Source organism: Corvus hawaiiensis, chromosome 14, assembly GCF_020740725.1.
Source record: "Corvus hawaiiensis isolate bCorHaw1 chromosome 14, bCorHaw1.pri.cur, whole genome shotgun sequence".
NCBI classification, from domain to species: domain Eukaryota; kingdom Metazoa; phylum Chordata; class Aves; order Passeriformes; family Corvidae; genus Corvus; species Corvus hawaiiensis.
Window position 1 is genome coordinate 4,737,947 of NC_063226.1, and position 67,705 is coordinate 4,805,651.

At 44.4% G+C, this 67,705-nt stretch overlaps 1 protein-coding gene and 1 long non-coding RNA gene across 4 annotated transcripts; one reads left to right on the forward strand and one right to left on the reverse strand.

Annotated features, from left to right (window-relative positions):
• The first annotated feature begins 13,863 nt into the window (after positions 1-13,863).
• On the forward strand, positions 13,864-55,105 carry HDX (highly divergent homeobox). Of its 3 annotated transcripts, XM_048318874.1 has the most exons (11): positions 13,865-13,995; positions 17,659-17,804; positions 21,447-21,593; positions 23,493-24,611; positions 28,504-28,557; positions 37,596-37,742; positions 41,206-41,413; positions 44,495-44,574; positions 46,139-46,222; positions 48,247-48,369; positions 48,576-55,105. In XM_048318874.1, exons 3-11 carry the CDS (start codon positions 21,447-21,449, stop codon positions 48,699-48,701), a joined length of 2,088 nt encoding a protein of 695 aa, XP_048174831.1. In that variant the 5' UTR covers positions 13,865-13,995; positions 17,659-17,804; the 3' UTR covers positions 48,702-55,105. The 3 variants fall into 3 exon arrangements, with proteins under 3 accessions (XP_048174833.1, XP_048174831.1, XP_048174832.1); XM_048318876.1 differs by lacking the exon at positions 28,504-28,557 and having other exon boundaries at positions 13,864-13,995; XM_048318875.1 differs by lacking the exon at positions 17,659-17,804.
• Positions 55,106-65,292: 10,187 nt separating this feature from the next.
• On the reverse strand, positions 65,293-66,628 carry LOC125333271. The gene is made up of 2 exons (XR_007206822.1): positions 66,478-66,628; positions 65,293-65,468 (listed from the first exon to the last, which is right to left on the reverse strand). It is a non-coding gene; the product is annotated as an uncharacterized LOC125333271 (long non-coding RNA).
• Positions 66,629-67,705: the final 1,077 nt, after the last annotated feature.

A 67,705-nucleotide genomic window follows, 5' to 3' on the forward strand; every position in this document is an offset into this window, starting at 1 on the left:
TGTCGCATCAACTTACAGTATTTTTTGCACAGGAACCCACCGTAGTCTTCGCTCTTCTGTCACAAGTATTAATATCCCAGCTTTTACATGGAGACTCATTAGAAATTTATGTTTTTTTCATGCTCCATTAGATGATAAAACTGTTTTATTAATGTGTGTTAGTCATAATTTATGATACTTTACATTAATTGGGTATTAAAACACCCTTAACAAATGGTGTGGAAATCAGGGCTAACGTTACAAAAATGCAAGAAATACTCGGTTTTTCAGGAATATAGAGAAATTATTTCATTATCACTTGATAAAAATATATATCTTGACATGGCTGAGATGGTTTCGTGCACTGCTTTTTTCTTGACATATTTTAGTGTTCACAAAAGCTCCTACACTGACCTCTCTTGGGACCGAAATCCTCTATTTAGCCACAAAACATATACATCATGGACAGAGGCACTGCAAACTTCCTCCTCTCTTGCATCACTTTCATCATAATATAAGCTGTTTTTTCAGGAGCTGCCCTTTAGCTGTTGTTACACTTCCTTGACATCAAGAGTAGCTTTTCTATAAAACAAGTTCTCTAGATTACACATGTCTGGGAAAAATGATCACTTTTCGCAGCCCTATTCAGAGCTTTAAATGCAACTTAAGTGTATTAATGTCAAAGATATAATGTAGAAAAATTAACTGAAAAAATAGAGTTCTTTTCTAATAGAAATCCACTGATTTCAGTGAAGACACTGTGAAGTTATAACTGGGATAATTTTTTCTCAAAGAAGATGAATTTTGTGTTTTTTAACTCAGACTGCAAATGAGCAGAGAACACTGAAATATTTTCATATTAAGGGAAAAGGGATTGTCTGTTTTCAGCCTGTTTGCTGATATCACCAATATGTTTAGAGTCTCCCAAAAAGCTCCAGATAAGAGGGAATACTCCAATCTGGGAATCACCAAGACAATCTTCACAGCAGAGACACAAGAAGAAAGTCCCTTGAAGCAGTACCAGTGGAAAATCCTTCCACCTTGCCAAGGAAGTTTCCATATTCCACTCATGCCACCATCAGGAGTCACAGCTTCCTCCCCAAATAAACTTCATGAGGACACAGATATTTGGGTAAATCTTAACTTTCAGCTGCTGGGAAACACAGAGCACAGGGGCCTCATCTGCTTCATTGATCTCTTCAGAGTTTGGTAAGCAGGGGAAAACTGCAGACAGATCCTTTGTTATCATTTTCCTGCACAGAATTCCTCCAGGAACAGCTATAAAGCTCTGCTCAGTTCAGAACTGACTCGAGAGTGTAGCTAAATTAAGGAGAAACGGGAAAATATCTTGCAGCAAGATATTGAGCCTCACATGCAGCTTCAGAGGGATCCTGTAGCACTGTGCAGGCAATTCCATGCTCAGAACGGATTCACTCTCTTAATTCACTTTTCCATGACATGGAGCTTACAGTACTGACAGCCACCAGGTCAGCATGAGAATTTCTGAAGGCAAAGCTGGGCAATCTCTCTCCAAAATATGTTCCAGCTCAACAGAAATCATTGGTGTGATGCCAGATTTATTACACATGGATCAATGGCCTTTATTTTTTAGGTATTATATAGATCAGACTAAATTTTCAGAAGCCTCCTTTTTGGCCCTAAAATCCTAGGAATTATAAAATTTAAGTGCTGCTAACTCCAGCTTCTTTTCTTTGAAGAAAAAACGCATCAGAATATTTATTACTACAATATGTTTCCTGTCAATATATCCATATTCATTTATATAAAATATGATTTGTATTTGCCTTTACCCTTCCTCTAGTAAATAAAGGGAACATATTTATTTGATAAAAACAGAATAAATGTCCAATAAACTTCCTCTGCAAGAATCACATAACAACTTTTAAGCAATAAACCATCTGCTTCTCACTACATTAGGTAAACGATATTACTTCGGAAAAAACCAGTAATAATGGAAAACTTGACAACAGAAACAAAACTTCCAAACTATTGATACCAGATTCCCTTGTAATCCATTACTTGCTGCCTGGAAAGCTGGCTTTGAAGCACAGCTGCCTGTTGATTTTCCTAATGCATTCAGGGAACCAACTCTGAATATTCAGTGATTCTGTGAGGCTCGGGCTGTATATTCTGCGTGACATTTATGGTGTGAAGAAAACATCCAGCAATGGTGCAAATGGACTTGTTTTGCCATCGAGGGACTCTCACTGTGGAGGGAGAGGAGGGACAAGCTCATGTTCAAGTGTCCAGGAGAGCCTGGGTGCACTCTAGGCAATGGTGTGGAGAACTATTCCACTGAGAAAATCCACTTTATCCTTTTGTGATCCATCATTATCTTCTTCTCCATCATCCCACGGCAAAATGTGCCTTACAGAAACGTTTGAACATGGGCTTCAATATTAAAAGAGTCATTTTGCCTTGCAGAGATATCTGATAGGGTTACCCAGGATGTGCTGCAAAGGGGAATGTCAGATTCATAAAATTGTGACAATTATTATTATGCCATCTTCATTTTCCCCTGTGATTTTCAGTCCAAGCTTGTCTTTCATGTTGCCAAGTGACTGGTGACAGGAAAAGCATTTCTTCAAGGCATTCTCAAGATGGCTTTTTCTTTATCTTAGCATCTCTGCAAAGCCCTGCTATTATTAGGTCTTTCTAATGCCTTGGTTAAAACCTCAGAGATTATGTTCCTAATTTATACTCCAGTAGCCTCTTCATTCTCCATGTTTGGTTAGACTCAATATTTGCTTGGAGGACTGACTGTGGCTACAGAGATACTCCCAGTGTGTGACTGGAGCCAAGTTTTGTGTTCCCTTAATATTGTGAGCAGAAAGAGAGATACAAAAATCCAAAAGCTAAAGAAAGAAAATTCACGTGAGCCATGAGTACCTGCCAGACTAACCTGACATGAAAACATCTGCTTGCACCACCATGGCCCCTTCAGAGAATTTAGTATGTGAAACTTCCTATCCTGCCCTTGATACATCTGTGAATGATGAAACTCGGGTCTGAATGTAGAGCTGGGCATTTTTGATCCTCTCTGTAGTCACACACTAGCACAAGTTAAACACTGATCCGAAAGAAGGATGCAGAATAAAAAGGTCTCTTCCCTTCAGCCTGTCTCTCCAAATTAACTTGATTTGCTGTTTAGAGACCGAGGAGATGATGGTGATGTGTCCTGTCGTGTCTTCCTCTGCATCCCAGCAGCATGCCCTTTGCTCTTAACCAGGAGCTTTGCATCAGCAACCAGCTTTCCTCCCGTAATTAATTTCTCAGGGCTCTTCCCCCGCTCTTTCCATTCCAAACAGCTCTGCTCTCTCTTACATGCAACGGTAGCTTTATTTTGAAAGAGCTTGGCAAGCAAACAACACGATGTTTTCCTTTTGGACAACCTCAAACCATGTTAGATGGTGACAAGACGTGCTCTGATCAAGCCGAGGAAGGCATAAACTAATTGCTAAGAGCTGGGAAGCTCTGTAGCTTCAGAGTCAGCTTTCATTTCTCTCTCTTTCTTGTAGTCACAAATTGCACCAGCCCAGCTCTGAAATAAAGCCCTGCCATCCAGAAACCTTGTTTATAGGCAGGGCAGTCAGAACCCTCAGCCATCTGCGGTTCCTGCTCCCCTTCCTGCTCCTGGCGCTCCTTCCTTCCGTCGTGCATCCCGACAGCTCTCGGTCCTCCTGTCCCTGTGAGGGAAGGACAGGATGTTCTGCAGCCACCAAACACCAGCCACAGCCCTGCCATAAAAATCCAGGGATAGATCCCTTGTTTTAGGGGTCTTCAACAGCCATTGCAACTGCAATTGTTTAAATACTCTCCGATTTCTGGTATATCCAACCCACCGAGCATTTCCTCAGGATCTGCGTCCTCTAGGCCTTCCAGCAGCTCCTTTCCTCTTCAGGTCTCCATCAGGAGTCTGTCTTCTCTTTTTCAGCCTCTTCAGAGTGAGAGAAACCTGCATTTTTAGTTCTTCTCCTATTTGGGCTTGTTTTGCCTGTGAGAATGATCAGAAAGGCACATATCAAAATATCCCATCCTAAAACAGGAGCTCCTAAAAAGGAGCCAAGACTTTTAACAGAGATATGGCCATGGCCAAGCCGTGCCCTTGGAATCTCCTACACGTGCACCAGCAATTTCCAAGGTCACTGAGTTCCACCAGTTCTGTTCCTCAAGCTTCTGTTTGTTTCCCAGTTGAATCCAGTCCACCAGCTCCAGGACTAAGCTTTTCTCCAAGGAAAACCTCTTCTGCAGTTTGAGCTGTTGTGGGTTTATTTTTCTGTTCAGTGCAGTAGCAGCAGCAGCAATTTCTGGCTACAAAGCCTCCCTGCAGGTGTTACCCCTGTGAGCCAGTGCTGGGAAAAGGTGAGACCGGTGAGAAACCTGTTAAGAACGTGACCTTTATTTCCTGGTCCCTGCAGACAAGGCCCTGTGTCTTCTGCCTGGAAGAGCTTGAGGATTTTAGGGACTATTTCAAGTTATAATGTTTAACAAAAATCAAAGTCATATATTCCAATATTATCTCCCTCTTCCTCATAATTCCTCCAAGGCTCATCTCAGGATAATAACTTTCCATCCTGTGAGCTACCCATTTAACATTTTCTTAACTCTTTGGGGAAGGGGCGTAACTGTGCAGCCGTCTTAAATTAATTTGAAAGAGTTAGGAAAAAAATTGGTCCCATTCATCTATCTGTAAAACCATCCATATTATCTCCATCTATTATTTATAAATTCATTTTGCATTCTAAACTAAACCCCACACCGTCACTTATGTTTAATGCTGCCTGCCCATTTTCCTGATGAAGTGCCACATTTGCTGCATTTCTGCATCACATCTTTTTAATAAATGGCTAATTTCTGACATCATGTATCTTGCTAAGAAAGTTCTTACTCCTTTTGTATAGCTCACCAGTTTTGCTGTATTGCTGCTCTCTCCCAGTACATCATCATGAAACTTACCAGGACATTTCTCATGTTAATTGAACGTTCTGCCCATATATACAGATATTTATAATCTCCTGGGGAAAAACTGTTTTAGTGGCTTTTCACAGCACAATTCATTTTCTTATTTCTACTTATTCACCAAAAATGTTAGGATTAAAAAAAGCTTAGGCTGAAAACTTTGTTTAAAGCTTTTTCCCCTAAAATTATAAATTATATGTTTTCACACTTAAGCAAAAATATGTACCAGTAGCTGTGCAAAAAGTGACATAAAAAAGAAATTAATTTTCAAATATATTAATTTATTGCAAATAACTTCGTATGCTGTTTGTTAATAAATCTCTGATGAACTTTTCTGGTAGAACATCATCCTGGTTGGAATTCTAATATACAGACCAGAATACAAAAGTTTTTTGCTGTTAAATTGCCACCAGAATCAAAACTCCTCAGCAATTGTGACTCACATTTTCCTATCTTCCCAGTTCTGGGTCGCTGCTTGCAGACTGTGACCCTGTATAATGAAAGAGCATTTTCAAATTCTTCTATTTACCACAAATATATGTCTTGGACACTAAAATCTCCCTCAGGCAAATAAATTTTTTTATGCTGAATATAAGCATTCCCCTTTGTACAATTTTAGCTGTATCCAGTTAATAGCTCTAAAATATGACTTGATTTGAACCTCTGTTTCCAAACACTGCTTTGCCAGTGCAACACCTAGAAAGCGATACAAAATCAAGGTGAGTTTTCACATGCATGTGACAGGGAGAGGATTGACATTAGAAAGCAATACAGAATTAAATTTCCATTTCCTGGAACTCAGTTCATCACCCTTTATGGGCCTGTTGGGTCACTCTTGTGGTTAAAAGCCAATCATGATTATTTCAATATTCCTTTCCAGTCAGTTGTGTCCCTTCTCTGTGTCCCAGAAATTTCAGCTGGATCACATTTCTTAGTTGGCTCAGGAAAATAATATCATTCTGAATTAAAAACGATCGTAGCAAAGTTACATTTATGTCCATGAAGAATTTTGTTGCCTGGAGTAAAAAACCCTTCGGACTCATAACTTTCCCTTCTCTTCCTACAGACACAAACGTGACGGGCTGTGGCAATCAGAATGAATTCAGTATTAAACCACTTAAGCACAGCATAAGGGCCTGCTTTGACTTGGAAAGTGGTTATGTTAATTAGCTTAAATTTGCAAGAATTTGACTCAATAGGAACAACTTGACATTTAGTTTGAAAGGTCTAAATGTTTCTGTAGAGTTCAGACACCAGTACTGCCGGTAAGATATTCCTTTTTTTTTTTTCCCTTCCCCAAATGACGGCACGAATACAAAAAGTTCATTTGCAAATGTTTACCTAAAATAAACGACTTAGAGGGGGCCTATCAAGGCGGCTGACACAGATCCCGATTAAGTCGAATCCCTGGCAATAGACTCTGCCATGAAGTCGGGCTATTTGCTTTTCCTCAATCCTCCCTGGCTTTAGATGCTTTCAAATCTTTGCTAATCCTTGCTGAAGGGCACAGCTAATTAACCTGGGAAGGGGCCGCTGCTGCTCTTGCAGACTCCCTGGCACACCTGCACACACCCAGCGCGCCCGCAGATGCACCGAGCAGCTCAGGGAGACACCCAGGTTTGTGGAACGGCACAAAGACACCTTTCTCTCCCCTTTTGGAAGCCCTACAAAGGATCTCTCTCCTGCTGCAAAGCATCAGAGACGCGCTGCTCGCTGGGCTGGACCTCCCACATCCGATTGAGAATTACTAATTTATTTCTTTCCGTGTGCTTCACACTTCGGAAGCACATCCTTGACATCATCGCCCTGTTTCACTGCCCTCTTTTCCCTCAGCAAACAAAGTGATATCCAGCATCTCCTTTGTCACCCAGTTTTCCTGCTGCTGTTGAAATCCTGCTCTGGGCATCGCTCCTCTGAAACTGTACAAGTGACCACAGCTTCACTCACCGTTTTTTTAATTCCCAGAGCCAGAAATTGATTAGTTAATGGAGCTTAAGCTCCGCGTCTTGCAGCACCCTGCTCCCTTTCATTAGCTGGGAATCCAAGATAAACACAGTGATTTAGGGCTGCTGAGCAAATCCATCAGCTCTGTAGCATGACAGGTCGCTGCTGCTTTTGCTCTGGGAGCTTTATTGAAATACACTGCTAACAGCTACTATTTTTTCCCCCCATATTATATCAAAAAGCTTTTTTTTTTTAACAGGATGTGTTAAGGCACAGTGGAAGCAGCTGCTTCCAGGGAGCCAGGAGTGGCTCCCCCCATGGAGCAGGGTCACAGCCAGGACTGAGGTGGCCCAGGGGGGCCAGAAGGGGAAGAAAGAATTCAGAAGGACAAGAGTACGGAAGAGAATGTAAGAGCATGTCAGTCTGGGGGCAAAATGAAGCAAAATGTCCATGTGAGTGTAAAACATATTATTATTTTACAGTGAAATGCATGAAATATGTATTTTTCATTGGAAAATACAGAGATCAAAGTCTGTTATTGATACTGATGAACGCTGAGGAGTAACATTAATTAAGGTTTCATAGCTGGAAATTCCCTGGTCAGCACACTTTGATACTGTCAGGAAACTCAAATCCTATAGCCCATCCTTGGTGCACCAAAACATGAGAAATGCAGCATTTCTATCATGTCGAACACTGACTGCTGGAATTACAGCTGTGGGGATCTCTCTGGGTGGGAGTTACTCCCGTGCTCTAACACAAAACACCCACCGAAAAGTCAGCCACTGCCAGCCAGGACTAAAAAGGCTTTTGATATGATCCAAGACATCTGTCCTGAGTTCCTGGGCTCTTATCTTGCATTTAAAAGGAGACAACTCTATTTCTGCCCCAAATGCTGCGCTAAGTGCCTCACCCCAGAGCTCTGCCTCATGACGACAGCTGGGGAACGGTGGCTACAGCTGCATCTGAACCAGACATGGCATCTTGTCTCACCTCAAAGGAGATTAAAGGCATTTCCTGGATATGGCTGTTCCAGAAGAAGCATCCATTAGGAACCCAACAATACAAACTACATCACCAGGAGATAGATCCAGTGATTGGGAAATAACCTTCCCCTCCTCTTACAAAATCTTCCCTTTAATGTCACATCATTCCATTTTATCTGGGCTGAGATTAAACAAGATTATATGGAGAGGAAGTAAAACAGGTTGGAAACAATAATGTAGTGCTACTACAAGTCAGACTTCATTTAAAGAAATTATTTAAAGAAATAGTGATTAATGTAAAAGCTGTCTTCTCTCATGAAAGAAATAATTTGCATTTAAACAAATTCCTCTGTAGATGAAAGAAAACAAGGTTACAATAAAGGGGAAAATATTTGGCATCAAACCATCAATACTTCAATTTTGTTGTTATCTCAAAGACAAAGATGGGAGATTACTTTGTAAACATATTTCTCAACAGGATAATTCTGTCATGAATGATAGCAAAGTCTTGTTGCAAAACAAATGTGGTGCTATGGGACTGAACAAAGCAGGATATTTTATCTACAGAGGACCGCAGCTCCTTCCCAAGGAGGACACTTCACCTGATCAGGATTCTGCAGTGACTCTTTGCCCTCTCTTGAAACCCCACCTGCAAGCTGATGGACGGATCAGCCAAGCAGGGATGGGAATTGTCTCATGGATTTCCTTCCTTGCTGCAATCTGGCACAGCCAGAACTGGCATTTTTAGCTGACCTCCTACTTCTGGAAGGTCATGTGAGGACAATGTTTTTAGCAAGACACCTCGAGGGCTCACAGTGGGGTTAATATTGTTTGAGTAGTTCCATGCTTTTTTCAGGAAGTGCTTGTGGTTTACCATTGGTCAAAGGATTTCCTTGGAATCTTTCAGATACTCACCCTTCTTCTTCAATGGGAACGTGGAGCTATTGAGGACCATCAGGTGCTTTGTACTGCTATTTTATTTGTAAAATTGATTCCAAAGCTTTTGTCTTCATCTCTGTTTTTATGGCAGTGTTTCCTTTAGAATTAAACCTACGTTATATTTTATTGTATAATTTCTTTCCCTTACTTTGGCTTGCTGTGACTGGAGAGAAAAGCGAACTTGACTAAACAAGGTAACAGAACCAAGGAGAAACACTTGAAGGAACTGGTGGGTGATGGTTATTTCTTTTATTCCCAAGGACTCGAGACAACCACTATGTTTGTCCTATTTTTAAAGGAAAAAATCACTTTTCAGGCTCTTTCAGCCCAGTCAGGGGTACAAGAGAAAAGTCCCTGGTAACAAGGGGGATAGGCGTGAGCTTTGGTGGGCATGGAATAAGGTGTGGACCCACAGGTAGGAAAGAAGGAGCAGAGGAATGTTTGATTTTGGGAGACCTGAGCAAATGGAAAAGCCATCTCAGCCTCTGGAGAAATACAAGTCAAAGAAAAGCAAACTGCTGCCTAAACTAATAAATGCTTTGAAGATTCCAACTCAACATTTTCTTGGCTGCTTTTCTAAACAAATTATGGGAAATAAGAATTGCTTGGGCATCAGCTTTAGGTGAATCACCTCACCAATTGAATTGGGGCTTGTAGGGGGAAGATAAATGACCAAAGGAGGGGCTGCATAGATTTTTTTTTTAAATGATGGTTCTCTCTGTGGTTCTTTGCTTCCTCATGCCCGATTTTGTTTTCGTTTTTATTTAAAAAATATTTTATCTTTTTCTACTATAAAACTTTCTATGCTAGGAATACTAATGGGTGGAAAATAAATATACAATAATTATCTCCCTCTTTTTAAAAATTTTTGGTTTATTGCATTATTATATGTTCCTCAAGTTCAAAATTTTCCCTGCTTGGTGTATGAAAAATTATCAGAGGCAATAAAAATGAAAGGAAACAGCATCCCTGATTTTCCTAAAAATATCCCAATAAGTAAAAAAGTGGAACAAATCCTTAAAATATCTACCCAGCCAGGCTCTTTTCCATTTTTTTCCCATAAGCACCAGCTGTTTTTTCCATACCAGCACAAAGGACATATTTACAGATTCAGTTTATGGGAGCTTTGTTTATGCACTGGGTAAGGATTAACAACTAATTTTAATTAATATGGCAAAACCAAGTTCAAAGAAGACAGAAAATTTGTAAATCTTGTAAGACCACTAATTCTGGCTGTGCTTTTAGATGCAGAAAATGTGCTGCACGGAATTTTCCATATTAACATTTTTCCTAAGGTTTACACACTCTAATCCTTTCTCCATCACCATTGGAACCTCCTGATTTAGCAGATCTTGAATTACACCCTCGTGCTCCCAATCTTTAGTGTGTCTTTACAATATTTCTGTAAAATGAGCATCACTGTTGTCATTTCGGGGGTTCATTGAGCAGAAGACCTGGGAAAAAGCAGGTACCTCAACCAAGAACTTTCTTTGCAGGGCAACTTTTACCCCTGCAAATCCAATGGCATTGATAGGACAAGAAGGACATACATATTTTGGTGGAAACAACTCTGATTTTTCAAGAATAAACCACATCAAACTTTCCTTTGTGGCAGAATAAGGAGCCTTGTAGAGACATGAAGCAGTAAATGTTACATATCTTGAATTTAGTAAGGTTTTTGGAACAGTCAGACACATTCTTGGAGTGAAACTGAGGGGACAGAGCCTCAGAACTGCCTGAGGAGCTGCTCAGGAAACTGCTAATACACTTTTCCAACAAAATAAAAGGACCAGCAGGGTTTTTCTGTGGTCACTCTTGAGCCTGAAGTTTAATAAATCTCTTATGAGGGTTGAACTTATCAAAGATTCAGGATGAATGATAACAAGAAGTTCCCAGAGGGAGGATGGTCAAGCACGAGATTAACTCCAGGCTTTTCAACACTGGATTCTCGATACATTTTCCCAAACACAAGCTGGACTCTCTGGGGACGAGGGGACGGATTCAATCCAGGTCCCTTTTTAGCTGATGCAATGCAGCCCCATGATTTAATGCCTTGGAGCAGTCAGAGCCAAATTACTCATTTGAGATCAGGAATTGCAAATAAAAAAAATTCCACGTGAAAATGGCCTCTTTTCCACCCTGTTTTCACTCCTTGAAAGGTCCCTGATTCTGTAGGTCTCCCCAAGGCCTGGCTTAGAGGTACATCCTTTAAAACATCACCTAAATAACAGCATAATGAATTGAGTAAAGCTGTCCTGGGAAAGGGTTCTGTGGAGTGGGGTGGGTTTGCCTCTGTGGCTTCCTCGGTGTTTTCTAGACTCCGTAAAATGCCAGAGAAATGCAAAGAGCAGCCGTTGCTCTAAACTGTGTGACCAAAGCTGTTCAGGCTTTGGTCACACACCAGCTCCCAGTCCACGTCTAGGAATTCTAAGCAATCCTTACAGAGACTTCTCTTACCTGCACGAGCCACTGAAAGTGAGAACATACGAACTGATGGAAGAGGGAAAGATCTTGGGATGGGGGATGAGAACATTTGTGTGATCCTACAGTTGAGTTCCTGACTGTGGAATCTATTCCCTGCCACATGTGGGAGCGATGCAGATGTCCCCAGTTGTGGCAGGAAATACCCACACCCAGCCGGGGCCCAGACGCTTTCCCTGCCTGTAGAACCACACCGGGGTAAGTCACTAATGGTGAGCTGGGCTAATCAGTTTAATGAGCTCATACAGAGGAGCTCCATCAGAGTCTCACTTTGATGCTAATTCCCTCCTGGAAGGATTCCTTTCATGTCCTGGGCTACTGTTTAAACCACCAGACCAATCTGCCAGCCCCTGTTACTTTAAATCTGTCATTAATGAAGGAGGAAACGTTTGGATCTGGTGGCAGGAGAATATTTGGTTTATTTCATCCTGCCATATTTTTTTTCCTCAAAGTTTGGCTCCTTGAGAGGCAATACCACGGAGGGAAATACATAACATGAGATTCTTTCTGGAGCTTGTCACTCCTTTGTTGCAAACAGCAGCAGCTTTGTTAGCCTGTACATTCTGTCTCCTCTTCCACATTGTAAAGAACATTACTGTGATCTATAAATCCTTTTTTGGGGCTGCAAGTCTGCAAACTGGTTTCTTTGACAACTTAAATACACATCTCATGTCTCCTTCAAGAACGATTCTCTGAGTTTTTTGATGAAAACTATAGAAAAAGCACCTGTGAGCCCATTGTTAGTCAAATTAGAGCCCTTGAAATATTATTTTCTATTATTCATCATTTTAAAGGAGTTTAATAAGCTGCATTTTATCAAACACCACTGCATTTTTCAAAGAATTTTAGAGAGACTGTCTCACCGTTTTTATTTCCCAAGCCGCAGATAATGTGAGAAGAAAACGTACCAAGTTTCTCAGGAATCATTCTATAGCTACCTCCAAACCAATTGCTTTCTGTAGAAGTGGTGGTGTAGAAGTTTTGTGGTTGCTGTATTTAATTTTTACAGGGCAAGTGTTGATGGCACACAGAGGAAGGGAACACATCCAGGAGACAAAGCAGCACAACAGAAGATTTAGGGTTTAAATATAGGGACTATCCCTAAAATCTGGTTACTAAATTCAGGATGTTTGCTATACCATAGAATTATAGAATGGTTTCACATGGAAAGGACCTTAAAGATTACCCAGCCCCAACTCCCCAAAGGGATGCCACCACTAGTTCAGAAGTCAGTGTTAAAATTTTTAAACAATGTAAACAACTTAGTGCAATTTTAAAATAAACATAAACGCTGTCTGCTTTTCTCCTCCCTGCCTACAGAGAACCAGCAGCAATCCTTTTATTTCAGTCCTGCAGAAATATTTACTGGTAGTTCTGACTAAAGCAATGCACAAAATTAATTGCCCGTTTAATATTTTAACATCATGACTTTCAGAGGAAACTATTTGGAGCAGGGATATGGCCCATCTACAGGTTTTGTAATTAACACAGCCAGGTCTCAAATCTGATTCAGACTTCTCAGTGTTCCTACAGCCGAGCCAATAAACAGTGATTTTACATGATTTCTACCACACAATCCATCAGGATGGGTGGGCAATGTCAGCCTTCCTGCTCCTTTGTTGAAGAGGTTTGCTTTTGGAAGGGAAATGGAGCCTGAAGGAGGGCTGGCAGTAATGCACCTGGTTGTACCTGGATCCTCGTAAGGACACAGCAAGTTATCTGTGCGTGGTTTGTGTTGTCACCAGCTCCAGCCAAGGCCCCGAGGAGGTGTCTGGCCCCATGGGGTACCTGCCCTGTGCTACCCACCTGGAAACACTGACATTCCCTCCCTTCCCAGACCAAATGTATCATTCTGGGCAATAAAAGGTTTATTTCTTGAGCACCGTAATATTCACACAAATGAAACCCCAGTCCTTCATGGAGCTTTTTGGGTTTCACTGGGCACAATCTCCTTGTGAGCCCAGGCTTCACATCGCAGTGGGGTCACAGGGATGGCCATCCACAGAATCACTGGATGGTGGGGGTTGGAAGGGACCTCTGGAGATCACCCAGTCCAAGGCAGGGTCACGGGGAGCAGGTGACACAGGAACGCGTCCAGGTGGGTTTGGGATGTCTCCAGACACGGAGACTCCACACTCCCCCGGGCAGCTGTTCCAGTGCTCTGCCCCCTCCACGGAAAGAAGTTCTTCCTCGTGCTGAGGTGGAACTACTTCTGTTGTAGTTTATGGGCACTGCTCCTCGTCCCATCCCTGGACAGAGCCTGGCACCACCCTCTAAGAGACATTCATACGGATTGCGGACTCCTTCCTTCTCCCCGAAACCTCAGGGATCGCTTTCCAGGAGCACTCCCGGGGGTGATGCCGGACGGGCCCCGCGGCCCGGGGGCGGTGCGGGTTCCGGGGGCGCCGGGCGGGGCCGGGGCCGGGGCCGGTGCGGGGCCGGCGCTGAGGCTGCCCCGTCCCCGCCCGGTGCCGGCGCTCCCGTGCGCGCCCCCCCGGCGGGCGGCGGGGGCGGGCGCCGTCCGGGCCGCGCTGATCGCAGCGCGCCATTGGCCGCTGTCTGCGCGCACGTCACGATCATGATGAGAATTAATGATCGGGGCCGCTGATTTCATTGTGTGACGCCGGGACCGACCCAGCCGAGCCCGGCCGAGCCCGGAGCCCCCGCGCCGGCCCCGCGCTACACGGTAAGCGCGGGGGAGCCCCCCGGGGGGGGGAGCGCGGCGGGGCGCCGGGCGGGAGGGGCGCGGTGGGAGGGGAGGAGGAGGAAGATGATGATGATGATGATGATGGTGGTGATGATGATGATGATGATGCCGGCGATGCCCCCCCCCCCGCCCGGGCCCGGCGGTGTGGGGGGGGGGGGGGGGGGAGGCCCGCGCGGGCTCGTGCGCGCGGACCCGCCCGGCGCGCGCAGGCGCTGCTGCGCCTCCCACCCCCCTCAGCGCGGCCCCGAGCGGGGCGGGGGGGGCAGCGCCGGGCACGCGCCGGGACCCTCCGGGGGAACTGCGCGTGCGCGCGCAGCCGCTCCGCGCGCGCCAGGGGTGCGCCCGCGCGCTTGCGCCGGCCGGGGCCGCTGTGCGCGTGCGCGCCGGGCCCGGCAGCGGCCCCTCAGCCCCGGGTGCCTCGGTCACAGAGACGGAAACATCGCAGTGAGCGAGCCTGGAAAACACCCCCGGGCTCCCCGAGCACAGCCTGCCACCGAACCAGGGCACTCAGTGCCGCGTCCAGTCTTTCCTTAAACACTTCAGGGACAGGGACTTCACCACCCCCCTGGGCAGACCCTTCCAGTGTCTGGCGACCTTTTCTGTGGAGAAATTGTTTCTAATGTCGATCGTAAACCTACCGTGGCACAGGTCCTCTCATCGCTAATTTACTCAGTTCCTGGTGCCTCAGTCACAGAATCTCAGAATCACTGAGGTTGGGAGAGACCTCCGAGATCGCCGAGTCCAACCAGTGCCCCATCCCCACCTTGTCACCAGCCCAGAGCACTGAGTGCCACCTCCAGTCCTTCCTTGGGCACCGCCAGGGATGGGGGCTCCACCACCTCCCTGGGCAGCCCCTTACAATGTCTAATTACCCTTTCTGTGAAGAATTTCTTCCTAATGTCCAACCTAAACCTACCTTGGCAAAGCTTAAGCCTGTTCTCCTGTCCTGTCATGGGTTGCCTCAGTCCTTAGTGTCTAGGTGTCCCCAGTGCTTCAGTGTGCCTGTGTTGGAAGAAGATGCCCTTTAAGGTCCCTTCCAACCCAAACCCTTCTGTGATTCCATGGTATTGGCCTGTTGTGGTCCAGGCACAGCCAGTCATGATGGTTGGAGTGGGGGCCTTGTGCTGCCACACTTTATCCCGTAGCTGTTTGAGGATGAGGAGGAGGAAGTGTCCTTGGCTGTGCTGTTCTGGAGGTCTCACCCCTGGAAGTGCTTGTGTGGCACTTGCCTGCTCTGAGCAATCCTCAACCCTGCCCCCTGCCCTCTTAGCCTGGGGTTTCTCATACTATGGATAAGATCACACCTCACCAAGTGCTGTGTCCTTCCAACTGGAGTCCTGAAGCAGCTCACATGCTCAAAGTAACACTGTATTTTCATGTTCCTTCCCTTTTTTCTGACATAGGTCTTCCAAACACGTACATGCTTTATTTAAAACACGTGGCTAATCCAGCTGCAGTCAGGAGTCTCATTTGCATCAATAAAGAAGGATGGGATGCATAAAGCTGCGGTGTTGTGGTCATGGGTTATTACGTTATTAAGTTACTGAGGGCTGTCTAATTTGTCCCTAATAAAGGGCTGCATTTTATAGGTAGGACTGTAATACAATCCTACAAACGCTGTACTTAGTGGAGAGGGAAGCAATTACGCTGCGAGTCACGGATATTTAAAAGTAGTTTTACAAGCTGGTCTGTACATTACACTTACCCAAGCATCAGCCTCATCTATTGTGCTTGGAGTGAGTGGTTGTAACTGGTTTGGCCTGTGTAGGAGAGAGGCATCAACCTACAAATTCAGATTATTAAAGGTTGTTGCTTGATGTGCATCCAGTATCTCCACGTAGTGTGTAAGTTGGGGGAGTGGTTGGTTGATTGTTTTCTTTCCATTTGGGATGTGCAAAAAATGGTGAGTTTTTGGCAGCCGTGGAAAGTGAATGAGATGGTTTCAATTCAAGTTTCTAAAGCTGGAGGAATAGTGTCACTGCTGCCGTCTTGTTTTATTTATGTCTACAGTAGCTTTCTTACCATAGTTCCAGTTTTGTCTCAGATTTATATTGGCAGTAAGACTTGTTATTTTTTGCCACTGGAGATCTGTGGAGGCAACAAAAAAAAGATGAATTGGGAGTGTGCTGATTTTCTTGTTGTACCTGTTACAGATGGAGAGACTAAAACAGAAATAGGCTTTCTAAGGTGACTTTTTTCTAGGCAAATGCCTCTTTGGAGCTGAAGTTAAAAAAGAAAACTCTCAGCTTGTTTCCTGTTACTACCCTGTGTTAATCCCTGACAGTTTTAAAATGTGTTATGCCATAAATATTTTTATACTTAGTTACTTCCTGTTGGCTTGTACTCTGAGCTAATTGATTTATTTATTATTTATTTGACATCCAAGACTAGTTTCCATTGCTGTTTGAAGTGAGCATAATTATGGGTTTGTTTCCTCTTTTTCAAATTAATTAGTATTAACATAGTATTCTATAAAGATTTACCTTGTAAATGTTTACTTGATTCAGCAGTCCTAACATTTAAAGACTTTTGGGACTAAGATCATACTGCTGTACGTTGTAGGCAGAAATTATTTTTCCTTCTTATGATGCTTCTTTTTTTTTCCTTTATCTTTTTTTTCCCCCCAGAGCTTTCAAGTAATTTCAGAACAGCTCACTAACTCCTGAATTATTTGATTACGTCATTTTTCCCATTTTCCTATAGCTGTTCTTTCTTTTGTGGTACTCCTTGACGTCGAGTTGTTTCCATTAGTTGCTAAAAATGAATGACCTGGCTTCACCAGGTCTCCCCAGAGAGATTCCTGAATTTTGGGTGTTGGATGAAGTAACTGGGGTGGAAGGGCTGGTCATTTGCAGAAGACCCTGTGGGATCATGCACTGAGCGCCTGTTCCATGAGGCAAACCGCGGCTTCAGGAGCAAACTGCTGTAGGTCTACGTGCTCTCCCCTCTTCACTCATTCTCACTCTTCCCACAGAAGGGATGGAAGGGGAATATGGGGGAAAAGTTGCTCAAACAGCTAACGAAGCCTGAAAAGTTCAGCTGTAAGAACAACCTCAATGTCATCTGACAAGGAGCCGGTGACGGTTGCAGGGTGTCCATGGAATTGTCCTTGGGGCAAACTGAAGGCTATGGAGTTCCCATCTTTGTCCTTATCAGTCACCACCCTGGTGGTGTCCCCAGTGCCTGACAGCACTTAGACTCCTTTTACATCTCCCAAACCGTGACACAACAGAGGGATCTTACGATGAGCAGTTTTTTAATTAGTGTTCAGTTCAGAAAGGCAGCGAAAACATCTTTCTATTGTTGGGTTCACAGGAGGCTGAGGGGTGGGAGACCATGGGAGTGAAGAGTTACCCAGCGTTGGTTGACCTAGGACAAGTAGCAGGGGCAAGGGAAGCCTTGGAAAACCTGCTTTTTCAGCTGTCATAGATCATTCTCTGCACTCTCAAAGACACCAGCACACTTGGCCAAGGCCGCTTTATTTTATTAGAGCAGGCAGATGTTGAATCCTTAAATACTGCTTTGCCGCCTCTGTCTTTTAGTGAAATACAGCTTAGGTTCATGGAATTTGTTTGCATAATGCTTTGCCTGATTTTTATTAAATTTCACAGAGTTCTTTTCTGTAACAAACTCTCTTTTCAGTGCCAATGTGTTGCCAACCAGCTGGACACCCGGCTTCCCAAAAGCTCTCATGCATGTTTGCTAAGCTTGGCCAGTCAAGATCAAAATGAAATTATGATAAAAATCCATGTGGATTTCTAACTTGGAGTCTGAGGTTCAAGACAAAGGTGAGAAATCCTGAAGAGACTGGAGTGCTCTGCAGATGCACAGATTGGGAAAAGGAGTTTATTTGCTTGGAAGTTTCTGAGGTTGTTTTGAATTATAGTCTGTGATGAAGGTGTGTGACCTGCTGATTCCTTTCATACTGATGTGGCTGCCTCAATGTTCAGTAATTTTAGCACTTTGCAAATTACTTCCTGTGTTACAGAAAATGTAAGAGTTCATCTCTTGTTCTAATTATGAAAACTGATGCTGAACAGGTAACACTTCCCCAAAAAATAGTCAGTGTAATCCTTTGATGAACATATTCTGTGTTAATTTGTCTCAGAGACAGTAACATTATGTTCCTACAGCTGCTTGAATGCTCAGTGTAGGTAAATTCCCAGGTGTGACAGGCATGGGAAGTGAGCAGAACTTGGTGCCTCTGCAGGTGGCATATGCAGAGGCAGCTCTTCCTGGATTAATGGGATGGCTTTGGACTCTGTGGTTTTCTAGGGGAGTTCCCAAACATCCAGTAATTGGTTTATTCAACACAGGGTACTGCTTTTGATATTCAGAATCAGCACTTAAGAACTGCTGATAGTAAACTGTTTCCATCTGCACTTTACAGGTGACATAATATCTGCCAGAGACAGAATATTGCCAAGTGTCCTTCACACTGGTGTGAAATCAGTGGGAAATGGTACAGAGCTGTCTGCTGACGGAGGATTTGGTGTATGCAAGACACAAAAGCTGTAATAAATCTCACCTGCTTATTTGAATGTTTACACGTTGGAACGTAAACTGCAGTTATGACTCAGCTTTCATAACTCTGTGGCTGTAGGATCCTGTCATCTGTTTATTTAAATCCGTTTCTGATGGCCTCTGCCCGGATCCTTTGAGCTCTGCTTTACTGGATTCAAGGCAGAGGCTACTAAGGAATCTTACCAGGACTTTGGTTGGCAGGTGTAGCTCAGGAGTGATTAAAATCCACTGCAAAAATGAGTTATTAAAGCAGAGCATGACCTCTCCTGAGCTTAGCTGGGCCAAACCTGTCATGCAATGCTCAAGGGTTTATCTGAAGTTCAAGTGATTTAATCAAAATGCTCCACCCTGTCTTTATCTAAATTACAGATGTCAAATGCAACAATGAAAGTATTTTAACACAGAAGTGACCTTGGATACAGAAATCCACATAATTAAAAAATGTGTCAAGGACCTGGCACAGGTCTTCCCTCACAGGTCATCAGGTCTGGCTTTCAAAATTTATCTTGCCTTTGGAAGAGCCTTCACTGCAGTTGGTGAGCTATTTGGAGAGCATGATGTCATGAGCCTGTGTATGGAAATGCTGGAGCTTTGGGATGATACACTTCAGCTGGATCTGGAAAGATGGAAGGTTCATAACTATTTCTGATTAGGTCATTTGTGGGAGCTGAGCTCCGCTAAATAAAACACGGCACTGGTACTGAAAGAGGAGTAGACAAAAGTGGAGGCCGTGTCCTGCCAATCGTGCAGGAGGAAAAAGAACCACAAAATTAACTCTCCCCTGTTCTTTCAAAGTGACATAAATCAGTTGGTGGCCTCATCATTGTGTATCCACATGGGAGATCTGAAGGCAGTTCTCAACCTGAGAAAGTAGATTATTATGAACTTTATTGATTTGTTAATGGACTAATAATTGTCTCCTCTGTTGCTTGCTATAAATTTCTTTAAGGAGTAGATTATTCAGAGCAAGAGTCTCCTTTGCCCAGCTCTGGCTGTGACTGAATAAATGTTCTGGGGGAGGAAGAACTTGGGCAAACCTGACTTGTAATGCAGCTGGTGATGCTGCATTTAATAATGCATTGGATTGAGAGGGTGAATAAGAGTTGGGAACAGAGGTAAAAAATGTGATTGAAAAATCATCTTCTATTTTAACTATTATTTCAAAGAAACAGTCATTTTTGCAAATTGGTAATTACTGATTTTTCTACTGTTTGTTGACACAGAGAGGAAAGTAAACTCTGAAGTCAAAGCTCTGGCCTACAAGCATTTTACTCCAAATTCTAGATGTCAATCTCTTTCTTTATACAGGGCTGTTGAACTCTTAACATCTATTTCCATCACATAGTATAATCATATTGGAGAATAATGTGAAAACAGTTGGATGTCTGTTCATGCTTTTGAGCCCTTAATAATTTTATTTGCTTTATATTAGAAGCAGCTCTTGTGCAAAGATTAGGTAGATCACAACTCTTCTCCTTTCCATCCAGAATTTTCAAACATGCTTGGCTACAAATGGTTCCCTCATCCCCTTTATTTTCCTGCTGGATGGTGACAGGTTTCCTGTCCTGGGTTCATTCTTTTATATTGTGATGCATGTACTGCATTAAAATAAGTTGTGGCTGGTGACATTTTTGCTTCCCAAGGCACCAAGTTGGATGCAGGTTGTTCCTGGCTGGCGCTTGCAGTGTCTCAGCTGGTGGCCTCCTGTCTGGGACAAAGAAAGGCGCTGTCTTGGAAATCTGTGATGATGGGGCTCTTCTTTCCTGGTACCTACCCAGAACATTGTATTCTTGGCCTGTGTAACAAGAGCATCAAGCTCCAGTTTGCCATTAGGACTCTGTTGTGCGCTTGGTAATATTGATAATATTGACAATATCGTTTGCCTTTCCCAAGCCAGGGTGTGAATTTTCACACATAACAAAGCAATGTCTGGTTTAATGTGTTCATCAAAGTGCTGCCCTGCCCCACGTCACCACCTGAACCTTCACAGTGAAACTCTCAGGGGACCGAGTGGTGGGAACTGACCTAAGGAGTTGCTGCTGGCCCGGGAGGAACCTGGGCCTCTTATCCTGGTTGAGTTCCTGAGCACCACTTTGGACAAAGCCAAGGAACAGGAACACATCCCAAGGTCCTGTAGCCAGCATTGGTTATATCCCAGGAAAACAACCCTTACATATTGTTAAAAATCCTGATTTCCAGCCTTTGGGGGGGGTGTCACAGCAGCAGAACCTTTCTCAGCCTGGGACATGGGTGCCCCTCCTCTGCTAAACTGGAGCATTTGCACTGGGTGGGCAGCACCAGGGCTGCCCAAATCCCTTTGTTGGTGATTTTCACCCAAATTGGTCTCTGGTCCTTGATGTTTGTGATTTTGCAGCTGGAAATGCCGGTACTGACACAGCAGAAGGACCTTGTGGAGTGTAGGATTTGCTGTAGTTGGAGACAGCAGAAACTTTACTCGTGTCAGTCACCTTTATTTTATACCAGATTTTGTCTTTTTTTTGTTGTTAGGGGAGGTGAAACAGACCTGCTGGTATTGGAGCTGCTGATGTTTCTCTGTTTTGCCTAATGCCTTTATTTGATTTATATTTTTAAGGGAGAAACTTTTTTTTTTGAAACTAGAGCCTTACAGACTTAGCAATATCATGTAATATTTACCTATTTATTTATTTATTTATGAAAAGCAGTCATTGTTGTTCCAGACATACAGTTCACCTGTTCAGCTTGAGTCTGTCACAATGCTGACTGCAAAGGGTTTTTTTGGAAAGTCAGGAAGAGTGTTGGTAAAAGATTGTGTAGAGAAAACATGTCAATCCTTAGTGTTATCACAGGCACAAGTGAGAGCCTGTGCATCCTGCAAGTGTAACAGTTTCTATTGCAGCTTTCAGAGTATCTCCTTTTCTTTTCAGATGAATCTGCGTTCTGTATTTACTGTAGAACAACAAAGGATATTACAGCGTTACTATGAAAATGGAATGACAAATCAAAGTAAAAATTGCTTTCAGCTCATATTACAGTGTGCACAAGAAACTAAACTGGATTTCAGTGTGGTCAGGGTAAGTGCTGAGGCATTCCAAATTTGTTAAACATACACATTCATTGCTTTATGTAAAATATATAGAGGTCTGGAGTCCCTAACTTTATCCTTGTCTTAAATCAGACTTCAGTGTGTGTTTGTGATGTTCATTTTTACCCAGTGAGCCTATTTAGAGTTTGTTTTCACTGAAATATCTTCACATGACTCTTGAATTTAGCAGGGGCCTGGGTTGCAGGAGTGATTTTTGTTCTTCGTCTTTTGTTGAGATTTTTAAAATTATTATTTATTAAATTACAAATTGGTTTGCCCTATAGAAACTTCGTGTAATGTATTGTATCAATGCAAGGTCCCATTATTCAGAAACTATTTTTAAGCTAAATAAGTTTCTATAAATTAATATATTTGGGGGGAAACAATTGTGGAACTATTTCTTTGATGCACTCTGTCACACTTGTATTCCACATCACAATCATAAATATTGTGGTCCCTCATGGTTATTTACAGTGAGGACATTCTTTTCCTATAAAACAAGAATGTCCCTAGTACTAACAGGAGCTCTTCCAGAGTCTTTGAGTTCCACGGGAAGGGAAATAATAATCCCTTTGTGAAACACTAGACAACAAAATGGCTGTTGTCCGAGAGCAGAAATAGAAATCCTGAGGCAATAGATGGAAAAATAACAAGGGTAGTGGAGCTCCCAGGAGCTGCTGTGACACTGGACACTGAGGAGGAACAAGTGGGACCAGTCGAGGTTGGTTTTTTAATTGGTTTACCAGTGGTACATTGACAATAACAACCCTGCTCCCAGATTCTTACTTGGATTCCTGTCCCTCAGAACACTCTGGAAACATTAAAAGTTACTTTCTCAGCTTGAGGTGGTGGAAGCTGTGAAAGTCAGCCAGGGATTCAGGCTCTTGGGGCAGGCAGACAGTTGTAACAGGAATCTGGATGCTGATGGTGCAGCCAGGGCTGGTTTGCTATTTTTGTGCTGACTGAATGTCCTAGAGGAGGCAGCCCAGCTCTCCTTGCAGTTCTCTCCATCTTTGTGTTTCCTTTCCCTCTCCATTTCCCTTTCTGCAATCGAGTATCATTCCTTCTGTTTTCTTCCCTTTCTGAGCCCTGATTTGCAGCACTTAAACTTTTTATTGCTTAGGAAGTACAATGAAAACACATTCAGTGTTTGTCCTGCATTTGTCATAGTTTAACATGGTCTTACCTTTCTCTTATTTACACCCCTCATTTCTGCTTCTCCTAATGCCCCCTTTTTTCCTTTTTTTTCTTTTTTTTCCTATAAAACTCTTGGTCAGTGATTAGTTATTTGCAAAATGATACTTAACTTGCAGCTGGCACTTGCAGATAGGATTATAATAGGCACATGAATTCCCTAACTACAATTGGTCAGGAGAATGGGACTCTCAGCAGAGGCAAAGCTGGCCAGTAACTGACATTTTACTGCATGTTACAAATTGTGCCTCAAATTAGACATTTTGTAAAATTTGACAAAAAGGTTAGTAGAGTGGAATTGTGTATGGCAGGGATGTTTGTTTTCCTATCGGAAGTTAGTCACAGTGGTGTCAGTGAAATAAATCTTGAGGGTAACTTTAGGACAGGAGGCATGAGAGTCTTGGGATTTTTGAGAATCTGGGGCATTGGAATTGAGACTGGGGTTCTCCTGTGTATGAGTTGTGGATCCCAAAGAGGAGAAGCCTGGATTTCTACCCTGTATTGTTCAGGCCTGGATTTCCACCCTGTCATGTTCACTGCATAATCAGTACATGATTTACATATTTGTAAACTTAGATCTCAACTTGAACACTTAACATGTCATCAGATCTGCTTAAAAATGGAATTGCTAATTTTTTTCTGCTTCTTTAACGCCTTGTTTTGTGTTTGCTGTCGTTGCTGGTGTTGTTTACAGACGTGGGTTGGCAACAAGCGGCGGAAGATGAGCAGCAAGAGCGCCGTGGAATCTGGGGGCACCCCCCCAGGGACTGCCCCCGCCACTCCCGCCATGCCCCCAGAAGCAGCAGTGAGAAATGTGGTAAATATTGCTCGATCCCAAAGCCAGCAATCTTCTTGGACCTCTTCTAACAACGACGTGATAGTGACTGGTATCTACAGCCCTGCCAGTTCGTCGGGCCGGCCGGGAGCCGCCAAGCACACGAACACCTCCGTGGCAGAGCTGCACAAAACCTCCATTCCACGGCTCCCGGGCAAGAGCGACGCAGACTTCCAGCAGCAGCACATCCCTCTGGGACGGCAAGTACCCCACTGTAAAAATGCCTCCCTGTTAGTGGGGGAAAAGACCATTATTCTGTCCAGGCAAACGAGCGTGCTCAATTCTGCAAACTCCATTTACAGTCACACGAAGAAAAGCTACGGCGGCTCCTCGGTGCAGACGGCAGAGCTGGTGTTACCTCAGAAACCCATGATTTGCCACAGGCCCTGCAAGGCCGAGCCCTTGGCGTGCCAGCGCTTGCACAAACCCGAGCACGCAGCCCTGGCGTCCCACGTGCCCCCCGGGCCAAGGGCTCACCCCAGGGACCCCGGGTGTGGCACCCAGAACCTGGAGATCCGCGAGGTGTTCTCACTGGCGGTCACAGACCAGCCCCAGAGGCTCGTGGCGGGGAGCACAACGCAGAAACATCCCTCTCTGGAAGGCAGCTGCCTGTCCATCGCGATGGAGACGGGCGACGTGGATGACGAGTACGCCCGGGAGGAGGAGCTGGCCTCCATGGGAGCGCAGATCCAGAGCTACTCCAGATACTGTGAGGGCGGCGGCTCTGGCCGCGGGGACAACCAAAGCGCGGCTGGGCTGGGCCGCAGTGGGAGCTGTGGGGCACAGGTGGGCAGTGCCAGGGATGTGCCTGACAATCTCCTCTACCACAGCAGAGAGTTCCACCTGCCTGCACGGACCTCATTGCACACAACATCCAGTACGATTTATAACACTGCAAATGCAGCCAGAAGTACCTTTTCTCCTCATTTTACATCTTCAAGTCAACTGAGGCTGTCACAAAACCAAAATAATTACCAGGTAATCCATCCATTTATCTCTGTCTTCAAACTTCGAAGCCACAGTTGTAGATAAATGCTGTTTTCTTTCAAAGTTGGTAGCTATTAAGCAATAGGTTCACCTTTCTGCAGGCTGTGCTCCTTTTATGCCTTTCAGTGGAGATTCACTCTCAAACCTAGTGCGGTTTGGGAGACTGCAGACCTGTCCAGCCGAGCCCCTGGTAGCCATGTATTGAAGATCAGTGAGGATTTCATGGATTCCATGGCCAAATTTTGGCTGCAGGATGGTCATACCTACGAGCTGGTGGTCGCTCAAGCCTGTGTTGTCCTGCTCTGGCTTTCCAGCACATGCCATGGCCATTCCCTGGGTGTTCCCCTGTGGACACACATCACACATGGCACAGGACGTGGTTTCATGCTGACATTTGTGTGCTGTGAATTTGCTCACCCCATTGATGTCAGCTTGGATTCCTGTACCCCCTGTGCAGGTGGCAATCTCTGGACCTGTGTTCTGTCAGGGATTAAGATCCCCTGTGAGGGAGTTAACATGGTAGGAGACACTCAGCTTCCTTTCCCACAGCATCTAATACAAATAATCAGTTTTACATTCAATCCCTTTATTCCTCATACTTGTACTAAAATCCCTTTAGTGATACTGAGGGGAAATTAAATGCAGAAGAACTAAAAGTTGTTTAAGAGAAACTGCAACACTTGACACATTTTTTTAGTTTTTGGTATTACAAGGGGAGAGATACTTGTGCAGGAAACATCAAAATTGGTATTTTTCATGGATTTTTACACCATCTGGCATGACATAGCCTGGAGACACTGAGATAAAAGTCTTTTAAGGCTGACAGGATGTGATTCTGTGTGTCTCACCTGCATGCATTTGCCTGTTATTGCCTTTCTAATTTATCCTGAAAATAAACCATGTTGACACCCTATCAGCTTTTCCTGTGCTTTGCTCACCAGGATAGAGAACAAGACTTTGTGAGTCATGGGGTTTTTTGTAGCTTTTTTTAGTTTTTCTTTTCTTTTTTTCCTGACTTCTTCCTATCTCATGTGACCATTTGAAGGAAAGCTTTTGAGTTCAAGTAAGTGCCACTTTTCACCTGAATTATTGCTCTTCTGGGTAAACCAGAGGTTCGATGAACAGAGATACTCTGGAGTAAATTCGGGGGGGTATATGGCACATCAGATGAGCTGTTCTCTCCTTTACTCTCACATAGTCTGTCAGTGTTTGCTGTTACTTTTCTTCTTGGTTGTAAAATTCATGAAATGCTGTTTACTTTTGCCATCCCAGTTTCACAGAAGAGAAGCTGTAAATGTGCAGATCAGTCCAGTAAGGGGTTGGTGAAAGTGCTTACGATTGCGTTAAGGACATTTTTCTTAAGTTTCATGATGGGAAATCCATTACTGATGCCTCCATCAGCTGTGTGCTTGTGGTGCTTTATTTCACTCTTGAAACAGCTTCAGAGAGATTGATTCCTTCTAGTTTTATATTTTTTAAAGGAAATTTGGAATAACTTTGTTATGGGGTTCTGTGGGGTAGGAACTGAGTCTTTTTAAAGAGCTAGAACAGTTTCACAGTCGATGATATTTTATCTGTCCATTTGGTGTTTTATGGATCAGAGTAGGATCCCTGCAACTTTGTTTTGGGGTTTTTTTTTTACTTCCCCCTGTTATAAGAACATACCTGGTTTTTTTTTGCTAAGTGAGGAATTCATCTGTACCCCAGCTGACCTCCATGCCTGTCTCAGATACCTTGTTCTTTGGATCGGGAATGTGGGTGGAGGGAGCTTCTGTTTCCTGTCATATCCCTTGTCACTTTCAGGGTTTTAAACCTTGGAAAAGCTGAGCCGGATGCTGTTAATTCTCTTATTGCTGTGAGCATGCACCCTGTGAACCTCTGAGGTGACACTTCTGGGTATTAGAGACTTTCTAAGGTGCTGTCTGAATCCTTTTAGGCATGTACAGGATGACACTTCGTTTTTTTTGTAGTCAGTTTATGTTAGTTTTATTGCCCAAGTTTAGCTAATTTATCCATCAGCACAGAGATGAAAATCCTTCAACCTGGGGAAATCTTCTTGAATTTAAAAATAGATGAAACCTGAGCTAAATGATTATTGGAGTAGTTGAACATTCAAGCAGATGCTTCTTCCAAGTCAGGACTGTGTGATTCATGTTTTGATGAAGTAATTACTGTCATATATTGGTGGGGTATCTAATTAGCAATTAGTTATAGCTTCCTTACTGGTTCAATTAATCAAATTCATGTTAGTGTAACTTAAGACTAAATTTAATTAAGTGATCAATTTTAATGCCTGAACAGGTTCAGTAAACAAATGTTTCAGCCTACTTGCTTGTCTTAGTTTGACTTTGAGTGTGTTGAAGTAGAGAGGTTATCTGTGCTGTCCTCGAGGCTGAATTGGGATTTAGTCTTGGTTTCTTCCCCCTGACCCTAAGGGACAAAAACCCTGTTGAGAATCTATATATTTTTATTGACTTTGCTCCCAGTCCCAGCCCTCGTGCCTGGTTCACGAGAGCAGCTCAGAGCAGTGCTATGCATGTTGTCTTTCAGGGAGTTCTCTTGAGATGAACTTGCCTGGTTTTGGCCTCATACCTGTCTGAACTGTATGCATTTGTCTTCCCAGCAACCCTTAATGCTCTGCCTTGTAGATTTTGCTTTATTCCCATAGAAAAGCACTTTTTTTTTTTTTTTTTTTTGCAGCCCCCCCCTTTAAATTAGTGAAGAGGAGCCACCTGGGTGGGTCCTCAGGGTGCCTTTACAGAGGAGTCTGTGGTGTGAAGCTGTTGTGTGGGATATAGGGTTGTAACAGACATAACTTTTCTAGACAGAATTTCTAAAATCTGTGTTTGCGGTGAAGAAATCAATATTTTAGACTCAAAACCTGATGCAGGCTGACCTTTAGGGTGCTCCTTTCTGTCCCCTGTCAACCCTCCTTGTGCTATAATGAGAAAGGTTCTGATCTTGGGTAGCCTCCAAGTGCTTCCAGCTAAAAGCTTGAGGAATAAAAGTGTTTTATGTGCTTGTACAGCAGACACCTGTACCAGCGCTGCTGTACTTGCTGTGCTCATGCTGCAAGAGCCATCAGTGGAGCACTTTGCAAATACAGAAACCCTCAGTGCAGTTTGGTTCAGTCAGCAGAAGTGCACAAGTTTTTTCCTCACACATGTGGGTAATGACTTGAGGTGATTAATCTCTCCGGAGCTATGTTCAGTCTCTCAAGTATTGCTTGTCTGCAGCAGAAAATGAACGTGGAATCCTAAATAAGCCTAAAATATTCCAGGCTATGACACACCTGAGATGATCAGAGAAAACAGTCTGAGATTTTTATTTAATAAAGTCTGACCTCTGGGAATGATGGAGAAGCAATAGAATGGAGGCAGCTCACCTCTGCCTTCACACCCCTTCCCCTTCCTTCTTCAACCTGATATCCCTAATTTTTCTGCTGATACTCAAATCTTTAACGTCAGAACACCTCAGTGACAAACACGAGAGCATTTTTTCTGGAAGTCAAAGTGATGTCATTAAAAAAGATCTGAGGGCAGCTTGGTCCTCAGCCCTTGTCTGACTCCAGTCTGCTCATCCTGCCCGTGTGGGACAGATTGAGAGGGAAACTGCTGTTGTGAAATACAAGTGTTGAGTTACCAAAAGTACAGAAACACCCAAGTCACCACTGTGTTATCTCGCCCTCACCCAAAGAAACAGTGTTTTAGTCTTAGCAGTAAAGGTGAGTGTGAATTTGGTTTTGAATCTTAACCTGTTTACAGACATGGGTGTCAGAGTTGAATGCACAATGCTGAAATCTTGTGAAATTGCTCAGTATTGGCTCTCACAGCAACCTAAGCTGCTCTTGTTTTCTGTTCTGTTTCCTCCTTCCCCTTTACAGATTTCAGGAAACCTTACTGTGCCTTGGATTACAGGTTGTTCCAGAAAAAGAGCAGTAAGTACAGTTCCATTTAAGTATCTAATGCATCAAGTGAAGCAATGAAAAGTTGCTAAAAATGCATTTTTGAAAATGTCAGTTCTGTTTACCGTGTGTGGGTTTTTTCGCTTTTTCCTTTGATACAAACATTATCTGCAGGTGCAGTGTTTCAGTCGAGGTGAAGTTGATGTCTATCTTTAAAAGCAGGTCAAGGTCATAATCCAGTGTGAGGTGATGCCCAGGTAGGAATGGTGCCCTTAGCTCAAATATAACATCTGAATTGATGAGGACTGAGAGTTTGGAACTCAGAATAATGTTTTTTATGTTGAAAGTGAAGTGGTTGTTAATTGAGGTAACTGAATGCTTAAGAGAGTAACTCCCTCTGCAGCTTCTCTGCACATGCACAGAATTAGTCAGTGCTGGCTGTAGGAACTTGATCAAGTCTAATTTTATACACATAAATGTCATTTCACAGCAACAGAATTAGCCAGGTTGGTGTCCTCAATTCACGAACGACTCCAAACTATAACACAGGGTATGAAACAGCTTTTATCAGGAAAAAACCCCTCTGCCCAACTCCTTTGTTTAGTTACCACTCAGCATTTCCAGCTTGTCTTAAAAGAGATGTCACTTCTGCCTCCTTTCCATGGAAATCCACCCTCAGCTTGGATGGTACAGCCAGGCTCTCCAGGGGCTGCTCTTTCACTCCAGCTCTGGCAGAAGCAGTAATTGGGGAAATGTCTGTCATGGTAACCAAATTTCCCAGTCCGTGGAGCTGGCAGTGTCCTGGCAGGGGCTGCTGTTTTGGCAATGAGGTCTAGGCAATGGAAGAGCCTTTCGTTGCCTTCTCCTGCTGTAACCAGTACTTCTTCCTTTCTTTATTATTTTCAGTTCTTCTCTTTAGTCTTCAAAAGGTGTGAGTGTGGGACTGTTTCCTGTATAAGTAGGAATCTAAGAACCATCACATTAATGGTGTTTTCTCTCAGGCTTTTTCTAGGTCTCAGCTGAAGCACTTCCAATTTCTGCAGAGTTTGGTACAATCACTTACTTCTTTTTATACAGAGAGCACTTTATAAGAGCATCTCCCAGAGGAACTGATACTTTTATACAAATCCTGTTGTGCTCAATCCATCTTTTTTCTTTCCTAAGTGCTAATTCTCTTGAGGAGGCTTTTTAAAATGCAGCTCTTTTCTGGAAGGCTCAACCCCTCTATCAGTTAATGACCTTTTAGAGCATCTCACCAAGGAGCTGGGGAGTGTCCTTGGGTAGAGTTTCACAGCTAAAGGGGGAGGTTTTCCCCCTCCCTCCCACTGCTCTGCCACACCATCCATAGCCAGTATCCAGTTGCAAGGTAATCCAGGTCGGGTGTGTGACCTGGTAGGTACAAATTCTGCTGCTGAGGTTGTTTTTAGAGTTCAGTGCTGTTCTTGGAGTCAGGTAAGTGCCAGAGCCAGCTCAGAGTCAGCAGTGGGAGCACTGGGCTGGGAATGGGGTGATGTTGGCCCCTGCCTGCAGCACTGGGAGGTTTGTTGGGCATCATGGTCATGCTGGATACCTGACCCCAGCTGTAGAAGACATTTCTGGAGTAAATTTTAAACCTTCAAGGATGTGGAGGTGCCTGTTTATTAATCAAAGAATCATTAAGGTTTGAAAAGACCTTTAAGATCAAGTCTGACCGTCAGCCCAGCACCAGCACGGTCAGCACTAACCCATGTCCCCAAGTGCCACATCCACAGGTTTTTTGAACACTTCCAGGCATGGTGATTCTACCCCTGCCCTGGGCCACCTGTTCCAATGCTTTACAATCCTTTCAGTGATAAAATTTTTCACAATATCCAACCTAAACCTCCCCTGGCCCAGCCTGAGGCCGTTCCCTCTCCTCCTGTCCCTGTTCCCTGGGAGCAGAGCCCGACCCCCCCGGCTGCCCCCTCCTGTCAGGGAGTTGTGCAGAGCCACAAGGTCCCCCCTGAGCCTCCTTTGCTCCAGGCTGATCCCCTTCCCAGCTCTGTTCCCTTCTCTGGCTCCAAACCCCCAATGTCTTTCTTGCAGTGAGAGACCATTAAGGATGGCTATTAGGGAATTATTTTTCCTTAAACCTTTGCTCCTTTGTCTTTTTAATCAATAAAATGCATAAAACCCATTGGTTAACACAATCTGTTTGACACATCTGTGTCCAGATTTGTGGATGCACTTTCCCAGTCTGAGTGCAGAACCAGCCTCCTTCAGGAGACAAGTTGAGGACCTGGCACTCAAAAACTGCTGTGTACACACAAGGGTAAGACAAGCAAAGGAGAAAAAGCTCCTTCTTCCTAGAAACTTTGATTTCAACTGTGAAATTCTTTGGAATAAAGAGTGTGAGGGAACAGAAATAGAATGGATAGAGTTGTAGAACTGCCATTATGGCAATTACTGCCATTCAAACAGGAAAAAGGCTAATCTGTATTTTGGTTAAAATGGAAAAGATTGTCTTTTAGATGCTCTGAATTTTTAATCTTCTGCCTTGATGTTTTGTTTCCCTTGCCCTGTCCTTCAACTGTATCAGGAGAGAAATAAAAGCCGTGCAGTTCTGCAGAAACTCTTTCTTGTCTGCTCAGCTCTGCTGTAGGATGATGTAATCCTGATTGTTAATGAATATTAGTCTAGAAATATCACCCTCTCAGTAACTCATGCGAGTGTCTTTTGAAATGAGAGTTCTGTGTTCTCTCCTGGTGCATGTGCAGTGGCCTTTATGAATGCATTGATTTTTGGTTTTTCACAGGGTGCTGGAAGGATAACAAGGATTCAAAAATAGCAGTGAAGGTACCAGTTAAGGAGAATTAAAAAGGGGGAAATATCTTCACTTTTGTCCTTGTATTTAAGACTTGTTAGTTCTGTGTCATCTGAGGTCTGAGCAGAAGCATTTGTGTTTGTGGTAGTTTTAAAAGTACTGGTGTGCTCTGGAGAACATTTGTCACACAGGTGGTGACTCTGGGTAAACTGTGCCTTAGTGGTGAAGTTTTGTTTTGGAGGAGGGAGGGGGCTTGTCTGCCCTAAGCTTCACTTTGGGGTGTCTGGGCTCTCAGTCTGATGTATTTGGGGACAGGAAGGACCTGAAATGGGTGGAGAGTTCCTGTGCTAGATTTTGATTTTTGTATCACTGTTTGCACATTGTCTATTTGAATAAAACTCTGTCACAGCAGTGCAGTCACACTTCAGGCAGGTGAAGGGGCAGAGGTGTGAGACCTGTCCCCAGCTGTTCTGGGCATGGGGAACACAGCTGGGTTGTGTGGGGGAGACACATCTGTACAACTCTGAAGAAAGCTCCTCCTTGGCCTGGGGTCTGCAAGGCTCAGGAAAACTGGTGGCTGCTGCAGGAAAAGCAGCGTGAGCTGAGAGCAAACACCTCAGAGCAGCTCTGCAGAGAAGCCCAGCAGGGATTAAAGCTGCCTGCAGTCATAGGGCACCTCAGCTCTGCCTTTTGTTTTAAAACTATTCCAGGAGGAACTTGGGGAGTTCTCTCCACCTTCCTCTGCTCTCCCAGGAGGGGAGGAAACTGTGGTTTAGTCAAGTCGGTGGGGGCATGTCTGAGTGACACAGTCAGGGTCTGCAGTGAGAGGTGAGCCGAGCTGGAGGTCTCTGGATGGGAGCACTGTGCTTGTTCCTGCTTTGTGCCATTTGGAATACTGAGTAAAGTGTTTCCTCCTTCTGTGAGATATTTTACTACACATCTCAAGATACTTCTGCATTGGATGGTAATACCATCCACGGCATGGCCTTCTGGCTGGAAACAGCACCTCCTTGTCCACAGCAATCCGCAAGGAATGCAAAGGGGGACAAGTCTGGTCATCTTTTTATTACGTGATGTGCTGCACCCAAGCGCCACAAATCACCTTGGCTTTTTGTCCGCTGTGAACCTGTAGACAAGAAATGCATCCTGTCTGAACAGGAACTGCAAAACTTTTCTGGTCCAATGTGAGGAAGACATTAATAGATCGAGTAAGAATCATGAGAATTACCATCTAAAAATCAGTTTACTTTGAGGCTGAACATTCACTGTTTCACAGATCAGTTCAAAATGTCCAGAAGGACGAGTTGTCAGTCTGTGTGGATTGAGGGTTGGTTTGGAAATTACACAGTGAGATGAGAGTGTAATATCTTTGCTAGGCTGTTCATTGCATTGATATCTCTCTTTTTTTCCCATCTTTTTAGTTGAGTTTGATTTAGAAACAGATATTAACAGAATATCTGTAATTTTGGCTGAGTGCTGAAGCAGTTACAGCTCTGCTCACAATGGGGTGCTATGAAATATTTATCAGTTCTGCTTCCATCAGAGCAAACTTCAGGCTTACCTAACCAGTGTGGAAAGATGCAAAAAGTCTCTGTTGCAGAAACCTAACAGTGGGTGCCCTAATGGTGTGTCAGCAGGAAGAGTTTAAGGGTGCCTTCAGCCACCTTTGTGCCTGAGTTTGTGCAGCTGTGTGTGAGCAGCAGTGGCCAGCCTAAGCACAGGATGGGATGTCACTGACAGGGGGGCAGCTTTGTGGCACTGGTGAAACCTGAAGCTAAAACCTCAGGCTGAAGGAATGTGTAATCTGGCACAACTTTAATGAGGTTAAATATCTTGGTGTGTTAAGGGAAAATGCAGACCTTCAGAATTTGTGTGTGGGAAATCAAGAAATAATAAACTGAAATGCAAGAATGATATTAAATGGTGCAGATGGGAAAGGGGGGGCATAGTGGAATGATTCAGAAATCGCTATTAATACATACAGATAAGATCTCGAGATAGGAATCGATAATCCTCTGAAGAAAACATATTAATTAGTGTCAGGATTCAGAGAGCTCCATGCTGGTGTCACTGGGAAAGGTGAATAAGGCAAAACAACACTGTGCTTGTACAGAAGAATCTGGGATTCGTTCATACCTTGAATGCTTTGAGCGCTTCTGATCTTCCCATTCCTCCCAAAATATAACAGAAGCAGTGACAGGGATCAAAGGCATGGAAAATTTGTTGTGAGAGGCTTGTTTGCTAAAAATAACCATTACCTCAGCCCATTTCATCACCAAGTATCAGAACTGAATGTTGATTTCATATGATTTCACTGCAATTGAAATAAACACCACACACAGTGCTCAGCTGCAGCATAAATGCAAGTTATGTATAAAACCTCTAGTTCTTCCATTTTTTAGCATGTCTTTGATTAATAATCTGAAATTTGTGTATAGCTTTTGTGCACGTGGCCTGAAACATTTTCAACTGATGTACAAAACCCGATCTAAAAAAGCAGGCTCTAAGAAAAGGCAGGATAAGGACACTCCACTCCGTGCAATTATTCATCCCAATTATAGACACCGGATTTGCACCACAGATATTGCTGCACACTGGGGGGGATGAGGGGCTCGGCAAAGAGCCAGGAATGTCTCTAATAAACTGGGTCATCTCTTCTAAGGATGATGTTATTACACTTGGGAGGTCGGGGATAAGCCGGGTTTAACCCTGCGCGCGGCACAACTGCTGATTCAATTTGCTCGCCAGGATTGCTTTTCCTTGGGAATGGATAGGCTGGATTCTGCTGGACAAAGCCTCTCCTGCTTTTTAAACTGTGGGCAACAGAAGTGGGAAATGTAAAGGATTCAGCCAACAGCCAACACTGTCAAGGATAAAGCCAAGCCTTGAATCAGCAAGCCGGGGATCTGAAGAGAGGAAATGAGAATTGTATTCAGAGCTGAGTTAATGACGTTAAAATAAGAACTGAATTACTGGCTTGCCTTCACCTATAAGTATTGTCATAAATATGAAGCGTTCCAATATTATCTTTAGATATTTTTTCCTATAATGGTGAATATTATGGTATTTGTAGGGCTCTGAGATTTTCCTCTTGGTCCCTCATTTCCTCTGATGATACTAAGCATGAGAAGGTTATTAACTAAATTGATGGAAGCTTAGTTACATGTACAATGTAGAACTTCTATCCTTTATTTTCTGACAAAAGTCATTATGTGATTTTTAAGCAGTTTATAATGCAGGAGTCAAACTTGGGTATAATCCATGTCAAGGGGATGATCCTGTAATTGAAGGTAGTTTGTGATTTCCCTAAGAAATTGCTGATAAGGCCCATGGCACAGCATGTTAATCTGGAGCTGAAATTTGGACATGCTGAAGTGCCATTTACATCTAGGGAGCTTAAGGGGTGACACTGATCCCATGATGCTGGTGCAGCAATTGAGAGCAGGGTGTGTAAATGATGATTCTTCAGGATCTCTGAGATCCCACAGCCGCTCACTTGGCAGAGCACAGGAGCTCCTCAGTGCTGGTCTTGGCGAAAAAAAATGGCTAAAATGAGACAGACTCCAAAGTAGAAAAGTTACAAGTTATGTTAACATAATTACACAGCAGCTGTGAGGTGAAAACCATTGAATAGTGATGTATCTAATAAGATTTTTATTGAAACGTTTGTAGTAGGTCATCAGAATTAACATCTATGCAGTAAAATGGAAAAGATCTGACACTGCTTTTTAAGGAAAATTTTTAAGGGCCAGGTGGTTTTGCTAAATTCTGCTTTTTCCTAGTAAAGTCCTTGTTTTGAATAAGTAAAAGCTGAGCAGGCTGTGCACCTTCCTGAGCACCACCCCTCTGGGAACTCGAGGCAGGCACTGGGTGTCTTTTGTCCAAGGCAGGATCAGGATCCTCTTGCAGATCACTTTACCTGCTACTAAGTCCTCTCCCTGGGTTCTTTCAGGAGAGGAAGCATTTCTGAAATAACTGGAAAACCACGTGGCAAGAAGAAACCTGAGCTTCCTCCAGTGGCAGCTGGACTTTCTTTGGGTTTTGTTCTAATTTGGCCAACGCAACCAACTGGGTGGGAGAAGACAGCCTGAGCAGGGTTTCTCCCTTACCTGTGCCATAACACCAGGCACATTTCCTGGTGCTCCACAGAATTTCACAGAATATTCTGAGCTGGAAGGGATCCCACCAGGATCATCGAGTCAAATCTTAAGTGAATGGGCTTCTCTCATTTCAGCCCTGCACTGGGGAGGGTGAGCCTCCACAGGGTGTTCCAGGGGAGTTTCAGGCTGTGGATGTTAAATGTGAGGGATTGCTGTGTGTTGTGTCCCTGCCGAGCACCGATCACGGGGAGCTCTGTGAGTTCACTGCGAGGGGTTGCAGCGGTGTGAACGCTCCAGAACCAGCAGCCACTGTTAGTTATTTATGTTTAAAGAACACCCACTGTTCTTTAGGAGGTGAGGTTGCCCTGAGCAGTCAGGAATGCAGGTTAGGCCAGGGTTTTTCCGTGTAGTCTGAGCATTGCTGTCACTCCTCTCCGCCTTCCCTCTCCTCGGTGCTGGGCTGCCGCAGAGCAGAGCTCTTCCCAAGTCCCACTCTCTTCTGCCAGCAGCTATAAAAGGAGCTATGCTGCAGTGATCCGGGAGATGGCTGTACTTTTGTTCCTTGAACGTGGCTTGGAGAAAGGAGGAGCTCAGGTCAGGCATGCAATGAGAGCCCCGGCAGCTCCGGGCGAGCAGGCACCGGGGATTTGGCTTTGCCTGGGTCTGGAGCTGCACTTTGCTCAGCCTGGAGCAGCCTTCACTGTGCCAAGTGGATTCCTTCTGGATGAACATGGCCTGGAGCATTCTGCCCAGGAGCATCTCCTGTGCTGGGCTGCTCGGGGCTGGGTGGGGAGCGCAGCAGCTCCGGGATGTCCAGGGCGCTCCTCACCAGCCCTGCTCTGACCTGGTACCATCACCTGTGGGATGGGCAGGATGGGAACAGCCCCTCTAATTCCTGACTGGGGTGATGGAATGATAGCCAGGAAAAATTCTGAGTCCCTGGTAGGCACTCAATTAACCATGGATTGATTAAAGTTGGAAAATACCTCTAAGGTCAACAAGTCCAACCGGACCATATTTGAATATATTTGGGGCATCGTTTTATTGGGATTACTTTAGGAAGACAAAGGTTTGATGCCCCTATTTTGTGTTCATACGTTGAGGAGACTCAGGTGCTTCTAACATTTGGAGAAATAATAATTTTTAAAAGAAGAAAATTGCAACAATTAACCATATTCTGAAGATTAACAAAAGCTAGAACTGGGAACTGTACAAGACTGTCAAATGATCCTAGTTCTGCGAAATTTCTTTTATTCCACTTACAATTATTTCTTTCTAACTTTTAATGATCTTTAAATGAGCAAACACAGAGTTCAGCTATTGAAATCATGAGCACAATTCATTACTGAAATAATGACACATGTGGCACATGGGCTACAAGTAACCAGTGCAGACTTTGTGGTTGATTTTCTGTACTCAGAATAGCAGGAGAAGTGAAAAACATGGGTTAATGTAAAGAAACTGTAGATTTTAGATAAAATTCTGGGTGAAAAGCTTTTGATAAAGCTTGGAAACTCTACTAGAGAAATATACTTTCTGCTCACACCAGTTCAAACAGTGGTAGGATGTTTAGGAATTCTTTTTCAGTGTTACTCCTTTTATCACTGATCCACTATCACATATTTTGATAAGTGTAGACGAAGAGTTTGCGAACTCACAGATAAACAGTGGAACCAATTTAAACTCAAGCTCACCAAATAAACATTAAAGTATTCCCTTTAGGAAGTCAGAATCCTTTGAATTATGCATGTGTTGTAGTTTGCAGTAAGATAAAAGAACTTTAAGGGGGGAGGGTGAGAAACTTGAAAAGCCTTTAAGGAGTAATTTGCATAAATTGGGTGGAGAGAGTAAACAGCACAAGGGGGAAAAAGTTATTTTCAGTAAGGCCTTATAGAATGAGATAAAACAAATTACAGAAAAAATCAGGTGGAGTTGAAACAAAGCTGAAGTGCCTTAAACTTGTGTTAGTGCTGCCACTGCCTTTCCAGCAAATCCCAGGGAACTCTGAAGTGCCCTGGATACAAAAAAGAAATTAGAAAAACCCCCAAGTTCTTAAGGGAGAGTTAAAAGCAAAGAAGAGCCATGGAGGCAGTACAACGTGTGTGTTACTGTGTGGGAGACCTCTGGACATGAATGCTCTGGATAAGCAGATTTTTTTTCAATCTAACAGTATTTTTTTTATCTTGCAGTTACAGGACCGCACACAATTTAGTGACCGAGACTTAGCTACCCTAAAGAAATACTGGGACAATGGCATGACCAGCCTGGGCTCAGTCTGCAGAGAGAAAATTGAAGCTGTGGCTGCAGAATTAAATGTTGACTGTGAAATAGTTCGGGTAAGAAATCCAGAGTCTTCCCTTATCTTGTCACAGGAGCAAAAATAGGACAGATGAAAGGCTTTAAAAATTTCATGAGGAAGCTTGAAATAGATTTCACGTATTACATAATGAATGACCATGTTGGGGAGTGCTCTCCTGCTCTTTCTGCAGTCTATATTTAGTAAAAGCCCTCAGGTAAGAGTTGTATTGATCAGCAGCAGAAGCAGCACTACGAGCTGTTTGACATTCTCTTGAGTAAGATTCTAAGTAAGTGTTACATTTTTTAGGGAGATCCTAGAAGACTGAAAGGTACTATTTATATTGCTATTAACATACCAAAAAAGGGCTTTTCTAAAGATACAGGGAAAATACTTCTCATTCATGCTTATAGGGGAAATTGTGTGAAAGAAAATGCTCCAAAATGGGGGAAAAAAATTTACAAGACTGTCTTGAGGTCAGGTTGAGGTGTGATGGGGGAATTCCAGGTCAGTTCAGTTTGATGGTCCCTGTAGGTGGTTGAGGGAGGCACAGCTGTGCTGGAGATAGCCTGACTGCCAAGACCCACTGCACATCATCTGTTCCAGAGGCTGGGAAGAGTTGCCACTGTGTCCCGGATGAGCAGGCACACAGCATCACCCTGCAGCTCTGGGGCCTCCTTGGCTCATCCAGCCTCTGGAAATGGCCCCACTGTTTGCAGTCGTACACAGACAGGAGCCTTCCTTCCCCTCATGACAGGCATGACAATTGGGATTATTCCTTTCAGGCTTCATCCTCTCCTTCCACCTCTTTCCTAAATTCCTGACACTGCTGCAGAAGCAGGGCTAGGAGCCCTTAGTGGAACTCTCCTGTTCTGGAGACCTCTGGCTTGGTGCATCCAAATGGATCCAAAGCTGCTTTTAGGGTTGAACACAAATCTGGTTATTTGTTTTTGTGGGCACACATGAAATTTAAAAAACTCACTTGTACTTTTGGAGGCTGAAGAGAATCACTCTTTTGTCTGTAGAGAACAAAGCTGCTCCCTGTTTTCCAAGGGCTTCACTTTGCTCTCTGAAAGGTTCCCCCAGTAGCATCTCCTGGCCATGACAACCTCATGGACAGCACAGTGACACCCAGGCTCCCTTGGTTTGCTCCCTTGGGAGCATCCTCACTGGCACACAAGGGGTGACCCTGTGAAATTCTGTGCAAACCTTTCCACCTGCTGGAATGTTTCTGTCCTCAGGGCAGACACCGGGCTGGCCCCTAAAGCTCTGGCATCACCTGCACCAGAACAGACACACAAATGATCCCATGCACTTTACAGACCTTGCTGGAAGTGTTTAAGGAGAGAGTGTTTTAGGGATAGAGCTCCCAAGCTGATTCCCTACGTGGGAATTCCAGACTGCTCTTGCCTTCACCATTGTGCTGTTCCAGAATGTTCTCTGTTCAGCAGAGCATGCAGGATGTGGAACCTTCTCTTCCCCATTTAATTTGAGACACTATCAAAACATGTTCATCTTCTCTGACATTCTCAGTATGCTGAATGAAAGATTTTCTGCTTTGAAAAGTCTGTAAAAAGATCTGCCTTTCCCAAGTGCCTATTTTACTAAAGAAGAGGTAGATTCAATTTTAAATTTTGTTAGCACTGTTTGTTAAAATCACAAGATGATGGGAAAATTTAAAGAATGGCAATACACTGCTTGGAAAAAAGAGACCCAGATCTCAAAGGGCTGCTTGTGTGTGGGTTTTTCTTTAATTTTTTTTCCCCAAACTGTACATATTACAAAAAAATTATCTAGGTAGTTCTCTGCATACCTGTTGTGCATTCTTCAAAGAGGAAAATCAGCAAGCTGGGAAAGCAAATACCAGCCAACAAAGATGATTTACTAAAAATAGTGTTCAGCATGTTATCTTTTAGCTTGTTAGAGATGCAGCTTTAAAAGGGTTTTATTTCCAAGGCTGGCACAGCATGAAACTGTGTTTAGTAGTTGGGACTGCTGTTAATATTTCTTTACTTTTTCTCTTTAGTAATCAATTATAAGCAAAAAGTTTTTTACTCAACATTTTCCTGTTCTGTATCAGAACCTTAGGAAGAGGAGCACAGCAAGTATTTCTGAAATAAGGCCAGAGTGATGTTTAGTGTGTCTTTAGAGAAGAAAATCATAAAATATTTTAATGTCTTGGGAAACTCATTTGGAACAGAGGCCTCATGGAAAGGATGTGCATTTTGGCATGGCCTGATCATCTGGAACTGCTGCTCCTATTTCTGGGGGTGTAGATGGGGGACAAGAGCCAGCCCAAGAAGAGTGGGAGTAGCAGGTGGTTAAAGAATTGGATTCCTGGCTCTGGGAAGGATTTTTGGTTGCCAGTGGAGAGCTGATTTGATGGAATGAAGAGTCTGGGGTGCAGGGGCTGTTGAGCAGAGTTGAGATGAGATGAGATGAGAAGTCAAAAGCCTGAGTGACACAAGGGAAGGGAGAGCCTTAGGAGGTGAAGAGTTGCAGACAATCCTTATTACATCATGTTAAACTTTGAGTCTTCAATAATTTTTGGTGTAGATGTTTCTTCATCAGAGACAGCAAATGAATGACCAGGTGTGCAGATCCGCTTGGCCAATTTGGAATGTGGGTCTTTTCTTCTTTTTTTTTTCTCCTTTGAAACTCAGTTTTATTGATGTAAGAGGAACTTAAAGCATCCGTCTCCATCCCACCATGGCTGGGTTTCCAGGTTCCCTGGGCCTGTTTCCTCTCCCAGACTGTTCCCAGTGTGTTCCTCTACACTCACTGCAAACAACTTTTCTTAAAGCCTTCTGTTCCAGCCAAAGAGGACTGAAGGATGAGCTGCTCTGAGCTTTATTCTGCCAAGTTCCTTTCTGCCCTCCAAGGGGAGTGATGTGGATCTGTCACCTTGGCGAGTTCCCTCTGTGCTGCAGGAAATCCTAGAACAGGGGAGATGTTTGGGTCATCGGATGCTTCAGTCCCCTTATGGAAGTTGCAGAGTAGGAGAACCTGAATCAAAGATCCTATGTTAATTTGTTGAATAATTTAGGTGGGGAGAGACCTTACAAAGTCACCTAGTCCTGCTCTTTATCTGGAGCAGGATTGACTTTGGAATCAAGTCAGGTTTCTCAGGATGTTGCCCAGTAAAATGTTGAGTACCTCCAAGGCAGGAGGTGCCAAGGCTCCTATGGACAAACTGTCCCTCTGCCTCACTGTAAAGCATTATTTTTTCTTTTTTATTTTCAATTCCAGTCAGAGCTTCCCTTGCTGCCACTTGTGCCTATTGCTTCTTTTTCTTTTGCTGTGCACCTTCCTGTTTCCCTTGGAAAGCTGAACCTGGACACAGGATTTCAGGAAGCAGCCTCAGGAGGGTCAAATATTGGGGAATAATCAGCTCCCTGGACTGCTGGCTGCACCCTGGTCCAGATGTGCTGATGTCACTTGGTTGGGGGCCTGTTGCTTTTGTTATAGTTTCTGATATCATTCATGTTTATTTCTCTTACAAGACTTGGATTGGGAATCGAAGACGGAAATATCGTTTAATGGGGATTGAGGTCCCACCCCCTAGAGGAGGTCCTGCTGATTTCTCTGATCAATCTGAATTTGTTTCTAAATCAGCACTTAATCCAGGAGAGGAATCTGCTACTGAAGTGGGGGATGATAATGATAGGAATGATGAAGTATCAATCTGCTTATCTGAAGGAAGCTCACAAGGTATTTGGAATGCAGTTACTACTGTGCCTATATTTTCAATTTTGTGCAGTGTGCATGCTTTGGATTCTGTTGTACACATTCAAAAACGTCTGACAGAGTCACAAGTGCTCCACCCCGCCTGGGCTGAAGGTACTGTTTGGTCTCTTTCTTCTACCTCTGTGTCTCTGAGTTTTGTTGGGTTCGTTACACAAAGATTGGAGAAACCTTTGATCTATGAGCCCCATTTCTGCCAGATTGATCTGAAATGAAATCACAAGTTCACATTTTTCTGGTGCAAGTGAGAGCTGGGCAGACAGTCCAGGTGGAGAAGCCTCACTTCCCAAAGAAGCCAGGTTTAAGAAGTGCTCTCTTCCAACTGCTCAGTTCTTCCCAGCCAGCTGGAATGGCCATTCCATTTGACAACCCATCCCTGGAAGTGTCCAAGGCCAGGTTGGACGGCGCTTGGAGCAAGCTGGTCTGTGGAAGGTGTCCCTGCCTTGGCAGGGGTGGAATGGGATGAGCTTCAAGGTCCCTGCCACCCTCACCCGTGCTGTGATTCCATGGTTCCATCCCTGTGATCCTGATCACCCCAGGCACTGGTGGGGGTGGAGCTGCTGCTGTGCTGGAGCAGGGCTGTGCATTCCCAGTTCTCCTGGCAGGGAACCCCTCAGCTCAGGCTGGAACACGGAGCTGCCCAGGCCTCCTGCTGCTCTCTCTGACAGGCAAACACAGCCCAGCAGATCAAAGCCAGGAGCAGGGGACAGCTCAGGTGCCTTGGAACTGCATACACGGGGGGTGTCCTCAGTAATCTGCAGGATCTGGAGTGAGAAGTGCCTTCAACTTAATTCCCTTTTCCCTCCCAGGAGCACATGGGATCGATGTCTCCCTGCCCCTCCTGTCCGTGAGCCCGGCACATCCCCCACTCACTAATTGCTCCCAGTGCTTCTGCTTAGAGGAGATCAATGAAGCCTTTGCTCTCCAAGCTAGAAGAAAGTCTGACCTCGGGCCTGCTGCTGCTGCAGCTCGGTGTGCCAGGCTTGATCCTGCCATTTCATCAGAACAATTTAAAGGGAAGAGCCAGGGGAACGGAGAGTGGCTGGGAATGAGTCTGGGAGAGCTTTGTCATATTCGACTGTAGAGGGAATAAGATGATAAAGAAAAGGGTCAAGTGATTGAAAGCCAAGTGAGATGAGGAATCTCAGAGTCCTTGATTTGCCTGAGGTGTGGAAGGAGCTGATTTAAGTCAGATCTGCTTGAAAGAAAATGGTGACAGGGAAGAGTCTGAAGTGTCTGTAGTTCAAGTGAGGAATAACTCAATGTTCATTGAGCAAGGCTTTCATCAAGCAAGGTGAGGCTGAACACTTGGGTGCATTATTAGTGTCAAAGCCTAAGGAAGTGCAAGGAAACGACAGGATTTCCACAGCATCCAGGAATCCCACTTCCATTCCTTTATTCTCCCACAACAATTATTTCTATTCATTTCTCCAGTTCAAAGGAGGAGGTTTCACTGCTGCAGCTCAGCTGGTTTTGAACTTCCTGGAAAATATTTCTCCCAATACTCACGGGTTATGTTCAGGCACAGATAGGGAATTGTTCTAATGTTTGAGAACTGCAACTTCTTATTTTTTATTAATTTATTTTTATTAATTTTATTAATTTATTAAAAAACTGAAACAACAACAGCAAAAAGCCACTCTGAAAGACAGACAAAAACAACTTCTGGCCACCTAATTAGAGTGACAGTGTTGATGGCTCCTGCTTTTAAAATGTAGTGTGTGAATATAAAAAATTAACCTGTGCTGGGATGTGAAATGGAGCATTAAAGCTCTCCTACTGCCTCGCCTTTTTTAATTGTGTGTTAATTAACTCCACGCTGTGTAAGTGGAGGCCAGTGGGGCTGTGCTGGGTTCCATGAGCTGAGGGTGAATATTTAAGGAGTTGGGAATGCTGTAGGGAGCTGCTTCATTCAGCTGTTGAATCCAAGGGGTGTTAAATCAAGGCTGCAGAGTGCCTGGTGCCTTGGAATGTCCCCGAGTCCCTGAGGAGCATCCTCACCCAGTGACCTTCACCCTTCCTTGTTCCCTGCTCCCCAGTGCTCCCATTTGATCCCAAGTGCTCCCAGCACAAATTGTCCTCTGGAGCTGTGGCCAGTGGCAGATTAAGTTTATTTGAAACAATTTCAAATCAAATTTGCTCAGTTTAGAGCTACTTAACTTATAGGAAAGTTGTTTAATACCATTAACTGTCTTTGTGTGGTCTGGCCTAAACATTACCCTGTCTTTGGCAGCATTGGTAATCCCAGGAAAATCCTGTTATCCCTGTTTGTGTGGAGGTGACAGACTCTGGAATCATCACCTGCCCCTCCCAGTGTCCCACCTGAACCTTGCTGCCCCTTCCCTCTTTTCCTCCTTATATTTAATATGTATAATAGATTTCTATTTTAATATGCAGAAGTCAAGTAAATATGAGAATCAAACTTCAATTTTGGGGTAAATAGGCTTGTCTTTCTTTGGGTTATGTGTTCTCCTTGGCCTTTCAGGTCAATGGAATCTCTCATGCTTTGTGGTTGAAATATCAGGGTAAAATCTGCTGTTATCAAGTGTTTATACATAAAAAAGCACCTTGGGTTCACTAGGGATAAACATTTTCTATGATCTGATCAGTTTCTGTTTCAAAACCCATCAGTGTCTGCAAGGAGGAGGTGGAATTTAGATATGTATCCCAGAATTTCAGGGAATGCAGGATTTTTCATGTAGGAATTTATTTTAATTTAAAAAAAACCCAACTTCTGCACACCTCTACTGTGAAACTGTTCATCACCTTTGAATATTCCAGCCTGAGCCTAAAAATGGGAAGGTTTTGGTACAGAGAATAACTGGTAGTTTTGTTGTTGTTCCAGGTTGCAGTTGGTTTGATGTTGGCCTGAAACACTTGTGACAAGATGTCTGTTTAATAAGGCAGATGTTCTGTTTTCTGAGTAGACATTGATACCATGAGTTTGCTCTTGGATTTAGCAGCTGTGACATTTAGTGGTAAACACCATTAATGGTCCTTCAGCATAAAATTGGAATGAAATCTGACAAAACCAATTTATTTCTACAGAAGAGACAAATGAAGCACTTCAAAATGAAGAAATTGGCCACAAAGATGATGACCAGAATCCAGTTTCCACTGATAATGTGGTATGTACACCTTTCCTTTTCCACCAGTTCATTAATAACTCCTTAATTAATGTTGAAGTTGTTGGCCAGCACCTGTGTTTTTCACTAGGTGACAGCTCCAGTTGTGTGTGCTGAAAGCCCTTCCTATTTGAGCATTAAAACTGTACTAAAAATACTAAAACACAGCAGGAAAAAACCCCAACACCTTCAGTAGAAATGGTTTGCAGAGATGGTGTCCAAGAGACTCAGCTCCCCAATGTGCCTGAACCCCAGATTGTGTCATTTGATGTGATAATGGGAACAAAACCAAGGAAGAGTTTCTTCATATTTTCTTCTGAAAACACTGTAACAAAACTTTTTTAAAATGCACTTCAAATTGGACTAAAATACATTGGATTTGCATAAGAGATACAGTTTTCCTATTTGAAATTCTAATCTGTTCTTTCCCTTCCTATCTTAAAAAGTGTGTCTAAGAAAGAGAGGGTGAATGTTTGGTAGTTATTTAGAGATTCTTCCCTCAAGCTGAGTCTAAAACCGAAAATATTTGAGTCCCAGTGTTACTGAAGGTCTCATGGAGCAGGAGAACCTGGGGACATCAAACCTCTGAGCTCTTGTCACTTCAGCTGGGCTGCAGACACTGGAGCACACAAAATGGGCTTTATCCTCCCTGCCTTCAGCACAGGCTTGGGAGCTTGGTGGGTCCTGCCAGGGAGAGCTGAGAATGCCCCTGGAAGGATTTCTCCTCAGTAATTTCAGGGAAATTCCTGGTGTGCAGGGAGGAGGGGCCACGTGCTGCAGGAAAAACCTCTGAATTAACACCTCAGGAATGACCCATGAGCATGGATTGGGCCAGTAGGGCCCTTCCCTGCACTGGGTTAGCACTATCCTAAAAAACAGTAAAATTGCTTTAACTTCTTACAGACAGGCTCAGAAATGTTCACAACTGTCAAAACAATTAAAAACAGTAAAAAAACTTGGGACATATTTCTGAGTTTTAATCAGTGTTAAGCTTGCCCTTAACACTGTGCTTCAGGGATCTTTAAAACCCAGTATAAAAAGCTCCCCAAATTTTTGTGAATTAGGTGAAAATGTCCATATTTATATATTTGGAGGTGTCCTTTGGATCAGCATCCCCTACAGCTTCGGGCATTCCCCTTGCACTGTGGCCAGGGAAGGCCAGAGGAGAACTCCTCGATTTCTGTAGGCAAGGAGTAGGTCAGCACTTGCTGTGATGGCTGCTTTGTCCAGGGGGATAAACTTCCAGACCCTCCTTTGCAGCAGCAGAGCAGAGCAGGGGCTGTGAGGGGGTAAATGGGCCACTTAAAGCCGAAAACCTGGGGCCAGGGAGCTCCTCCTCTGTGAACAGCCCCAGTCTCCATGGCAGCAGCTCCCGCTGGATCTCCTGGCTGAGGTGCATGATTGCCATCTAATGGGGGCTGCTCGGCTCAGAACTCCTCAGGAGCCAGCACTGAGTTCTCTCACCTTCATCCCTCATCCTTCCTGCCCCTTTGGGGTGCGGATCCTCATTCGTTTGTCTCCTCTCTGTGTTGGAGTCCTCGGAATGAATGGTTTGCTTCTGTTTCAGAAAATAGAAATTTTAGATGATGAAGAGAGTGATCTGATCAGCAATTCTGAAGTGGATCAAATGAGTTCTCTTTTGGATTACAAGGTGAGTGATTGGGCTGTGTCAGGGACAGCAGGATAATCCCAGGGAGTTCAGGGGGTGGATCTGTCAGGAGTTCAGCAAAGGCTTGGTGGGATCCTGAGCTCCTCCGCTGTTTTCCTGATGTGCACATCATGCCCTCATTCCACCTTCAGCCACTTTATCCATGTTTCAACCCAAATGGAGGCAGGAAAACCCCATTTCTGCAGACCTGCAACCCCCCCATGTGTCCCAATGAAGGGATTTATGGAGCCGCTCCACCAGAACTGTTCCTTGGAATGCTGTGGCGCTTTCCCTGCAGTGTGGTGCTGCCAGCTCTGGAAGGGACTGAACAGCTGGAATCCTCTGATGGAATGGGGGAATCTGAGGAGAAGTCATTCCCCAGGACGTGCCTGGAAGTGGTGGTTGTGGGAGGGAGGAAAAGCAGTTGGATCCTGACAGCTCCTGTCTGCTGCCAAAGGCTGAGGGTTGTGTGTGCGCTGCTCTCCGAGGAGCTGCCATAGTTCCATGTTTCCTTGAGTTTTTACCTCCATTGCTGATTTTTTCCCTTAGAAACCAGGTCTGTTGCCCTGACAATAATCAGTTACCAAAATAATAAACAGATCATCTCTTCAGAACAAAAATTCCTCCTTCCAGCAGCATTTTCTTGGGAAGGGCAGTGGAGAATGAATCAGGAGAGGGAATGACCTTTTCTTAATGTCACCTGTCAGTGCAGTGAAAGGCTTGTTGTGACAGTGCCCTGCAGAGCCAGGGTTGTTGTTTGACAGCATGGATTAGTCCTTGAGTTTTCTGCCTAAATCTGAATTCTTCCTGGGCTGGGCAAAATCCAGAGCTAAACAGGCAACTGCTAAGTTTCCATCGGGAAGAACTCAGCTGATTTTTTATGAAAGCCTCAAGATCGCAGCCCAAATATTCCTCTCTCATTCCCAGAGCTGTTACCACCTGGGACAGTGTGGTGAGCAGTGCTTTCACTGAAAAAATTTGAATTTTCTGGGAAAAACCCAACCAAAATACAACCATTTTTAAGGGTTTGTTGCAAACCTTTAGAGCATCACGTAGTCTCAGCTTTTCATGTCAACTAAAGCTGAATTCCAGCCAGTCTAGAAAGTGTGAGCGTGAATATCATATTTTTTCATTATTCTCTCATGAGTTGGTGCTATTAAGCAGAGCCCTTCTGTAAAAATGAGCAATGCCTTTGATCTTGTAACCTAAATAAAAAGGTTGGTTTTCGTGATCTTCTCAAAGGTGAACAACCAGAGAAAATTAATTTTAGCTCTGCACTGATCAACAGGTTTAGCACTTGGATCCTCCATACCAATAAGATTGAAGGAGAAGAGATACTTGGAATAAACAGAAGTACTTATCAAATTGGAATTTTTAATTAGGAGGTTTGCAAGTATAGATTGGGAAAATGCCTTTTTAGCCAAAGCATACAAATTATTGATATTTCCTCATTTTGTAATAGATTACATCCAGTTCCAGCCCCATAACCAACTCTGTGGAGGTTGGAACTAAATGATCTTTAAGGTTCCTTCCAAGCCATTCTGTCTGTGATATTCCTGTTTCTCCTGTAACCTGAAGGATCCTGAGGAGCTGGGTGAGCTGACACTTGATCCATGTCAATCCCAGCTGCACTGGAGGATGTTATCTGTTAATTTGTGATAGCTTTGAGGAAGTTTCAAGTCGTTTTCCCTGGTTTCTGTGTCAAGCCTTCTGCTGCAATAATGGAATTTATTTGCTGTCTGTTCTCACAGTGCCCTGATCACTTCTAGGAAGAGATCTGGGCTTTGGTTGTCATTGTCACTAAAACCATTGAGTTTTAAGCCAGGTGTGTTTAGCTGTGGTTATTCCAATGCTTTATTGAGTCCCCATCCCTGGAGGGATTCAACAGACCTGTGGATGTGGCACTTGGGGGCATGGTCAGTGGTGGCCTTGGCAGTGCTGGGGAATGGTTGGACTCAATCTTAGAGGGCTTTTCCAGCCTAAAGGATTTCTGCTATTATTCCCAGAACTCTCTGATTTCCCCACAGAATGAAGAAGTCAGGTTCATTGAGAGTCAGCTGGAGAACCACAAACAGAAATATTTTGAACTGCAGACGTTTACCCGGAGTTTGATACTTGCAATTAAATCAGATGATAAAGAACAGCAGCAGGTAAATCCTGGAGCAGGTTTAGTATAAGAAGGTGTTTGTCCTTTTGTGTTGTGTCCCTCCCTTGGGTTTATTCCAGAGGCTCAGATTATGCTTGAAAAACTCAGTTAGTTTTTTCACTCTTTGTTTAAAGCACATTTGACTGCTGACATAAAACCCACACCTAACAGTGTATGTACTATATATTATATATGTATTTTCCCTTGTAGGCCCTGCTTTCAGACTTACCTCCTGAACTTGAAGAAATGGATTTCAACCACACCTCCCCAGAGCCCGATGATACCTCATTCAGCCTCTCGTCCCTGTCGGAGAAAAATGCCTCAGACAGTTTGTGATTTCTCTTTTTTTGGAAGTGACAGAACAGAAACCCCACGTGAGGTGCAGGGTTCAGGAGAGAGGCTTTTGCTCTGCAGTGTCCTCAGCCCAGGGGAGCCAGCCCGAGGAGGAGGAGCTGGTGCTGAAGGGCGGCTGTGGCTCCTCACGTTCTTGCACTGCCCAGGAATTGGGAATGTTGGGTTTGGAAAATTAAAGAACTGGCTGAGGGAAGGGTTCACTGGGAGCAGCTTGGCCTTGGGTAGGATTAACTTCTGACTCTCCAGAATAACTTTGGCTCTGTAGCAAAGTCTTTTTGAGCAGGGATGCAAGAGTGGAAAACAAATGTCATGTGACACACAGCGAATACTTCAGCGTCACGTGCTCCCCAGGCCTGTTTATTATATTTTTCCCCATTTTTACTCAGGTAGGTGGACTAAAAATTGGGGATCCAGATAGAATAACAGGCTTTCTCTGAGTTGTGCTTGAAAACCTGAAATTAAACTGAAGTGTTTTTCGTTTTCTGACTTGAGATTGTTAAATCTTCCATTTGTCTGACCAAAATAGCTGAAAAAACCTTGAAAGGCTAACTGAAAAAATTGAATTATCGTAAATAAATTATTAATGTGAAGAAGCAGTGATAAGTGTTGGAAGAAATGAGGTGGAAATGAGAACCCTGATAGCTGCAGGATACAACTGCCTAATACAGTAGCAATGGGATTGGATGTTTACACTCTTTAGGGTTTAATGATTGTAGTCACAGTGTTTATTTGTCAAAGCCTGAATGCTAAAGTTCTGCATATTAAGTCTTGGTTATATATTTTTCCACAAACTTTGCTCCATTTTACCAAGCCAGTCAGAATTCCACAGCTGTCATTGCATCCTGAAAGGTTTTCCAGTGTTGGGAAGTGAGTTTTGCAGATCTGGTTTGAAGCCCTGCCTAGTGGATTTTTTGGCAAGTGCCATTTCTGAACGGTGACCTCAATTGCAGGCAGGAGCTGAACTGAATTCCTTCTTTCCCAGAGCTGTTGGCACTGAATCCCTTCACTCCTGTGGTGGAATGGATGTGCAGAGATGTTCAGATGGATTCAGTGGGGTGTGTTTGTGTCCAGGGAATGTCTGGCCACGGCAGCAGTGTCAGGGTTGAGTTGACAGGGAGGTGACCAGTCCAAGGCTGGTCTCAACCTTGGAGCTCTTTTCCTCCAGGATGTTTCTGTGGGATGCTGCAAGTGCTTGCCCATGGCATTGATGCTCCAATTCCAACCTGGATATCCCTCAGTAAGCATTTTTCACACAGATACTTGAGGCTGTAAAAAACCTGATCTTTCCATTTTATGCCAAATAATAATTGACTCTGGGGAATCCTTGTTCATGCAGTGAGTAATCCCCTTAATTTCAGTGGGAGGTCCAAGGTGTCGCTCAGCAAATCCAGAGTGTTGGGGAAATAACACCTTTTTTTTCTTTAATACTGGGATTAACTCAGGTTTTAGGGTTTTCTCAGTCTGATCAGTTCCTCCCTAATCACTTGTACAGCTCTTTTTGTTTAGTATCAGTAGTGGGCTCTGTTCTTCCAGGTTTTTAGTCTCTCCTGTCCTTGGGCATGAGGAGCTTTTAGCAATACTGTTAAACACCAGCTGCAGAAAGAGCAGGAACAGTTTTAAAAGGTGTTCTGAAAAACCAAAAGCCTCACAGTTCTGCCCCTGTACAATTCTGTAAGTTCCCAACAGAGCTACCCTTCCACAGAGAAGCCCCAGAATTCCAGGCTGCTGGGCCTGTGTGTGAGTTGAGGCATTAAAACTCAGAGGTTTGTGAGCAGAGCTCACAGTGCTGTCCTTCACAGGGAGCATAGAGCTGAGCTGGAATTTTGCTCGCTCTGAAAAACTCATTTATAAAGGGTTTTCTATGCCAGGCCAACAATGGTTTCTATTGCTGTTCTCTCTAGACAGGAAATTTGTGCCACTGACAATGAAACCTCTTGTTTTCTGCGAAATTAAAAAAATAATGCTGGGATTTGCCACTATTTGGCCCCTGTTTTCCTGCTTCTTCCACTTAAATTCCCATGACAGAGGGCGGGATACTCTTAACAGAAGTTCTCAATTTCATGGTCAATTAAATCATCCACCTTCCTGCAAGAAAAACTTCATTGATGATTCATATTTTGCTGTCTTGCTGCTATTTCATATCCAAACAAATCGAAGGGATGAATTTTGAATGAACTGTTTGCTAGATACAAGCAATTTTGTCAGTCCCTGTTCTCCAGGAAGCTGGAATCCTCTTGGATGTGCAGCTGAGATGAGCTGCAGTCAACGCCCACCCCATCCCTGGGGGATTTCTGTGGTCCTTTCTCTTGTGGGGAGACAAAACACAGCGAGGCAGCAGCGCTGCCACAGCCTGGGACACGACAACACTACAGAATAGTCAGGAAAAACAAGTGTAAATTCTATCCCTGAATAATGAAATCTGGGGAGGGAGATACTCCACAGCTCCTTGGCTGGGCTTTCTTTCAGTATCAGTGTGTATTTCCAGCAAAAATCTAATGACTGTTACTGTTGGTGCTATTTAAGTAGTGGAGAGCAGTAGGGGTGGCTCTGGTGTGGATTTGGGTTCTGGGTATTTCCCCTGTCTGTAGGAAGGTAACAAACACCTGTTAAGTGCAGTTCATCATTTCATAACCTTCTATAGGAGATGTGCTTTCCAGGGTGACAGAAATCAGCCCCCTTTCTGTTTCAGTGAGTGACTCTAATGTGCATCATCTCTGCAGCAGAAGGGCCACCTGTTGATGGTTTTATCACCTTTCTGTGGCCACGTATCAATGTTTGACCATCCCGCACAGTCTCTCATTGACTTTGTCCATGCATGATGACTTCCCTGGCCTTGGTCATTCCTAAAGCATCCATGGGAACATCAGAGAAGAAACCCAGGTGGGAAAGTAGCTCAGAACAGACACTTCAACCAGAGACAGGATGGGCTCTCCCTGGGGAGCTGGTTTAGATGCTGGAAAGTTTGCTCATGGTTAAAACCCTGTTTCCTGGAGCTCTGCCTCCCTTCCTCTCTCTGCAGGTGATGCTTCAGTCACATCCATAGGTCTGACAGTAACAGGAAATACTCCAATAAAACAATAAATACTCCAGTGGATGAATTTGGGGCAGGTTTAAAGGTACCTGAGCAGATGAACCGGACGAGGTTTCTGGAGTGCCCAGCCCTGGAGGCAGCTCTGCACTTTAATCTCTCCAAGTATTTCTTTTCACTAAGGCAATAAAAAGTGTGAGATGAGGAGTTTGGGGCTTTGCAGCTCTGTGAGTGGGGAAAGGTTCTGTCTTCTCCCTTGGGAGAAGCTGTGTCTGCTGCTGGGCTCATGCAGGTGAAGTGGTGGAACAAACCAGCAGCATCATGGGCATCCTGGCTCGGGAATGGGAATCACTGCTTAACGTGGATCTGCTCTCCCCTTTGGGATGTCTTGCACTGCTGTATTCCTGACACTGACCACAAACTCCTGCACAGCACTGGCCTTCCCCTCGGCATTCCAGACACAGCCACTGCTGGCCTGGGGTCTCAGGGTGCTGCTGGTGTGAGGAGGGGCAGGAATATGCTTTAGGGGAATAGCACAGAGTTCCTTCCTGCCACAGGAACAACTCAGAAGCTTGATGTCCTCCCTCCAGCCCCCTGCCCAGCTGCCCCAGGCCAGCAGGGACCCAGGGGCTGAAGGGCTGGAACCTGGCCAGATCCTGCCTTTTCTGCCCCAAATCCTCCCAGCTCACTTGGGAGGTGCCTGGGCAAAGTTAGGGGTGGTTAGTGAGGAAACTCCACCTGGGTGCCAGAGAACACGAGCTGGGTTGTGGTGGTGGGTTTCTTTAATCAAGAACATTTTGTCACATTTGACCAAATGTGAAATCTGAGAAGGTTGAGGAAAAAAAATAGACAAAGCAGCACCACAAAATGGGTGTTTCCCGTGGCAGAACAGGTGTTTAGTGTGAGTATTTATTGCTCTGAAAAGCAGCAGCTGCTTTGGTCAGAAGGCAACATAAACAGGGCAGGGCCTTGGGCTTGTGGGAGTTCTTTTTCCACAAAGGAGCAAATCCTCTTCACTGAAAGAGATGTTTAAGGATGTTCCTGGAAGGAAAACAGCTCAGGTCAGTGCTTTGGCTCTGGGAACAGTTTCCCATGTTACTGAACTAAGTCAATAACTCTTTTCCAGCTCTGTTTTACATTTTACACAATGCTACCTCTGAAATGTGACACCCCTTAAACCCACACAGAAAATGTGAACTTAGGATTTTTTTTAACCTTTTATAGGCAATAAATTATTCCCAACATGCATCCTTCAGTTTTGTGCATGGTTTTAGCTGAGTGTGAGCCATTCACTTTGTTATTTTAGTGCTGTTTTTCTGTATTTGTGCTCATCGCAATCTGTGGACGAGGAAATAATGGGATATTAGGGAGAAAATCTTAGCATATGTTCATGAGAGAAAATATTTATGTTAAAGCTGAAGGATGGTGGGGTGGCTGTGCTGGTTTTGGTGCAGTTACTGTGAGAAATAGATATTATCCTTAATTCTGGTATTAATGATTGTTGTAGCATTGCTCAGTGCATCAGATGAATTAATCTGAGAGAGCAGTCAGTGATCTCAGCACTGTAAGGAAAAGGATTTTACACTTTCTGAGACATCATAGTTCATAAATACCTCTGCAGATTTTTGTGTCAGTTGTTTCCTTTTTTTGGCATAACTTTATAGAGACCTTGTAGAAAGGATTTTGAAGTGTTCAATGAAAATGGATCAGTAATAAAATGAGGTCAAATGTAGATTTAGACCATGTTTGTATTCAAGTTTCATCTGAAAAGAGTTCCTTGAATTTCCCCCATCACATTTCTCTCCCTGGAATGTAGGGGAAAGAGTGGCAGGATGCACAAGGGGATGGAGGGAATGAGGCCCAAAGAGGCAGAAATGAAGGTTCTGGGTTTTAGTCAAAATTTCAATAAACTAAAACGGTTTTGTGCTGTGGAAAACAAGAGCTTCTGCTTTATCTGCAGATTTTGTGAAATAACAGTTCAAAAAGTCAGTGGCAAATACACTGAATTGTGCTGGGGGGAAATTGTCTTTTCCAGTAGGAATTTTATCATTTCCAGGGTTAATTCTGGAATTACTGAGTGCGTGTGAACATACAGATGCAGATTTACAATGTGCACAGATACACTGAACTTGATCACAGTAGCTCTACAAAGGTATTTTAACTTGAAATGTTAATGGAATTCTTCTAAAATAGATTTCATTTGCTCTTCTTTTCATGTTTTGCTCTATATCAATTATCAATCAATTACAGTTCTGAAAATTACTCAGATCCATCCATACAAATATGGTTTATTGTTTATGTCCTTGCAACTGGTAACTTTTAGGCTTGGAAATTCTTGAAAATGCCCATAATAATGATACTTCTAAGTGATCTTGACAAATAAACTGCTGTATTTATGAAGAGATAATGAATATTCTGCCATGATAATTTCTGCTTTATTTTCACTATAGGAATCAGTTTCATTAAAAAAAAATACTCTGAAAGTTTAAATATTATTGTATAACTTGGATGTTTTCCTTAGCCTACAAAACAGGATAATTGATGATTTTAAATCTTTTATCATTTCCTTATGGGCCAATTCCTTAAGCTTTGTAACCTGAGTGTATTCCTGAGTTTCTCTGTGAAAATCACTATTTATATTGCATTTTTATGATTTGTATCAGTACGTGTAGCAAAGAAACTACTACAAACCTTCAACTGAAGTACCTCCACTATGGTCCAGGACACCTGGTCTGGGCATTTTGAGTGCCAGATGCCCGGAGAACCGGTCCAGACGTTTGTATTGAGTTGGTTTTCTGTGTATATAAAGGGTATTTATAATCTTGTATTAACAGAGTCATCATTGGAAATGCTGATTTCCTGCTTTCGAAGCCTGCTCAGCTATTTTTATATAAAACGTTGGTCTTCGCCTTAATTTTTTTTGGTGAAAAGTTGTGCCATAGATATTTTAACTTATCTACAGATCCTTTACAGAGTTTGCTTTGGCTTCTCTTAATTAATTATTTTTTCCTCAATTTGTCCTAATTTGTTTTCTCCTCCAAATGCATCTCAAAGTTGGTTTGCTTTTTAAATTTTTTTTTTTTTTTTTTTGAAGTTTTGGAAGATCCCTTCATCTGCATGCTTTGGTAGCTCGAGTTTTTCCTCTGTAGTTTGTTTATAGTTTAGAAGAACCTTTTATTGAACCCCCCTGAAGTAATGCTTGTACAAATGTATTTAGGGTGGCCCAGATGGTCAGAGAAAAGGGCTATTTAGCATTGGTAAATTTGTCTACTGACTCAAGGATATTTTTCTACGTCTGTCAAGTTTGGGACTATGGAGAAATGAAATAAAGGTGAACTAACTCCTTTTCCTATATGAACTTCTCTGTTTCTGTGTTTATTATGGCCTTGGAAATGTTCAGTTCCATTCAGAGCAACAAGAACTAAATCCACATCAGGGCTCAGACCTAATTCTTCAGTTCCCACCATATAAATTACTTTATTATTTATGGAGAGGCTTTTCAGAATTAGAATTTTGTACAGAACTTGGAACCCTCTGTCCCAGGAGCAGTGAAATGTTGTCCCTTCCCGAAGGGATTTGTGTCCAATGAAGGTACTGCACACCCAGCGCTGACACAGCTCAGTTCGCATGAAGGGGGTTAAGCTGTGGAGCTTTTTAAAAGCTATTTTTAAGCTAAATGTGAGCTCTTGGTGCTGTTTTCATCCCATCCCTTGGCATTTCCCAAGTTAAAAACCTCCAGAGCTAAATCCCGTGGCCTATGACCTCAGCCCCAATCCACGTGGATGGAAACTGGGAAAAGTTGTTAAAGCTGATGCTTCTTGGCTTTAGGAGCAATTCCGGTGCTGAAAGTACCAGCCCGGCTGTCCTGGGGAGCTCCCAGTGCGGTACCACGGCTGAGGGGCAGGATTGAAATTTAATTCAAACCCAGGAATAGTGAAAAAGAGCCGGAAAGGATCGCACGGAAAAGGACTTTGGTGCGTGGGGGCATCCCGGGCTGGTGTCGGGCGGGGACACGGGGGGAAAGGAAGGTGCAGGCGGATCCCGCAGCTCCGGGCTGCCTTTGGTGGCAGAGGCTGGCAGGGACACGGGGGGAAGGTGCAGGCGGATCCCGCAGCTCCGGGCTGCCTTTGGTGGCAGAGGCTGGCAGGGACACGGGGGGAAGGTGCAGGCGGATCCCGCAGCTCCGGGCTGCCTTTGGTGGCAGAGGCTGGCAGGGACACGGGGGGAAGGTGCAGGCGGATCCCGCAGCTCCGGGCTGCCTTTGGTGGCAGAGGCTGGCAGGGACACGGGGGGAAGGTGCAGGCGGATCCCGCAGCTCCGGGCTGCCTTTGGTGGCAGAGGCTGGCAGGGACACGGGGGGAAGGTGCAGGCGGATCCCGCAGCTCCGGGCTGCCTTTGGTGGCAGAGGCTGGCAGGTGGCGGTGTGGCCGCGTCCTGCGGATCCTGTGGGCACACGCTCACCCGGCTCCTCTCCTGCACTGCAGATTTGCACAATCCTGATTAATTAAACTCTCAACGCTCCGAAGTCACCCAAACTCTGAGCTCAACCCCCGCCCAGCTTTGGAATTACGGCTGCAGAGAGGGAGGGTAAAACCAGAGAGAACATGGATGGAGAGGAGTTATATCTGTCCGACCCTAAAGATTTATTAACAAATGTTCCTGGGACCCTGAGCTCGCATGTTTTGGGAAAAGCCCACCCCGAGCAGGGTGGTGCTGCAGCTCCATTGCCACCTGGTGGCAAAAAACCCCAGGAATTGGGGAAAAATGCCTTGAACTGTCCCCATACTTCATAGTCCAGAATGAGCAACTATTTCTGTCTCAATGAAAAATCAAATACTAAAATAAATCGGGCATTTAGTAAAGAGGAGACTGAGATCAGACTGAAGGTGCAGCCATAAACCAGGAACATATTCCAGTTTAGTTTCCCCGCATGGATTTAGGTTTGGGGGCACCAAAGCTGCTCCGTGGGATGAGGTGATGCATGACCAGCAGGGACAGCTGAGGTCGCCACTCCAGCTCCATGTTCCTGCTGCAGGGAGTGAGGGGAAGGGTCATGGGAGGAGAAAGAAACTGGAAAAAAAGGTGTTTTCTGGTTATTTTTTGCAGTTGTTATTTTAGTGGTGAAATAAAGTAGAGGAAAGGGCAGGAAATGTGAAAATGTTCAGACTTTATCTACTATTTGATCTTGCTTTTTGGTTATTTCTTGCTGGAAATATGGAATAATCTTGGACTGTGTAGAGTTTTTCACTGGAAAAAGCTCATTTGACTTTTTTTGAAAGAAAAATTCCCACCAGCTTCAATCTTCCCTTGGCAGTCTCCTCCTCTTTTCTGTTGAATGTGAAATTTTCAATTAAAGGCCCTTTACTTCTTCCTTCCGAAGATTTTGGGCTTGGCCAAAATTCAGAGGAATTTGAAGCGAATTTGAAGGAGTCACCCAGCAGGTGCCACCCCCTCAAGGATGGACAGAGCAAGAGAGCAGCAACCACACCAGGAGAGCCCATTGTGGGAAGGGTAAATCCTTGGAATGGCACCTGGGAACAGACACCCCATCAGGTCAAAGACCACGGGTTAATTAACCTGGGTTTAATGTTCTATTAATCATTTCCCTCTGTAACAGTTGCAAACCCATTGCAACCAAACCCCCCAGACCTTCATTCCCATACCAGTAATAAATGGCTCACTGTGATCCGAACTATAAACAGATTTCATGAATTCTGCCAGAAATTGAATATTGAATTATTTCTTTATGCCCACATGTCTTTCCTGGTTTGCTTAATTCTGCCAAATATTTAGCTCAGCCTTCTCTTCTCTCAGCAACCCACACTCTCCTGGCTACATCATCCCATTTTTGGACCATTATTTAAAATTTCGGTCTTTTTACAGAGCCTGGCCAAGGAATCAAAACTGATCAGGGAGGAATGAAACAGCTGAACATGTTCAGCTCCTGTGTGGGGATCGGGTCATGGGCTCCTCACGAGACACCTGCACAGCCAAGCAGCGGGGTTTGACCCCAGCCCAGTAATGCTGGCACAGGCTCCGTGGTTTAGCCCTTTTTGGGAAAAATCCTGCTGGAATGTGCCTTTTGTCTAAACACTGAGCTCAGGGCCATGGGAACAAGATGGACACTTTTTTGCGTGTTCTACAATCAACTTCACAAATACATGATTTTCTGAGTTTCCATTCTTTAAAATATTAATTTGTCCAGGTTTTTTTTCATACAAAACCCTGAGTGTGTGGCTGAAAATGCCATTTCTTGCTGCCATTGGGGGCTGTGAGCTGGCTCGCTGCTGCCATGATCTGCGTCCTCAGCAAGAACCAGGACTCACAATTTTCCAAGTGTTGCTGATGGCCTGAATGACAGGCAGAAAATACTGACAAAATAATCCTTGTCCAGCAATTAGCAGTAAAACCCCCGTAATTTGTGCAAACACTCCCAAATAAAGACTCCTATCACCTTTGCAGGTTATTTTCAGTTGCTTTCCCCTGTTTAATTCAGCTGAAGAAGCTAAGATGTTAAACCATTCAGTGCTGTCGCTGCTCCGTGCCCCCGTGTGTCCTGTCCTGGGGGAGCAGGAGCAGCTGGCTCTGCCGGAGCCGTTCCCTGCCGTGCTCCCAGCCCGGGGACAGGGATGGGGACAGGGACGGGTGGCAGCGCCGGCTGCTCGCTGCTCCCACGCCAGAGCCATGTGTTGATTCACTCTGTAATTGATTTGGGCAACTCGAGGCAATCGGTTTCCAAGATACCACATCCTTCAGATATTTAAAACCCCTCACTCTGGCAGTGTATTATATTTAAATGTCGATGGATGATCCGGGTGTGTATTTATAGCCACGCTCAGATGGGCTCTGGGAACGGGCTGTGGATGGCTGGGCAGGGAAGCGTGTGTGGCCAGAATTCTGAGGGGGCTGGGGCAGTGGGGGCCCCTCTGAGTCCCCCCAAAATCAATGTCTCACCATGGGTCAATGCATCAGAAGTTCTGTTGGCTCCACCACGCTGGGGTTCAGTGCAGCTCCAATTTACACCCAGGCCATGAGCAGTTATTAGAGACTGATTTCAGATTTTCCTTCACAGCAGTGATTCCTGATTTCCCAGCCTGGGGCAGTGACTGGTCCAGCCAGCTGAGGTACATTTTGTTTGCTGTTCCTGTCATTCCTTACAGTCACCTTCCCACCTCCACACCACTGCCATGGCTCACACAGGGATCGCTCCCTTCCAGCAGTGAACATTGGCTTCCTGGATAAATGAAATTTCCAAAGAAGAGAGAGGAAACTGCTGTGATCTCCCTCTGGATTTCCAGCAAAACAAAAAAGTGGAAATTTTGGTTAAATTGGTTATTATGAGGCCTGGAGCTGCACACACATCTTGTGAGCTCAGGGTTTCCATACGTGGAAAGAAAACTTGTGTACGTAGAAGAGGGGACAGCTCTGAAGCAGGCACAGCGGCAGGGATAACCCAGGAGGTGGATGGGGACAGGGACACACAGGTCACCCCATCTTGGACTGGCTCTGCAGGTGCAGCTCTGAGCAGGAACGACAGGAAGTACCTGGAGAGGAACAGTTCCCAAACTCCTGCTTTGAGCTTCTGGAGCAAGAGGAACACTCACCCAGATGCTGAAGCCTGGCATGAGCGCAGCTCGGGCAATGCAGAGCTTTCCTTGGTTTAGCTCAAAGCAAGGTGTAAAACACACTAAGAATGGAGATAAAACAAAGGCTTGGATTTGTGGCCTCCCTGCTCTGCCACCACCACGATTAAAGTGGGGATCCAAGATCCAGGATCACACATCAGCCAGAGGCTGGACCCGATGACCTCAAAGGTTTTTTCCAACCTAAAGGGTTCTGTGAAATCTTCCTTTCATCCATGCCTTGGGCGTGGATGGCCCCAGGAGGCCACAGCAGGAATGGAACAGGACCAATCCAGCTTGGAAGTGCAGGTAACAAAGGTTATACTGAGACACAAAGTGTCCGTGCACGATGGAGAAATGGAAACTGGTAAAAGAAGGAGAAGGGTCGGGAATGCAGGGAGTGCCAGCCATGGACATCCAGGTGCTGGGGGAGAGAGAGAGAGGAAGAGCAGCAGGGAATGGGAGCAGAACACAGCAACGGGGTTTGAGGGGCTGGCCCTGGCTGACCCTTCAGAAGGCTCAGAGCAGTCACCTGAAGGAGAGGGTGTCACCCGGTGTCACCCGCGGCTGCTCCGGCGCGGCTTGGCCCGGGCTCAGCAGGAACAGCTCCCGGGAAGCGGCGCGGGGCGGGATGTGAGAGCGCTGACGGCGCTGCCCGTGGGAGTAGCTGTGGGCTGGGATGACGGGTGATTTTTGGCTCAATAAGGAAAAAAAATAAAACCCAACCTTTTTTTGTTTGCTTAAAGCCTCACGATGAGCTTCATATTGTGGACTTTTCACTGGAATGTTTTAGGACTGGAATACATGCAAAAAAAAAGGAAAATCTGCACACAAAATAATGATTTGTATTAAAAGCAGTGTAGTAATAAGCAAAAGTTAAAATACAATCCACTAGAAAACCCCCTGCTGAGGAGGTTGTAAAAGCTGATTTTACCCTTATCTACTAACAATGTTGGGTTACTTATTTCTTTTTCATATCCCAAAGATTTTACAATGATGAGTGTTTTTTCTGGAAGCATTTCTTAGTTCAAGGTATGAGAGCTTCAATAGATCCCACTCATGCTCTGGATAAACTGAGTCATTCCAGCTTTCTCCAGATGAGATCTGACCTTTGATAAGTTTAATTTACACTTCTTGGGTGACTCCTTGAACTGCTCTGTCATTTACAATATAACTATTGAGGCTTGTTAATGTGTCTAGGGCTGATCAGCCTGCTGGTCACTGTGGGGTTGAGGACACCTGTAAAACTTCAGACCATGATTTCCAGCTCAGAAACATCTTGAGGGAGGAGGGAATTGGACCCTTGGCGGGGTGTCAATAGGACATAGAAGGGTTTGAGGGGGAAGGAATTTTAGGCTCATCCTGTTCCACCTCCTGCCATGGGCAGGGACACCTTCTACTGTCCCAGGTTGCTCCAAGCCCCATCCACCCTGGCCTCGGACGCTTCCAGGGATGGGGCAGCCACAGCTTCTCTGGGCAACTTGTGCCAAGGCCTCCCCACCCTCACAGGGAAGAATTTTTTGCTAATATCCCATCTAACCCTAATCTCTATTAGTCTGAAGACATTCCCCTTTGTCCTGGCACTCCACACCCTTGGAAACAGTCTCTCTCCATCTTCCCTGTGGACTCCCTTCAGGCACTGGAGGGCCACAACGAAGTCTCTTCTCCAGGCTGAACAACCCCAATTCTCCCAGCCTTTCCTCACAGCAGAGCTTCTCCATCCCTCTGATCACTCTGGTGCTTCCTCTGGAATATTTCAGTCCTGTTGAGTTGCAATGCCATCACAGTTGTTCTGGCAGGTGCTTTTCCCAATGAGCCCCCAGCCCGCATGGATTCCTCATCCGCTCCAAGGCCGTGCCAGGAATGGCAGTAGCAGCCAAGGTGTCCACAGGGGAGCTCTCCCTGTTTTCCAGCTGTATGGAGCAGAATGAAACAGAGGTGTCACTGTGACAAGCCAACAGTTCTGAAAAAGCATTCCCAGAGTCTCCAAGCGAATTTGGAGGAAGCCAGAACCACGGGGTTGGAGTTAAACAAACAAGCAGACAAACAGGGAATGACAATTTTGGGCTCCCCTGAGCTTTCCACAGCTCTCAGCGGCTTCAGCAGATCCATCAGAGTGACACGAGGGGAGTCAGAGGGAAATGCTGAGCAATCAGTCTGGCATTTTATGGAGGAAAAATCCTTTGTAGAGAAAATATTTATGGCAAAGTGTTCTCCAGTACAGAAAATTGATACCATGTGTTCATCCCGTTAAAATCGTATCTCAGGGGTCTGGGGGCCTCCTGCTGGTTCTGTGCTCAGGTAATAATCTCCCTCACTCAAAAAATGCCATTAATTGAGTTCATTGGGTCCACTGGGTCCAAAAAAATGCCATGAATTGATATCAAATGGGTCCATAGTTTTATTTGTAGCTGTCAATACAGTTGGAATCATCTCCGAGTGAAAACATCTTCCACCTTGAGCTCTAAATAACCAATATTAATAGCTAGGTGCAACATAAAATAATTTATAACTGTCTTATTAAAATGCATTAAGCAATGAAGACTTTGTCATAACGGAAGAAACACATTACTGCTGTTGCTGCAAGCTTAATGATTGTGCTTAATCACCCATTGTTTGGTGATTGAAAATTTGGAAAGGCGTTTTAATTTAAATTTTGAAGCATTCTTGGAGTTCATGTGCTTCCGAAAGGCATTGTTGGAAGTCAGTTGTGGCACTCACAGAGGCACAGCTTCACAGTAAATCCAAGTTGCTGCTCGCCCAGCCACACGCTGCCTCAAGCCCTCGCTGCTGAGCTCAGGGACAATTTTACATATCATTTAACAAGGCTGACTGCTTCTTTCTTTGAGTTAATTTGAACTTCAGACCTTGATCATCTGCCTCTGTTTATGTGCATTTATCCATCCTTGAAAATTTTCAAATTAATATTTCGCTGTGAATATTGGAAGTATTTTAATTCTGACTATCTCTTTCAATGGTTCCTGTAATTACAAGGTACGTCATTCATTTGAGATTTAAATCTGCTTCCTTCCCACACAAACCCAGCATTATTTCTTGTTTCCTCAAGATGATTGTTAGCAGATTTTAAAAGTGAGGCTTAATAATTTTTTGTACCAAAAAAGCAGATCCTCCTCTTTTAAAGAGTCCTGCCTGGTGCTTTTTCCTGGCCTTCCAGAGGTGGTACCACACTGTGTTTGTTGCAGGAAGAGAAATCGAAGGTTTTTCCTTCTCCTTTTTATGAGATAAATATTGATGCTCAGAATTACGTATTTTAAACTTGCTTCAAAACACCACAAACTGGTGAAATGTAAACTGAAACCAGGCTGGAGCTGAGGTTTTGTAGCTTCATTAGGGAGGTTGACGTACCCCAGAATTATTCTTGCTGTTTACAGGTGATTCATTGCTCAGCCCGTGTCTCTGCTGCTGGGCTGGGCTGTGGGTAAGAGCCGTTCTTTACAAGTCTGACCTCATCCTGTGAGATGTTTCCTCCATTGAGTGCTCGTGTTTCTCACTGAAGCCAATTCACAACATTTACTAAAAAACCCTCCCATTAAGGGCGGTGAGAATCTGCCTCTCACATGGCATGGACTGGATTTTTTCCTTATCATTGCAAGTCTGCTCGTCTGTCAATTTTTACCACTTTCAGCTGTTCTGCCACAGCTCCATCGATGCTTGTGACAGCTCCTCGATGAAAGGAGAAGCAGCTCTTTCAGTGTCAAAGTCAACTTGTTGAAGATTCTTCATAATTGTTTGTCCCTGTAGATTTACAGCAAAGGAGGAAACGTGACAAAGAGCTGGGAGTGGTGGCGAGCCCTGTCCTTCCTTACTCAGCGTTCAGCTGCCCCGTGGCTGCCGTTGGTTATTAGGAACGAGGTAATGAACTGCAAAGTGTTTTGTGGCATTTCCCTGTAGGAAAGACACTGATTGAAGATCCGTTGCCTGGTAAGTGCTGCCTCAGATTTGTCCTGGGAAAGCACAATGTGACTGGGACAGCGTTGACTTTGCTGGCAGTGCTGTGCTGTTGGATATTGTTGGAGGATGGGCAGTGAACTCCTGCAGAGCAGCACAGGATTCCAGAATCCCTGAGGCTGGGAAAGACCTCTGGGATCATCGAGTCCAACCTGGGACCTATCCCCACCTTGTCACCCAGCCCAGAGCTCTGAGTGCCACGTCCAGGCATGCCTTGGACACCTCCAGGGATGGGGACTCCAAACCTCCCTGGGCAGCCCCTGCCAAGGCCTTTCCATGAAGAAATTCCTGCTGATGTCCAACCTGAGCCTCCCCTGGCCCAGCCTGAGGCCGTTCCCTCTCATCCTGTCCCTGCTCCCTGGGAGCAGAGCCCGATCCCCCCGGCTGCCCCCGCCTGTCAGGGAGTTGTGCAGAGCCACAAGGTCCCCCCTGAGCCCCCTTTGCTCCAGCCTGAGCCCCTTTCCCAGCTCCCTCAGCTGCTCCTGGGGCTCCAGACCCTTCCCCAGCTCTGTTCTCTTCCCTGGACTCGCTCCAGCCCCTCAATGTCCTTCTGGCAGAGAAATCAGGAGCAGGTTGGAGTTCTGGCATGTATCCTGTATTTAATACACCTATGTAAGCCCAGCTGAGAGAAACATGAGTTAGAGGCAACTTGCACTGTTCCTTAGTCTTTTCAACAACCCCGTGTGTGACTCGAGAGGCTTCTCAGCCTAGTAAAGAGTTTCAAGTAAGTTCTAGTCACTTACCTTCTCATCTCAATAGAATACTGTTATTTGTCTAATTGTTTCTATTCTTGTGTGTTTGCAATGTAAAAATGCAGTAAAGCCATTATGCAGGAAAAGAAAAGGAAAGTGGTTGAGATGATTATTCTGTTATCAGTCATGACTAAGATGAAGAGAGGTATACTAGCAAGACATTGTTCCTAAAATAGATATCTTGCAAACAAGAAATGTCAGTCAAATGAGGTTTAAATTAAATTCCTGATAGCAATTACTTACAGAATTATCATGCTCCCATTGAAATTATTATGAATATTGTCACCAGAGTTAATGGGAAAAGCAGCTGGGCTTCAGATACTGATTCTGAAACGAATTCCAGAATGTGCTCAGCTTGTGTCCTGCTGAACCCAAAGTCACAGGTCTACAAAGAGCATCCTTGGCTGAAGGGTGGCTCCAAGCTCAGGGCAGTGGGAAAAGGTGAAACTGAGAGCTGGGCACTTGCGGGAAGTATAGAATGGCCACAAACGAGTGACCTCACTGGGAGCAGAACTGATGAAGTGCAGAAATGTGATGTGTGTTCCAAATAAAGAACTGATGAGTCAAGTTGTGCCCCAATTGGAACAGGAGCAAAGTCAAGACAGCTTGAAAATAACCTTGATTTTAGTGGAGAGGAATTAGCAGTGAAGTTGTGGTGACCCCCAGGAGTCCCAGAGCAGCAGTAGGCTGGAAGGATGTGGATCTCTGTCCCTCCAGGAGTGGGGACCCTTTCAGCACTCACTGCTGCTGCAGCAATTATCTGAAGACCCAAACTAACATTCCTGAAGTGGCATTCACGACCTCCTCTCTGCTCCAGTAATGCAGCTATTACTCATCCAGTCAAGTCCTTTTGTTACACAATAAGGAGAAAACAACTTCTAAATATATAATTTTAAACTGGTATCTTTATACTGCAAGACACAAACAGCTACTGCTGAATTATTTCTGACAGATACTAAGTTCCTATTTAATCTTCCAGGTTGAGGCATATTTCTAAGCATGGCTCAGTAGGAAGTTAATTATAATCTTCCAAAATGGGAAGAATTTTCACCTGAGATGATTAGGATACTGGTTTGAGGCATGGTATGTGGGCTCCTAGCTAAAGTTAGGAACTGGCAACATCTTTGGCTCTCTCTCATTGCAGAAGTAACACCTTCTGCTGTCACAAAAACTTCCCTGAAGATGGAGATCACGATGATTTTGGATGCAATCAATCCCTTAAGTATTCATCATTGTTGATACATTAGCATATTGGAACATCATGGTGGTTTATTCTGTGCTCTGAGGCAAAATTCGCTCTGAATTCCAGTTGGATTTTTCAGGCTTGGTTTTAGCTTCAAGGATAAATCAGGTTTGAAGAAATATAATGAAGCAAGTTCTGGGAAAAGACAAAAGCATGTGAGATTCAGTTTTTTTAAAAAAAGGATCAATTGCTTGTGGTAGATTTGCCATCTGTTGGTGTGTGCACACTGCTGCAGTGACTTATTTCAGGATTTAATTACGTTTTCTGACTGCACTTGGCTCAGCTAACCTTGGGAGTTTCTATGAGAAATACAGTTGGTCATATTTCCTTCAGTAGCTTTTGGAAAGAGATGAATTACCAAAGAAATTCTGGTTTATGAGTCCTTAGGAAGAGGTTGGACAAAGCTGAGCCTTGGGGTTTTCACTGAGTCATTACGTGGAGGCTGAAGGATTTCTGTGGTCTCTGCTGGGCTTTCCTAAGGTCGGACTCCAAAAGTGCACACAAAGCCTGAGTGTCCATCCCTGCAGTGTCACTCATGGATGTAAAACCAGCCCCCTCCTTACTCCATCCCTGCTGTGCCCTCGTGGTGGGCCTGTGATTTACTCTGAGTCCCTTGTCATTTCCCACAGGACTTGGGGAGCTGATGGCTGCTCATTACTTTCCTTCTCTTCATAATTTGTGTACATTATTGACAACTATTTTATGTTTATTCCAAATATAATATATATATATATATATATAGTGAAAATGTGTGCAGAGAAACAGGAATTTCCCCACCCTTCAGCTCTGAGTGAGGGAACGGAGCAGTGCCTGGTGGGATGGTGGAGGTGGGACGGATATACCCCGGTGTAAAATCCCAAACAATGTGCAGAGGGGGATTAATCCCTCTCCCTTGCAATATAAAGCCAGGGAACACCAGGTGAAGCTAAGCAGCAGGCTCAGAGTGAGGTACTTTGGTGATAAGGTTGGAATTTGTGAGGTGTTATGATCACTGTAAATGTAGATATTCCAGAAAGCTTGGGGAAACTGATGGAAGAAATATCCAACAAGAGTGTTCTGTGCAGGATCTCACCCTTGGCTCATGAAACCTGAATTGCTTGAGCCTGAACACAAATCTGGAGCTGTATTTTTAGCTATTGCTTACCCTGTTTGTAGGTTCTGTCTGGCATCTGCTTTCCTGGCCAGGGTGGAGACAGGATACTGCATCTTTAATTTAGATTTTCCTTTGAGGGTAGAGAAGAACTGAGATGTGTCAGTTGGCTGGTTTGTAGCATTCACTCAGTCTGGGGGAAAAATATAAACTATAGGACATTTAATTTCAAAATGCATTTCAAAATGAAGGAAAGGTAAAAGTTTTAAGTGAAAGCAAGTATATATAAGCATAAAAAAGTCTAGTAGGATCTTCATTCACTGTGCCTATCTGCAGTTTTCATCCTCTACTGTCAAAGCTCTGTGATCAGCAGAGATAAATTCATTGTATTTTCCATATGGCTGAGATATTTCTTGAGCTCATTTTGGACAAATGTGGCAAAATTTGCTGCTAAGTCTGTCCTGTGGTTCCAAAATATCCCCCAAAATATGTTTGCTTTGACGGTGAGAACGAAATAGTAGATCTTTCTTAAGGTGTTGATCTGGGAGCATCCTCTCCAATTGGCTTCCTTTTTTTATCCCTAAGTGAGCTTTTAAAACCTTGCTACGAAAGTACAAAGATAAGATGGAGAAATATAATGAAGCTGAGGCAGGGATTCACTACAGGCCTCTTCCCTCGCACTTCGTGCACTGACATAACCACAACAGAGTGTAAGTAAGAATGATTCCGGCTGCTTCCTCCTGTGAGTGGCTCCACGCAATGGGGCAAAGCACACAATAAACTGCTTAACAAAGTCAAACTGTATTTGATACCACATCCCTGTGAATACGCACACACCCCTCTGAGCTTGGCTCTAGATGCAGATTTTAAATATCAGAATATACAGGGTGGGGAGTGGACTCTCATATTTTCGTTTTATATTCAGACCATATAGCATTGACTGAAGATTTTGTCATGATGCTGTTCCATAACTTCATCTGCATACAGATGTTTGATACTGGGATACCAGTGTCTTTAATTGTGAAAATCTTGCTGCATTTACCTCCTTAGGACCGGAGCAATTTCCTCTGTGTGTAGAGGATTTCCACATTTTGATGGCCACAGCTGTCCCACTGAGCCCATGTGAGAGCTCCCCACGCTCTGTGTGAAGCAGTCCCTCCTCTGGAACAATTCTGCCAGGGACTCAAGGATACAAGGACACTTTTTTGTTGCATCAGGACAGTTGTTTTTCCTCCACGTAGGAGAGCGAGTGGCACAAACAGGATGTGCTTTGTACCCACGA

Coding starts and splice junctions, on each gene's coding strand:
- HDX (XM_048318874.1), top strand. CDS start 21,447: ATGAATCTGCGTTCTGTATTTACTGTAGAACAACAAAGGATATTACAG. Junction 21,594..23,492: donor TGGATTTCAGTGTGGTCAGG/GTAAGTGCTGAG, acceptor TGTTGTTTACAG/ACGTGGGTTGGCAACAAGCG. Junction 46,223..48,246: donor GTTCTCTTTTGGATTACAAG/GTGAGTGATTGG, acceptor ATTTCCCCACAG/AATGAAGAAGTCAGGTTCAT.